The 71686-nt window shown below is 44.9% G+C and overlaps 3 protein-coding genes across 6 annotated transcripts in view; 1 reads left to right on the forward strand and 2 right to left on the reverse strand.

The window, feature by feature from the left end:
* Positions 1-7608: 7608 nt before the first annotated feature.
* Positions 7609-24321, forward strand: alkbh6 (alkB homolog 6). 4 transcript variants are annotated; one of them, XM_078241816.1, is made up of 7 exons: positions 7609-7665; positions 12147-12271; positions 13349-13417; positions 14664-14724; positions 15648-15799; positions 16982-17092; positions 22536-24321. In XM_078241816.1, the coding sequence occupies exons 2-7, from the start codon at positions 12218-12220 to the stop codon at positions 22806-22808; spliced, it is 720 nt and encodes a 239-aa protein (XP_078097942.1). In that variant the 5' UTR covers positions 7609-7665; positions 12147-12217; the 3' UTR covers positions 22809-24321. The 4 variants fall into 4 exon arrangements, with proteins under 4 accessions (XP_078097942.1, XP_078097945.1, XP_078097944.1 ...); XM_078241817.1 differs by lacking the exon at positions 7609-7665 and adding an exon at positions 7668-7795; XM_078241819.1 differs by lacking the exon at positions 16982-17092.
* Positions 24322-26671: 2350 nt separating this feature from the next.
* Positions 26672-49404, reverse strand: LOC144511114 (cytochrome P450 2C21-like). Its single transcript, XM_078241090.1, has 9 exons — positions 49222-49404; positions 46866-47028; positions 41898-42047; positions 37634-37794; positions 34917-35093; positions 34474-34615; positions 32480-32667; positions 28745-28886; positions 26672-26880 (listed from the first exon to the last, which is right to left on the reverse strand). Exons 1-9 carry the CDS (start codon positions 49402-49404, stop codon positions 26672-26674), a joined length of 1515 nt encoding a protein of 504 aa, XP_078097216.1.
* Positions 49405-57581: 8177 nt separating this feature from the next.
* Positions 57582-71686, reverse strand: part of LOC144511115 (uncharacterized) — a 58927-nt gene continuing 44822 nt past the window's right edge. The window contains exons 16-20 of the mRNA XM_078241091.1: positions 67704-67880; positions 66295-66436; positions 65788-65975; positions 64703-64844; positions 57582-59147 (exon numbers count right to left, since the gene is read on the reverse strand). Coding sequence (XP_078097217.1) covers positions 58966-59147; positions 64703-64844; positions 65788-65975; positions 66295-66436; positions 67704-67880 — 831 coding nt within the window. The 3' untranslated portion in view covers positions 57582-58965. The remainder of the gene's footprint in view (positions 59148-64702; positions 64845-65787; positions 65976-66294; positions 66437-67703; positions 67881-71686) is intronic.

Raw genomic sequence — 71686 nt, forward strand, 5'->3', positions numbered from 1 at the left:
AGGGTTTAGTTATGAGGAGAGATTGGGTAAACTGGGGTTGTTCTCACTGGAAAGACGGAGGATGAGGGGGTGACCTAATAGAGGTGTATAAAATTATGAAGGGCATAGATAGGGTGAACGGTGGGAAGCTTTTTCCCAGGTCGGTGGTGACGTTCACGAGGGGTCATAGGTTCAAGGTGGGGGGGGGGGGGTGGTTTAACACGGATATCAGAAAAACGTATTTTACACAGAGGGTGGTGGGGGCCTGGAATGCGCTGCCGGGCAAGGTGGTGGAGGCGGACACACTGGGAACGTTTAAGATTTATCTAGATAGCCACATGAACGGAGTGGGAATGGAGGGATACAAAAGAATGGTCTAGTTTGGACCAGGGAGCGGCACGGGCTTGGAGGGCCGAAGGGCCTGTTCTTGTGCTGTATTGTTCTTTGTTCGTTCTTTGTAAAGCACCGGACTCTTTCTACATGATTTTTCTTTCTCCTCATCAATGTTCACCTTCTTAAGAACTGTTCATAATATTTCGATGTGATTCACTGACATTCTGGGACATTATGAGGACATAGAGTCCCTACAGTGCAGAAGGAGGCCATTTGGCCCATCAAGTCTGCATCGACCACATCCCACCCAGGCCCTATTCCCATAACCCCACACATTTACCTACTAATCCCCCATACACTAGGGTCAATTTAGCATGGCCAATCAACCTAACCTGCACACCTTTGCAGTGTGGGAGGAAACCGGAGCACCCGGAGGAAACCCACGCAGACACGGGACGAACATGCAAACTCCACACAGACAGTGACCCAAGCCAGGAATTGAACCCAGGTCCCTGGTGCTGTGAGGCAGCAGTGCTAACCCACCATGCCATCCATTGTGCCCATTGACATGATAAGGTGCTATGCAAAACTGCAAGTCTTTTTATAATGTTTTTTGCATCATTTTCAGCACTTACAAGTGAGGTGGTGGGCAGTTGCTCGCTCTGAGGTATGCATGGGCTGGTATTGGGGTTACTCTCCCTCCTTGTGTGGAGAGTGTTTGCTTTCCAATGATTATAGATTAGAAATTATATGCGTTAATCTATATCTCTCTGCTTTATTGTATGCAATCTCAAAACCCTAGTGTATTGTGCCACTCAGATGCCCCTGCACTAGGTACAATTTCAGAACTACACCTCATTCTATTATCATGGGTATATGTAAGCGATAGAACCACTGAGATGCAGTTATCATGGGGAAAACTACAGGTCTGAATCAGTTATATCACATATTTTAAATGGACATTGCATTGAACATCACCAGGTTGATACCAGAGATGAGGGGTGTTGACTATGAGGAGAGACTGAGCAGATTGGGTTTGTACTCGTTGGAATTTAGAAGGCTGACGGGGGATCTTATAGAGACCTATAAGATAATGAAGGGGCTGGATAGGGTAGAGGTGGAGACATTCTTTCCACTTAGAAAGGAAGCTAGAACTAGAGGGCACAGCCTCAAATTAAAGGGGGGTCAGTTTAGGACAGAGTTGAGGAAGAATTTCTTCTCTCAGAGGGTGGTGAATCTCTGGAATTCTCTGCCCACTCAAGTGGTGGAGGCTACCTCGTTGAATATGTTTAAATCACGGATAGATGGATTCCTGATCGGTAAGGGAATTAGGGGTTATAGGGATTAGGCGGGTAAGTGGAACTGATCCACTTCAGATCAGCCATGATCTTATTGAATGGCGGGGCAGGCTCGAGGGGCTAGATGGCCTAGTCCTGCTCCTATTTCTTATGATGAACTAAATTTTTGGGGAGCAGTTCATTTACAGGCTTCAATGATTTTTTCTGGGTTCTTGCTACAGGAGAGATTGTCAGAGCTAAATCCACAGTTATTACTCAAAAAGATTGGTCTCATAAAAGATCTAACATGAAATGCTTCCTGCATTAATGTGGGACTGGGTTATTCTTCCTTCAGTTATTCTGAAAGAATGAAAAGCAGGAAGTGTTCTTGAATGTCAGCAGAACAGCTGATTGCCGATTCAGGAGCCTCATGCGCTTGGCCTGGTGTGATTCACGTGGGGGCATTTTTTTTCAGTGTTAAAGTAATTGAATCCCACCTCAGTAGCACTGCCAGCACCAGCAGGAAACACACCAATTTTCCCGCTAGTGGCACTTCGATTTCATTCAGGAGAATCGCAGCCAATATATGCGTGTCTCACCAATGAGGAAAGATACCTATTCAACATAGAGACATACCACAGTCAAGCCAAAGGAGAAGGGTTTGCAGTGGGAACCCTGACTGATTTTCTTCACTCCCCCTTCCTCCCCAACCCATTGCCACTAAGGCCAAGAGGCTCACCAACTACTTCCGAGGTGGAGATCAATCAACTCAATACAGACCGAGAGTTAAATGACAGACCGTTCTAGTTTGTAGGGTTCAACTGCTTACTGGATGAAGTCAGAATTGCTGACGAACCTGATAGTAAAAGGTGGCACTCTCAGGTGGAGCACAAATTACGTGTCAGTTGTGGCTCAGTGGGTAGCACACTTCTCCAAGTCGAGGGGAGGGGGTGGGGGGGCGTTTAGACACAGCTGAAGACAAAATTTAGGCTGACACTCCCAATGCAGTGCTGAGGGAATTTTGCACTGTCAGAGGCAACTATCATTTGGATGAGATATTAACCACCATTTGTCTTCTCAGATCCTATAGCGCTGCAGTATATGAGTTTGTGGGCGCTTGCGGTGCACAACTTGGCTGATATGTTTAATATATTATAGCAGTGACTACACTTCAAAAGCTACACTTAATTGACTGTAAAGAACTTTGGAACACCCTTAGGCCATGAAAGGCACTATACAAATGCAAGATTTCTTTCAGATTAGGTGAAAATCGGAGATCCTGCCTGGAGTCCTGGCATCTGTCTGACTTTTGATGAAAATTTGCTGAAAACGTTTAATGAAGTCTCCAATTCAAGAGATACAGAAGGAAGTGGGGAAAAATACAAAAGAAACTCAGCCTTTTATGTCGGGTATATAATTTTAGAAATATCTGGACAGCCCACTCAGACTTGAATTAATGATGCCTTTGTGTGTTACAGCCAACATCAACACTTAGTCTAATATTTTGTCTGCAATCACGAAGAGCAGGATCAGAGACAGTGTTTAAAGAATAAAGCTCGACGGATACATTCCTGAAGTATTTTGCTGACATTCAACTCCCATCAGTAACACCTCCGCAAATTGCCAGGGGATTACATGTTAAACTTGCATTCACCTTCAGACAATAAATATAAAAACACAGAACCTATACATCTGACTTCATCACAGCTCCACCACAAATTAAAAATAATGAATCATTTCACCACTGACGTCTTGATTTAATATGTATTAGCCAGACTGCATGCCTCTTTCCTAACTGTGTGATGAGGTAGAACATAGAACAGTACAGCACAGTACAGGCCCTTCGGCCCTCGATGTTGTGCCGAGCTTTGTCCGAAACCAAGATCAAGCTAGCCCACTCCCTATCATTCTGGTGTGCTCCATGTGCCTATCCAATAACCGCTCGAAAGTTCTTAAAGTGTCCGACTCCACTATCACAGCAGGCAGTCCATTCCACACCCCAACCACTCTCTGAGTAAAGAACCTACCTCGGACATCCCTCCTATATCTGGCGTGAATTAAATGCAAATGATTTTCAGATATCTAATTTATTTTGGGAATATAAAACATGAACAAGGGAGGAGAGGGAAAATGAGTTAGGCAAGAAAGCAGGAAGACAATAGAAAGCAATAAAAGACCGTAATCAAAAGGGGAGTGAAAGAATGAAAGAGTAGAAGAGTAAAAAAATGAGAGAAATGAGATGGAAAGAAATGGTGGCGCAAAGAGTGAGAAAAGAAATAGAAGGAGAAGGAGCAGAGCATAGGAGAAGAGGTTATAGTCATAGAGGTTTACAGCATGGAAACAGGCCCTTCGGCCCAACTTGTCCACGCTGCCTTTTTTTTTTAAACCCCTAAACTAATCCCAATTGCCCGCATTTGGCCCATATCCCTCTATACCCATCTTACCCATGTAACTGTCTAAATGCTTTTTAAAAGATAAAATTGTACCCGCCTCTACTACTACCTCTGGCAGCTCGTTCCAGACACTCACCACCCTCTGTGTGAAAAAACTGCCCCTCTGGACACTTTTGTATCTCTCCCCTCTCACCTTAAACCTATGCCCTCTAGTTTTAGACTCCCCTACCTTTGGGAAAAGATATTGACTATCTACCTTGTCTATGCCCCTCATTATTTTATAGACCTCTATAAGGTCATCCCTCAGCCTCCTACGCTCCAGAGAAAAATGTCCCAGTCTATTCAGCCTCTCCTTATAACTCAATCCAGTCCCGGTAGCATCCTAGTAAATCTTTTCTGCACTCTTTCTAGTTTAATAATATCCTTTCTATAATAGGTTGAGATGGATTTAATATTATCTACAAATACAATCGATTTATAAATCTACCCTCACACCCAAGTTATCAGATATGTAGAATTTAATCTCTCTATTATGTATAATTGTTGGATTGTTCTATTCCTAATAGTTTGCCCATTCAAAAGTACAGCAATGCAGAATAAGAAATCCCTGAAATAAACGTTATGTCTGAGACTGGAATTACAGTACCTAACACTGCATTCTTCTTTTTCTTTCTTCCCTTGCTTACTGCTAGCAACTGCCAAGGTCAAAGCTGCAAACACCTTAAAAACACAAAAGTTAGACTCACACATGCAAATACATGGAATTGGTAAAGTTTCAGAGACACACTGATCGTTCCCAAGTGTTGGGAGATTGTTTCACATTGGAGCACTTTAACCCAACCCTGTTATGAGTGCGAACAGCTTCTCCCAATCTACTCTGTCTAGCCCCTTCATGATTTTGAACATATTCAACAAACCCCCCCTTCGCCTTCTTCTCTACAAGAACAGTCCCAACTTATTTAATCTATCCTCATAACTGAAGTTTCTCATCCCTGGAATGATTCTTGTAAACCTCTTCTGCACTCTCTCCAAAGAGTTCACATCCCTCCTATAGTGTGGCACCCAGAACTGTACACAATATTCCAGCTGAGGTCTAACTAGTGTCTAAGTTTAGCTTAACCTCCTTGTTCTTTGCTCTGTCCCTGTTAATGAAGTAAGAAGTTTAACAACGCCGGTTAAAGTCCAACAGGTTTATTTGGTAGCAAATGCCACTAGCTTCCAAATAAACCTGTTGGACTTTAACCTGGTGTTGTTAAACTTCTTACTGGGTTTACCCCAGTCCAACGCCAGCATCTCCACATCCTGTTAATGAAGCCCAGACACTATATGTTTTATTAACTGATCCCTCCACCTGTCCTGCCACTTTCAATGATCTATGCACATTTACATCCTGGTCCCTCTGCTCCTAAACCCCCTTAAGAATTTTACCCCTTATTTTATTCTGGCAGCATCTGGGGGGGGGGGGGGGCGGAGGGGGGACATTAATTGCCAAAGTCTTAGTGTCCCGCTGATGGCACACCCCTGCTGTGAGTTTCCTGGCAGCAGGGGTTCAACGGGAAACCCTATTGACAATGGTAGGACCATAAGACTGCCTCCCATCATCACAAAACACATGGCACAGGGGAGGAAAATTCACGGCCTTTTGTCAGAACTGGAAATAATTTGAAATTAACAAGTTTTAGGCAAGTGCAGGAACCTGGTGAGGTGAGGGGATGGCAGATGGGTGAGAAGAAAAGAGAAAGTCAGAGATGGTGTGGAAGGCAAGAGGTCAAATGACAAAACTGATGATGGTGCAGGACATTTGAGTGGCACAGTGGTTCGCACAGTCCTGCCTCACAGTGCCAGGGACCCGGGTTCAATTCCAGCCTAGGGTGACTGTCTGTGTAGAGTTTGCACATTCTCCCCGTGTCTGCATGGGTTTCCTCCAAGTGCTCTGGTTTCCTCCCACAGTCCAAAGACGTGCGGGTTAGGTTGATTGGCCATGCTAAATTGCCCCATAGTGTCAGGGGGATTAGCAGGGTAAATGCTTGGGGTTACAGGGATAGAGCCTGGGTGGGATTGTTGTCGGTGCAGACTCGATGGGTCAAATGCCAGTATCAGAGAGAACAATAATGGCAAAATGTAGCTCTGAGGTGACTAACTTGTTTATTTTTTTATGCTCCTCCTATGAAGGGGGAGGGGGCGTTGTTTTGCCTGGCATTGAAAAGTGCAGGGCACAACAGGCCCCAACCCTTGCCTTATCTCACTCTTTCTGGGGCACATTTAATGGCATGCTGCTTGGTATGCACTGAAGCTTATTTTATATTGTTGCAAATTCTCCATAAGTTCAAGGGCTTCTGCATAAATGGGTGCATTTTACTTTGGTTTTAGTGTTATTTCTAGTGAGGCAGTGCCCCCTACTGCATGCTAGACTTGAGTACCAGTCAGCCTCTTACAAAACAAATGTACTAAAAAGGTGATAGAAGTTAGAGATGACCAAATGAATTCAAAGGAGCAAGATACTGTAACTGTTGAAGGCAGGCAATTTAATCTTTTTTTTAGTTCTCAGTGATGGTATAGCATCTCTCCACCCCATCTTTGTCTGAAATCTCCTCTACCCTTGATATTTCCTTATATTTTCTAAATTCTGATCCTCTGATTTGATTTGTCACATTAGTATACGGTGAAAAGTATTGTTTCTTGCGCACTATACAAAGCATACCATACATAGAGAAGGAAAAGAGAGAGTGCAGAATGTAGTGTTACAGTCATAGCTAGTGTGTAGAGAAAGATCAACTTAATGCGAGGCAGGTCCATTCAAAATGTACGGGTTTGATTGATTGGCCATGGTAAATTGGCTTTTAGTGTCAAGGGGATTAGCAGGGTAAATATGTGGGGTTATGGCAGTGGTTCCCAAACTTTTTTCACTGGGCCGCACTTTCGGAATAAAAATTTGCTCACGCCACACCGAACTTTTTATTGATAAGAAATACATTCAAAAACAAAAAAAAACAACTCCTAGCAGTGCTTGATTCATAACATAGAACACAACTACTTTATAATATGATCATGGGACATCCAGAAAGTATAAAACAATGCTTGTTTAAACCATGCTTAGATGTTTCTTTTATTGTCCTTGAATCTTCCCGCCACACTTGCCATCCTCTCTCGCTGCACCAGTGTGGCACGCCGCACCCTTTGGGAACCACTGAGTTATGGCAATAAGGCCTGGGTGGGATTGTTGTTGATACAGACTTAATGGGCTGAATGGCCTCCGTCTGCACTGTAGGGATTCTATGAATCATTTTTACATTTTATCAAATGCCTATTTAAAGTCCAAAAGTGATAAAACTCTCAAATGAAAGTACAAAATTAACTTGCATCTTTGGCAGTTCTGGAGGCGGGAACCTCTATTGAATTGGTAGGTGCAATTACAACCTATAGTTCAGCCTGGCTAGGGGGCAGCAGTGGGACTCGAGCGCCAGCTGGGTTTGCTCTTGGTGCCTGTTCCCTGTCGGGACAATCGAGGGTCGGAACCATTTAGGTCCCGCCCACCGGACCGTCTCTCATTGGCTAAACCGCTGCCGGGAGACGCTGTCCTGCCATTGATTGGCCAGATCCTTTGTCAATCAAGAGCATTGACACCACCCGGCCACCTCCCCCTCGGCTTTGCTGCCTCAATGCGGCAACCGGCCAGTTCTCGAGTAGGTCTTTTTTTTATATTTTAAATCAGAGCTGCAAAGGGGAGGCTTGTGAGAGTCGATCCGCCGCCGGTCGGTGTTGGGAACCGTTTCAAATATAACTTACGGGTGGACATCAGGGATTTTTAAACAGGTGGGGATTGGCAATGTGGATTTTTTTCTTTAAAACCGCGTCTCTTGAGAACCGAATTTGGGGGGACGTTTTAAACTTGCCGGAGTCGGGTCCTGCGGTCTTCACCTGGCTTCTGCATGCCTGGACATGCCTCCTGCACGTGCTGGCAGCTCCTCCGATCAGAGCGTCCCCTTTTTCCCGCTCTTTCTCGCCCCCCCCTGATGCTCCGGCCGTTGGATTTTGAATAATCAGCGTGGCCCCGCCCCCAGTGGCTGGAGGCCCCGCCCCCCACCTCGTGCTGGCAGATCCTCCAACACGGGCTGCCCTTTTCCGCGCCCTCCGCAGCCCCTCGCGCCCGACACGTTGCTCAGTGCAGACCCCGCCCCCACCACGAGCTGGCTCCTCCTCCAATTAGGGCTGCCCTCGTTTTCCCGCCCTTTTACACCTCTGGCGCTCGCTTTTGAATGCTCGGTGCTACGCGCGCATCTGCTTTAGTCTCCATTGTTCAGCTTGTGGTCTTAATACCACTTTACCTTATATAATAAAAGAACAAGCAATGGAACAAATATTTATTTGTTTATATATATTTATATATATATATGTTTACAAATATATATTTATTAACAAATCCATTTATTTATTTCCAAAAGGCCTGTTTCTGAGCTGTAATTTTCTATGGTTCTATGGAACAGAGACATTGCAAAAGGGATTGGGGGTACGGGGTGGGGGGGGTGCTTGGATGGAAACAGGTCCTATATTAAAAATGAAGGGGAAAGAAATGCAGGCTGAAAAACAGTCATGAGAAAGAAATATGAAAATATTGGTTGAGTAAAGCCAAAGCTAACTATCCACATCTTCGCTGGGGTGGCACAGTGGTTAGCACTGCTGCCTCACAGCGCCAAGGGGCCCCGGTTCGATTCTCGGCCTCGGGTCACTGTGTGGAGTTTGCACCTTCTCCCCCGTGTCCGCGTGGGTTTCCTCCGGGTGCTCCGGTTTCCTCCCACGCTTCAAAGATGTGCAAGTTAGGTTGTTTTGGCCATGCTAAATTGTCCATTAGTGCCAGGGGGATTAGCAGGGTAAATAAGTGGGGATAGGGGCTGGGTGAGATTGTGGTCGGTACAGACTTGATGGACCAAATGGTCTCCTTCTGCACTGTAGGGTTTCTATGTTTCTATATGCTAGAATCTGTCTCTCATGGATTAGTCTCTTCAGCCCATAATCGAGAGCTTCAAGTTTCTAAGTGTCCAGATCACGAACAACTTGTCCTGGTCTCTCCACGCCAGCGCTATAGTTAAAAAAGCCCACCAACACCTCTACTTTCTCAAAAAGCGAAGACAATTTGGCACGTCCACTATGACTGTCACCAATTTTTACAGATGCAGCAGATTCATCACAGCCTGGTTATTGATCCTGCTCTGTTCAAGACCACAAGAAACTACAAAGGGTTGTGAACATAGCCCAGTCCATCACGCAAACCAGCCTCCCATCCATTGACTCTATACTTCCCACTGCCTCGGCAAACCAGCCAGCATAATTAAGGACCCCACGCACCCTGGACATACTCTCTTCCACCTTCTTCCGTCGGGAAAAAGATACAAAAGTCTGAAAATACCGACTCAAGAACAGCTTCTTCCCGGCTGCCATTAGACTTTTGAATGGACCTATCATATATTAAGCTGATCTTTCTCTTCACCTTATCTGTAACTGCAACACTATCCTGCTCCCTCTCCTTTCCTTCTCTCTATGTGCTCTATGAACAGTATGTTTTGTCTGTGTAGTGTGCAAGAAACAAGACTTTTCACTGTATCCCAATACATGTGACAATAATAAATCAAATCAAATAAAACGGCAAACCATGGAGTAGAGAAATTTTAAAAAGGGTTGGGAAATGGGGAGGAGGAGGGATGGGAACAGGTCATTACTGTGACACTGGGTTCGGAAGATTCTGAAGAAATGCGCAGCAGCGTGAGTTGGAATTTTGGAGTCAGCCATCATTGCTGCTATTTGGAAGCTCTGGGCTCATGTTCCTTAAATGACCAATTCATGAACCTCCTTTATGACAATTCTGGGAAGATTTTTTTTTCGAAAAAAGATGAAAGGAAGACTTCACATCTAGGGACAATTGCATTTCTAATACTAATTTGTTTTGATTTATTATTGTCATGTATTAACATACAGTGAAAAGCATTGTTTCTTGCGCACTATACAGACAAAGCATACTATTCATAGAGAAGGAAAGGAGAGAGTACAGAATGTAGTGTTACAGTCACAGCGAGGGGGTAGAGAGAGATCAACTTAATGCAAGGCAAGTCCATTCAAAAGTCTGGCGGCAGCAGGGAAGAAGCTGTCCTTGAGTCAGTTGGTACGTAACCTCAGATGTTTGTATCTTTTTCCCGAAGGAAGAAGGTGGAAGAGAGAATGTCCGGGGTGCGTGGGGTTCTTAATTATGCTGGCTGCAATGCCAAGGCAGTGGGAAGTGTAGACAGAGTCAATGGATGGGAGGCTGGTTTGCGTGATGGATTGGGCTACATTCACGACCTTTTGTAGCTCCTTGCGGGTCTTGGGCAGAGCAGGAGCCATACCAAGCTGTGATACAACCAGAAAGAATGCTTTCTATGGTGCATCTGTAAAAGTTGGTGAGAGTCGTAGCTGACATGTCAAATCCTAATCCATAACTAATGCTATACCCAAAGACTAATTCTAATCCAAGACCACAGTGTTAAACTCCGACTCTGCCAATAAATTATTTAAAGTGCTGTATGCAAATGTAGCAACCAATTTGTGCATAAGTGAATATACAAACAGTAAATGAGATATTGAGTCCTGATGAAGGGACATCCTGACTCGAAACATTGGCTCTATTCTCTCTCCATCAATACTGTCAGACCGGCTGAGATTTTCCAGCATCTTCTGTTTTTGTTTCAGATTCAAGCAACCACAGTATTTTGTCTTTATTATAATGAGATATTTCTGTAGTTGGTGATTTAAGGGGGGACATTTGGGCTGGACAGCGGGATAATGTTGCTTTATTTTCCAAGTAATGTATTTTACAGCCAGCAGACAGAGCCTCAGTCTAACATCTCATCTGAAAAACTCTGGATGATACAGCTTCTTTCTTGAATATTTTGCGTAAATGTTTGTTTTTATAATGGTGTAAAAATATGCCTTTTTGACCTAATTGGAGCAGACTGTACCATTTTACATCACCTGAATGTGAGTCCACAAATAGTAGTTGTTTTTGTCAGTAGTAAAAATCCAAGTTGACATTCATCGGGGGACATCACACAGGAACTGGATTCTCTGATCAATAATATATTTAAGGGGTTTTCCATCAGAGATCACTAGATGATGGTCAGCAGTGTATTTTTCTCATTAGCTCAGGTTGCTAAAACTTAATCCATTGATTTTTCAGTGCAGAAGTAGTCATTCTGCCTATTGTACCTGTGCCAATTCATCTGATCCCATTAACACTGGCCTTTTAAATGTTTGTTTTCAATTATTTATCTACTTCCTTTTTAATGTCTGTTATGAATTCTGCTTCCGCCATTTTTGATGAGACATTCTGTATCCTAACAGTCTGCTTAAAAATACTCCATTTGTTCCTTTACTTTTCTTAATGTTATACCCTTAACTGAGCAACCTTAAAAACCCCAGATCATTTTAAATATGTTCATCTCTTATCTTATGAGCTTCTTTGCTGTAGCGTGTAATCAAAAAAACACTAGATTCAGGATTAATAACCTAATTAATAAAACTAATTAATAATCAGGGGTTATGGGGAAAAGGCAGGAGAATGGGGATGAGAAAAATATCAGCCATGATTGAATGGCAGAGCAGACTCGATGGGCCGAGTGGCCTAACTCTGCTCCTATGTCTTATGGTCTCTTCAGTCTGTCCTCGTAATTAACCCCAACCTGAGCTGGAATCAGCTACCTTAGCAAGTCCAGGGATTCATAGGGAGAGTGAATAACTGGTCACTGTTTAACTATGGTTTGAACTTCGTTGTACTTCCCCCTGTTAGCTAAACACAGTTGTATTAATGGACTCCACGATGAGATTTGTGGAACTCCTCTTGCATTGAGTACATGTAATAGACTTTAGGAGTAAACATAATGGCTGGAATTTTACCGGCACGCCCGCCCCGATTCCAGGGGCAGGCGAGGCTCGGAGAACGGCATTCTCCGTTGGCCTCGGGCAGGATTGTATAAACCTTGGGCAGACATGCCGGTAAAATTCCGCCCAATGAAGCAACAAATATTCTAAAAGGGATTTGCAAGACTTTTTGACCTCTGTTTTGAAATTAGGAGATGATCTAAATATGTTTAATTGGTTCCTAATCTCATCTTCTAATGTTTCTTTTATATTTATGAAGACACAATGTAGCTGTTCATGACCATGGCAATGTAGAAGAAGGGACAACCACGTCGTTGATTTGAACTTGTCATGGACGCTCAAAACTGTCGGCCTTGTGAGTTGAAGCCTCACTACGTGGATCAGGTTAGTGCAGTATATGGGTGAGGGAGTAAGGGGCACTCGCAGCCTCTACATATGTTGGTCTCAATAGGTTTACCGTATCACTTGTATTTAGCCTCAAGTCCATGGTTTGTCTGCCAGCTGAATGTCCGGGATGCAGTTCAGTATTGTTCCTTTTCATGTGCCCTGCCAAACTAATATAAGGAAAACTGGTAGAGGCAAGATCATACCACCTTCTGTTTTACAACTGAAAGGGTTGTGTGATTCTCTATCTTTTCTTCCCTTTTGCAGGGGAGTGTCTGACCTCCACTTAGCAATTAGCTGCCTTAAAAAGGAATATATTTGAGAGGGAAAGTGTATTGATTTGAATGACAACAAAATCACTATCATGGGAGCTTGATTAGTGTACCGATTGTAATGGTTCAAACACAGTGCTGACCACTGCCTTCTCAGAGTAACCAAAGATGAGCAACCTTAAAGTTTATTTATTAGTGTCACAAGTAAGGCTTACATTAACACTGCAATGGAGTTACTGTGAAATTCCCCTAGTCGCCACACTCCGGCGCCTGTTCAGGTACACTGGGGGAGAATTTAGCATGGCCAATGCATCTAACCAGCATGTCTTTCGGACTGTGGGAGGAAACCGGAGCACCCGGAGGAAACCCACGCAGACATGGGGAGAATGTGCAGACTCCACACAGACCCAAGCCGGGAATTGAACCCACGTCCCTGGCACTGTGAGGCAGCAGTGCTAACCACTGTGCCGCCCCAACCCTGTAATGCTACCCAGATCCTATGATTTCTTTTATTGACACACCCTATGATTTAACCACTAACCACTATTAGTTATGTCAACATTAGCCAAACTAAAATACTAATGCATTGAGGCACATGGGGAGACGAGTTCAATTCAAGCTTGTAATTGTTTCCATTATTCTCTGTTAAACCATTTCGACTGTATGCTTCATATATTGGTGTAGGAAATAAATATCTAAATATGTGTGGGGTGTTTGTGTATTACTCAATGCAGTCAAGCTAATGTTCTGGTAACCTGTGTCTCGTGCTAATTAAATTGAGGTATTGTTTTGGATCCCTATTTAGGCTCCAGCTACTGTGTGTTACATCCCCAACTTTATCACTGCTTCAGAAGAAAATTACCTTCTACAGCAGGTATGTGACTGCATTTTAATTCATCACAATTAATTGATTTGGAGAGTAAATGCAGACAGGCCTCTTTATAACAACAGTGTTATTTGAGTGCACGGGGCGGCATGGTGGCACAGTGGTTAGCGCTGCTGCCTCACAGCGCCAGGGACCCGGGTTCGATTCCCGGCTTGAGTCACTGTCTGTGTGGAGTTTGCACATTCCCCCCGTGTCTGCGTGGGTTTCCTCCAGGTGCTCCGGTTTCCTCCCACAGTCCAAAGATGTGTGGGTAAGGTGTATTGGCCGTGCTAAATTGCCCCTTAGTGTCAGGGGGACTAGCTAGGGTAAATATATGGGGATAGGGCCTGGGTGGAATTGTGGTCGGTGCAGACTCGATGGGCTGAGTGGCCTTCTGCACTGTAGGATTCTATGATTAGATACAAAGGCTGAGGATTCCCACTAGCACTTGACATTAGTGGTTATTTGTCATGTGTAAGACCAGTGTTGCAGGCCTTTAACCTTTGAGAGCTGTTTTCACTTGGTATTGTACATGCTTTTCCTAGCAGGTGTCCTGGGAAGTTAAGAGTGCTCAGGCCATTGCAGTTCCCCCATTGTCAGAGTGCTGAGATCAGCCAAATTTGGACTAGCCAAAAAATTATGTTTACAACTTTGATATTTCATAGAAACCAAATGAATTGATCCAGAAAGAAACACAATTTGTTGATAAATATTGTCCTTGGTACTGATCTTGCATGGTCCCCAGGGAGACTAGAGTTAAATTTATTTTTTAAGCCATTCTGCTGTAATTTGCTATTTTTAACCCATGATAAACGACTTAACAAAATTGTACCAATTACATATTCAGGCTGATAAATGACCCACAAACCTCATTCCTGTTTTGAGGTTGTGCCCAGGTAAGAGTTGAGCCCCATCTTACCTGAAGTAGCCCTGAGAACTGTGAAGAAACCTGTCTCCCTAGGTGGAAGGATGGAATTTTTGAGATAGGTTTTAGTGGATCTAGAGAAAAATAGAGTCACAGAATACTACAATGCAGAAGAGGCCTTTCGACCCATCGAGTCTGCACCGATGCATGAAATGCCCTGACTTGCCCACCTAATCCCACTTGCCAGCACTTGGCCCATAGCCTTGTTGCTACAAATAGGTGCATCATCTAGACTTTTTTGTATTGTGATACTGTTGGTGTCAAATTATTTGGATGTTTTGACGAGTTAGAAAGTTGTGGTTTTTGATTGTTCCTCATGTGATTTTACAGGTTTACAACTCTCCCAAACCCAAATGGACTCAGTTGTCAGGAAGGAGACTGCAGAACTGGGGTGAGTGCAGATCTGAGTGATCGAGCCATTGTGCAGAAAACCCACCCCGATTTTATATGCAAGGGCGGGGGGGGGTGATGCATTATCCCCTGTTCAAACTAACAAGAAGCACTACTGTCTTTGCATTAAAGCTTTTGAAACAACATTGTACAAGTAACATAGGGGTATACATTGATTGCCTATGTATGGATTTCAAAACAAAATTGTACTTTAAATGTTCTATCCTGGAAGCTGACACTGGGCTACCTGGGCCAGCAGCCTCTGATACCCTGCCCAAGTTTCTTTATGTGTGAGCTTTGATAGTGAGGTATATAAAATATTCAACGGGATTGATAAGTAAATGTTAACCAAATGTTCCCCCTTCTCGGACACTCTAGGAGAAGAGGTCATAGTTGTAGAGTAAGAGGGGGGGAGGTTCAAGACAGAGATAAGGAGAAGCTGCTTCTCTCAGAGGGTTGTGAATCTATGGAACTCGTTGTCCCAGAGTGCAGTGGATGCAGAATGAATCAGTGGATCAAGAAACAGATGGATAAATATTTGATCAAAAGGGCGATGGGGGAAAGACAGGGAAGTGGGGTTAGGATGAGATGGAGATCAGCCATGATCATATAGAATGGTGGAGCGGGCTCGAAAGGCTGAATTGCCTACTCTCAATCCTAATTCCTCTGTTCCTCTATGAGAGTTGACATGGAGTTTTTTCAACATCCAGTGTCCTTTGAGCTCCTCTGAGATTCAAAATCCCTGTCTTACAAATTTCACTCCTTCAATTTGCGATCTAAGATCAGTGACAATGCAGCAGTGTTCTAAGAGTCAACCTGTGGGTGGAGTCAGTGTCCTGAGAGAATGGGGGGCAGAAAAGAAAATCAGAATTGAAATTGGTACAGTTGTGTTTATATTTACTCAATTTTCCTGATGATCTGCAGGTGGTTTACCTCACTCAAAGGGAATGCTCACCGAGAAACTGCCTGACTGGCTGGACAAGTATGCCGAGAAAATCTCATCCCTGGGACTTTTTGGAGGAAATGTTGCTAATCACGTGTTGGTGAATGAGTACAACCCTGGTGAAGGAATAATGGTATTGGTGTAATTCAACAATAATTAACTTGTCCATTTTTGATAACCATTAATAGGTTTTCTTATTACCTTGTGTTTAATTATTACAAAGTTTCCAGTTACTATTGTTCAACCAAAACAATTCAGAGAACTCATTTAACACTGGTAGGACTCTGGAGTCTATCCTTCTCCATTTCCAAGCTCATGTGCTTGCTTTATCTCTATAATTTTATGCTGTCTATAATTTTATGCTCTCTACATGTTTCTGTCTTGCATCCTCTCCAGCTTCCTCAACCCATGCTCTCTCCTTCCGCCCATGATCAATTTGCTCTTCTATTTTCTATTTAATTTGATTTGATTTATTATTGTCACATGTATCGGGATACAGTGAAAAGTATTGTTTCTTGCGCACTGTACAGACAAAGCATACTGTACATAGAGAAGGAAAGGAGAGAGTGCAGAATGTAGTGTTACAGTCATAGCTAGGGTGTAGAGAAAGGTCAATGATAATGAAGAGAAATAGAGGGTATTTACTTTGTTTCTATTGTGTGGTTTACCTCACTCATAGAAACCCTACAGTGCAGAAGGAGGCCATTCGGCCCATCGAGTCTGCACCGACCACAATCCCACCCAGGCCCTACCCCCACATATTTTACCCGCTAATCCCTCCAACCTACGCATCCCAGGACTCCAAGGGACAATTTTTAACCTGGCCAATCAACCTAACCCGCACATCTTTGGACTGTGGGAGGAAACCGGAGCGCCCGGAGGAAACCCACGCAGACACGAGGAGAATGTGCAAACTCCACACAGACAGTGACCCGAGCCGGGAATCGAACCCGGGACCCTGGAGCTGTGAAGCAGCAGTGCTAACCACTGTGCTACCGTGCCGCACTCAAAGGGAATGGTTTATTTCCTCTTTGTGAAGCTCCTTGGGAGATGTTACCTTAAGAGTATTATATAAAGATAATTTTCTGCTATTTTTTCTTTTGTTTTCTTTCTCTCTTTTCATCTCTCTCTCTTTCTTTCTCTCTCTCTCCCTCCTCTCCCTCTCCCTCCTCTCCCTTACCCTGCTCTTCATACCATTGTAGCTTCTGGGTAAAAATTTAAGATGTACCCTAAATGAAGGAAGAAGCAGGTGAACATAACAACCCTAGTTAAAGTTATCAAGCTGTTGAGTGAAATCAGTCTCTTGCCTTTATAGCCTCACGAGGACGGGCCTTTATACTTTCCAACAGTAACCACTATCAACCTTGGATCTCAAACTCTACTAGATTTCTACCACCCCATTGAGAAAGAAGATGAAGAGGGAGAGGTTAGTAATCTAGTTCTCACTTATACATTGTGGACATGTTTTTACAATACTGCAAAGACAGTTTTGTTCTTTCGTATGTCATTTCCCATTAATTTGATCTTATGACGAGTGCTGTTGGAGGCAGTTGTGCAACATGATCCAATGAATGGCATAAGAGTTACTAAAGTTCCCGTAGAGGAAGGGTTCTCCTGGATACCTCTGATGGTATAATTAATGATGGGTGGCCCTTGCATCGTAGTCATCATCTTGTCACTAGGTGGGTGAATTCTCAGCCATCTCGACAGGGTAGCAATCATTGCTGGCCTCAACTTAATGCTGCCTAGCACAGGGAAAGCCCTGACTGGAAAATGAAAACAATACATGTATGGAAACTTCATGGGTAAAGTCAACCTACCATTCAGCTCTCACGGTTCATATGTGACAGCAGAGTAATTAACGCATATTATATAATGCCAAGATATCAGCATGATTGCATATGTGCCACAGAGGTATGACAAGGGTCAAATCACTCAGTTCCTAGAATTGCCTAAAAGGAAAATCAGAATGCAGAAAGAGGCCGTTCGGCCCATTGAGTCTGCACCGACTCGCCCACAGAGCCTTATCTCGGTAACTCCACGTATTTATACTGCTAATCCTCCCAACCTACACATCCTGGGACACTAAGGGGCAACTTAGCATGGCCAGTTCACCTAACCTGCACATCTTTGGACTGTGGGAGGAAACCGGAGTACCCGGAGGAAACCCATGCAGACACGGGGAGAAGGTGCAAATTCCACACAGTCACCCAAGGCCGGAATTGAACCCGGGTCTCTGGTGCTGTGAGACAGCAGTGCTAACCATTGTGCCGCCCCTAAAATTAACAATGAAATTATCAATTGCAGCATTTATTTAATTATAAAATTGGCAACACAGAAAGCTCACTCAGCCCATCTTGTCAATATTGGTTCCAGCTCTTCAAATGGAATAAATCTATTTCTCTGGCATTTTGTTGCATTCTTTTCCAGTCTTTCAGGTATTTATTCAGTGACATTTTAAATTATGTTTTAATCTCTAACTTGCTAGCCAATAGTGGTAAAACATTCCATATTCTAATAACTCTCAGCATGAAAAATGTTCTTCAAACTCTCCTTTATTGTTTACAATTGATTTTGTAAAACAGGAAGAAGTCTTGTTGTTGAACAATAACAGTAGTATGCTGTTTTGCCATCCCTAATTGCCCTTGAACTGAGTGGCTTTCCAGAGAGAGTCAACCACATTGCTGTAGCTCTGGAGTCACATGTAGGCCAGACCAGGTGATGATGGCAGATTTCTTTCCCAAAGGACATTAGTGAACCAGATGGTTTTTACAACAATTAATGATAGTTTCATGTCACCATGGACTAGTTTACAATTGCAGATGTTTTAATGAATAGAATTTAAATTCCACCAACTGCAATATAAGCATTTGAGCTTGTGTCCCAAAAGGATTAGCTGAGGCCTCTGGATCACTAGCCCAGTGGCATTACCACTACATCACTGTCTCCCTCGCTTTCTGGGTATGATGTTTAACAGCTGCCTCCCTGAATCCTCCTCCCAAGTTGCATTGCTTTAAGAGTAAGCTGTCACCACTACTTTGCATTAACTTAGGGCTGTCATGCTATCCAGTGCCTTGCTTGAGATCCACCTGATGAAGATTTCAGCAAGGACTGAGCTGGCCAATGAATTGAAGTGTAAGTAAACAGTCTTGATGACAAAAGCTCATCAGGGGCAAGGATACCAAGGTTATAAACAGTAGTTCAGCCTAACGGTGGCCAGAGAAAGGGATGGAGTCGGTGGCTAAGTAATTAAGTTTGTGGTGGGGAGAGAAGACACTGGCTTCAGTCTTTCCAATATATAATTAGAGGAAACTTCTCATCCAATACCTGCTATCAGACGAGCAGCTTGACAAATTAGAGACAGTGAAAGGATTGAGAGGGGTGGTGCTAAGGTAAGTTGGGTGTCCGCGTGCAAAAGGGCCTGTCATCACTTTGGAATAGTGTTGCTGAGGAGCAGCTCATAAATGACAAATAGGAGGGGTCAAGGATAGACCCTCAGGGCACTTAAGCGCTAATAGCACAGTAGGAGGATAAACCATTGTTGAAATTCTCTAGCTAGAATGATAGGTAAATATGGAATCAACCCAGTTGGATAATGGAGGAGAAGTGTTGGAGGAGAATGATGTGGTGAACCATGTCAAAGAACAAAGAACAATACAGCACAGGAACAGGCCTTTCGGCCCTCCAAGCCTGTGCCGCTCCCTGGTCCAAACTAGACCATTCTTTTGTATCCCTCCATTCCCACTCCGTTCATATGGCTATCTAGATAAGTCTTAAACGTTCCCAGTGTGTCCGCCTCCACCACCTTGCCTGGCAGCGCATTCCAGGCCCTCACCACCCTCTGTGTAAAATATGTCCTTCTTATATCTGTGTTAAACCTTCCCCCCCCCCTTCACCTTGAACCTATGACCCCTCGTGAACGTCACCACCGACCTGGGGAAAAGCTTCCCACCGTTCACCCTATCTATACCTTTCATAATTTTATACACCTCTATTAAGTCTCCCCTCATCCTCCGTCTTTCCAGGGAAAACAACCCCAGTTTACCCAATCTCTCCTCATAACTAAGCCCCTCCATACCAGGCAACATCCTGGTAAACCTCCTCTGTACTCTCTCCAAAGCCTCCACGTCCTTCTGGTAGTGTGGCGACCAGAACTGGATGCAGTATTCCAAATGCGGCCGAACCAACGTTCTATACATCTGCAACATCAGACCCCAATTTTTATATGAGTGAGCGTTCAAAGACTATTTCCTCGGGTGGATGGAGCTATTACAAGGGGGCATAACTATAGGGTTCGTGGTGGGAGATACAGGACGGATATCAGAGGTAGGTTCTTTACACAGAGAGTGGTTGGGGTGTGGAATGGACTGCCTGCAGTGATAGTGGAGTCAGACACTTTAGGAACATTTAAGCGGTTATTGGATAGGCACATGGAGCACACCAGGATGATAGGGAGTGGGATAGCTTGATCTTGGTTTCAGATAAAGCTCGGCACAACATCGTGGGCCGAAGGGCCTGTTCTGTGCTGTACTGTTCTATGTTCTATGTTCTACTCTATGCCCCGTCCTATAAAGGCAAGCATGCCATATGCCTTCTTCACCACCTTCTCCACCTGTGACGTCACCTTCAAGGATCTGTGGACTTGCACACCCAGGTCCCTCTGCGTATCTACACCCTTTATGGTTTTGCCATTTATCGTATAGCTCCTCCCTACATTATTTCTACCAAAATGCATCACTTCGCATTTATCAGGATTGAACTCCATCTGCCATTTCTTTGCCCAAATTTCCAGCCTATCTATATCCTTCTGTAGCCTCTGACAATGCTCCTCACTATCTGCAAGTCCTGCCAATTTTGTGTCGTCCGCAAACTTACTGATCACCCAGTTACACCTTCTTCCAGATCATTTATATAAATCACAAACAGCAGAGGTCCCAATACAGAGCCCTGCGGAACACCACTAGTCACAGGCCTCCAGCCGGAAAAAGACCCTTCCACTACCACCCTCTGTCTTCTGTGACCAAGCCAGTTCTCCCTTTATCCCATGAGATCCAACCTTTTTCACCAGCCTACCATGAGGGACTTTGTCAAACGCTTTACTAAAGTCCATATAGACGACATCCACGGCCCTTCCCTCGTCAACCATTCTAGTCGCTTCTTCAAAAAACTCCACCAGGTTAGTGAGGCATGACCTCCCTCTCACAAAATCATGCTGACTATCGTTAATGAGTTTATTCCTTTCTAAATGCGCATACATCCTATCTCTAAGAATCTTCTCCAACAACATCCCCACCACGGACGTCAAGCTCACCGGCCTATAATTACCCGGGTTGTCCTTCCTACCCTTCTTAAATAACGGGACCACATTAGCTATCCTCCAATCCTCTGGGACCTCACCTGTGTCCAGTGACGAGATAAAGATTTGCGTCAGAGGCCCAGCGATTTCATCTCTCGTCTCCCTGAGCAGTCTTGGATAGATTCCATCAGGCCCTGGGGATTTGTCAGTCTTTATATTCTCTAACAAACCTAACACTTCCTCCCTTGTAATGGAGATTTTCTCCAACGGTTCAACACTCCCCTCCGAGACACTCCCAGTCAACACGTCCCTCTCCTTTGTGAATACCGACGCAAAGTATACATTTAGGATCTCCCCTACTTCTTTGGGCTCCAAGCATAATTCCCCACTTTTGTCCCTGAGAGGTCCGATTTTTTCCCTGACAACCCTTTTGTTCCTAACGTATGAATAAAATGCTGTAGAAAGGTCAAGAAGTATGAGGAGAGATAGCTCACATGGTTATAGTCCAATAGCATGTCATTTGGAACCTCTACCACTTAGAAGAACAAGGGTATCAGGTTCATGGGAACAAATTCACCTCCAAGTCAAGTATCACCCTGTTTGGGAATATATTGTCATTGCTTCATCATTCCTTAAAAATCCTGAATCTCCTGACCTAACAACACTCATCACCTTCTCAAAGGCAATTAGATTTGGGTGGCAATCAGGTACAAGAATCCAAATTATGTTCTGTTGTGTGCCTAGAGATACTGAGGCCAATTGTAGTGGGAAGATGTTCAGAGCTACATAGGTTGTTGATTGACAATTGCACTGTCATATTAAGTGAGCAATATTTATCAGATCATATATATTTATTTGTTTTAATTAAAAATTAAGAACTTAGTGGCTTCATACTGAACTAGTTGATTCTAAGAGATGTTTCAATTAGCATCAATTTACTTGGTGAAGGAAAAAAGGTCAACTAGGGTTCCTGCCTCTGATCACTGCAGTGGCACCTAATGGGTACGTGTGACGATTTAGATGAGATTAGGATTGGATTTGGCTGGATTGTTTACCATATTAGAATAGTTAGTCAATATGCACTGTCTCCCAAGGTTGTAATCTTTTAAATCCACCAAAATTTGTGCAAGTAGAATTTTCTTTATCGAATGGGGCGATTCTTTGAAGATCACCTGTCAGCTTTCCCTTCTTAGCTCAGCCAATGGTTCAAGTTAATTTATTCAGTAAACAACTGAGTCTGCAGATCAGGTAGACCTCCAATTGCATTCTTCATTCAGCTGAAGTTGCTGCCTCTGATTTCGAGCCGCAATCCCTGTTGAAATGTCACGCCTTTGGATAAGATAAGCTTCCAATGATTTAGTCTGTTAAGTCGACATCAGTCAACATCCTGCCTCATACATGAATATTGACTGCTTGGATGAAAAACGGGATGACTGTCAGTGGAGCCAGAAATATATCAAAGAGAAAGTCAATGTTTTAGAAATGGAAAAAGATTGGAGAGAAACATTTGGGAAAATAAATTAAGTTTTCTCCAAATGAGACCTTACATAACTCCTTCCCTACCTTTTTCCAGGTTTATTTTCCTCAGACTGAGGAGAACCGCTACTTTCTGTCTCTTCTCCTTGAGCCACGTAGCCTCTTGGTGCTGCAGGATGACATGTATGTGAAGTATCTGCATGGCATAAGGCCAATGATGGAGGACATTGTCACAGAGAAGATCGCTAATCTGAAATTGTGCAACACAAAACCCGGGACTGTTTTAAGAAGAACTACAAGAATATCCTTGACTATTCGTTACGTGCCAAAGGTTTTAAAAACTACCATACTGCTGGGGAGGAAGAAATGAAATTCTCTCTTTTGAATATGTTGTGCTGTATGCCTCTGGATTCCTTATTTGGCTCCCTCCCATCTTTCCATCTTAAAATGTGGAACTATTTCTTGGCAAATAGTTCCATAGATGTGCCTCTGTGATGTTCTCACTTTAAATGGATATTCCTCACATACACCATGAAAATGAGTGCTGTCAGATTGTTTAGCTGTAAAAGGAATCAAAGGTGGTGTGATTGTGCTCATACTCCATGTCCAGATGTAGAATCCTTGCACAGGCCTCACTGAACCGTGACCAAGAGCAAGAACTTCTTCCCCACCTCCTCCGATCTCCATTGCCCCTTGGGCTGGTGAAACCAGGAACAGTGCCAATACTGCTAAAATTAGCTTGCTCAGCACAGGCTGGGATTAAACCTGAAGCCTTTCTGGAATATGTTGATTATTTCCACAGCATGCACGCCTGTGTTTCAGGTGATTCAGACACTGTTCGGAATTGCTGAAATGGAAAAGTCACATAACTGTCCCAGTCTCCTGAGTTTTAGAATGATTATAGTGAACTATTATAACACACTGCCCCAACTACTACTGTACCTCCTTCTTGAATTCTACGTTATGACCTATTCAGTTATTGCATTATGTAATTCAGGTTCGATTCTGGCCTTGGGTAACTGTCTGTGAAGTTTGCACATTCTCCCCATGTCTGCGTGGGTTTCCTCCAGGTGCTCCAGTTTCCTCCCACACTCCAAAGATGTGCAGTTAGGTGGATTGCTTATGCTAAATTGCCCCTTAGTGTTTTAAGATGTGTAGGTTCGGTGGATTGGCCGTGCTAAATTTGTGGGGAAAGGACAGAGTGGAGGGCCTGGGTGGGATGCTCTTTTGGAGAGTTGGTGCAGACTCAATGGGCCAAATGGTCTCTGCACTCTATGGATTCTATAGTTCTAACCAGCAATCAATTGAACAAATTCTCCTGAACAAATAATGCTTGTTTGGGCTGTGGTTACGAAGTGAATAAATTTAATTTATTTTAAAAATGATTAAATGCATGTCACTACTTTATTGAAGTTTTTTTTTAAAGATACACCATCTCTTTTTTTTTTCTTAATTCTCTTTAGTTTCAGGCAGTATCACACTTTCAGCTAAGGCCAAAGGGTCTCCCACGCCATGGCTGCCTTAAGAGCTTCTGGTATTTTGCTGTGTGATGAAAAATGAAAGACTGACTCTCATTTTGAATGCCGCATTAATTTGAAAGCAGTAAATAAAGAATATTCTAACCCCAGCGTTAATGCTGCACAGTCAGGGCATTAAATATTCAGATCAAACTTTAGGGAGATTTTAATTATGACAATGCAAAGATAGTTCAGACGTTCCCCTGTGCCTGCTGAACATGTGAGTCCAGGTGTACGACAACTTTAGTGTATATGGATTCCCTAATTACATGCTGCCAAAGGGTCATACCTGCACTCGGGTGATTCAGGAACTGTTAGAAATTGCAGAAGAAAAGAAGTCGCATTCATTCCATCCTAATGCAATGAAAATATGGAATGATTTAACCAGGTATTCTATATGATCAAAAGAGAAAACGCTGGAAAATCTCGTCAGCTCTTTTCTCTCCCCACAGATGCTGCCAGACCTGCTAAGATTTTCCAGCGTTTTCTCTTTGGGTTTCAGATTCCAGCATCCGCAGTAATTTGCTTTTATTCTATATGATCAAATCAAATCACTACACAAGTAGCTTCAAATATTAAATACACTGTACTTAATTTGTACACAATTACCATGCATCAATAAGTTGGATTTGCCAATTTTGTTTTGTGTTCTGGTGGGCCCCAAAATTCTTCATAGGAGCTCACTCCATATTAGCACAGTGGGTGTGCCAGTTAGGGCTGGATAATAAATGCTGGCTTCGCCAGTGAAGTCCAGATCCCTTGAATTAATTTTAAACAATTGGTCATAAAAATTAAAAGTCTGGATGGAGACTTCTGGTGTTTTATTAATTGCCTAAAGGAGTGTACTAAGAGACATCAATATCGATTCTAGTTCCTGGAAAATGTAAAAAAGTAGGTGCTCAATTAATTGTTCCTAATATAGAAGGGGAGGGTGCAGCAGACATGGGAATCAACTATTTTATCCTTTGTGAAAAATATTCCCAAATCTCAGCATATGGAATAAGGGAAGTATAAAACACTACAGACCTGAGCATCTTCTCATGTAAGGTAACTGCCTTCCTCTCAGTGATGGGAAGATCATCATAGTTGTGTCTCCAAAAAATACAGCAACAAGTCCAGTACACAGAGTACCTCAGATAACTTTATTTTATAGCTGTTTAAACAAATGTCATAACAATTCTATAGGATTACAAAAAAAAATTATAATAAAATACCCTTGTATCATTGCCTAATTTCTGCTATTATATTGATTAATTTCATTTGCTCATTGTGCATCAGACTGCATATGCTGTTGGCAACTGTTGTGATGCCAGCAAAGAGGATTTCTTAAACTATCTTCACAGTATAAGCATATGGCATAGGTTTATTAGCGGGAGAGTTCTTCTAGTATCTGGGCAAAATTTATCACTCAGAGGGAATTCTAAAACAGATTATTTAATCTTGTATCTTATTGATTGGGAAAGAACGCTGAGAAAATTGGCCTACAATTTACAAAACTACAAATCTACTTTCATTGGCTGTGAAGAGCTTTAGGGCATGAGTGAAAAGCAGTATATAAATTCTGCTGGGTGCACTTTATCAATCGGGGTATAGATTACAAAAGCAGAGAGGTCATGATGGAGTTGTACAGAATTTTGGTGAGGCCACGGCTGGAGCACTGTGTGCAGTTCTGGTCGCCACATTATAGGAAGGATGTGACTGCACTGGAGGGGGTGCAGAGGAGATTCACCAGGGTGCTGCCTGGGATGGAACATTTTAAGTTATAAAGAGATGTTGGATAGACTTGGGTTGTTTTCTCTGGAGCAGAGAAGACTGAGGGGCGACCTGATTGAAGCATTCAAGATTATGAGGGGCATGGACAGGGTGGATAGGGAGTAGCTGTTCCCCTTAATTGAAGGGTCAGTTACGAGGGGACACAAGTTAAAAGCGAGGGGTGGGAAGTTTAGGGGGGATTTGAGGAAAAGCCTTTTTACTCAGAGGGTGGTGACAGTCTGGAAAATGCACTGCCTGGGAGGGTGGTGGAGGCAGGATGCCTCACATCCTTTAAAAAGTACCTGGATGAATACTTGGCACATCATAACATTCAAGGCTATGGGTTAAGTGCTGGCAAGTGGGATTAGGTGGGCAGGTCAAGGCCTTTCATGCGTCAATGCAGATTTGATGGGCCGAAGGGCCTCTTCTGCACTGTAGTAGTATTCTGTGATCTGATTCACTTATTTAAAAGTTCATGGACTACATCAAAAAGCAGAAGGAGGAATGGAGCTGCAGTTCTGAAGTCTTGGAAGAGAGTGTGAGTGTAATAAGTCAATTTGAACACAATCAAGATGCAGGAAGGAAGAAGAGGATGTAAAGTAGGTTGCAGTTGACCATGTGGATGAGTGCTGTTAGTCGGGCAGGAAATTGGATCACACAAAATTAGGTCAACACGTACACAGCAGAAACTTCTGCAACTAGAGATTAAACATGGTTCTGGATACTGAATACATGTAAGACGTTCGTGTTAACTTTAGATCAGTAACAGCAATTGCTATGAATTAATAGATTGGCTATTCAAACTACATTCCGGAGATCAACATATAATCAGCACAGTTCAAAGTGGGTGCTGCACTGCTTGAAGTTCCATCTTTTGGATGAGAAATGGCCCTACCTGCCTCAAGAATGGACCAATATCAATCCCTCGACCAACATCATAAAAAAACGGATTTTTTTTTAACTTCTAGATCAATTGATGACCAAGTTGGTTTTGGCGAGAAATGGCGTAGAACATGTAATCATGTGGCATAGCCGATAAACCACTTCGAACTGGTGAGGTGTCAATTTCCTTGTGGTCAATAATGGACTTGAAGACAAAGGCCTGGAGCAGAGTAGTCAAGAAAAGAAAGAGTTCCATTCGTGCCAAAGACTCTCCCGGACAGATTCTTTTCCCTGAAAGGTTGATCAAGAAAAAGTTCTGAAATTTATTTGCAGTATTGTGTTAAGTGGGTGTCAAGTTTCAAAATTTTGAAATCCTGACACTCCTGCCTGTCTTAGGGTATAATGGAGTTCCCTTTTGACTTCCCATCAATATACACTGGATTTGAATCTTAACCAAGAGGTAAATGGTCATTTTCTAGCCCACATATTCAATACCATCCAACAAAATTCATTTGCTTCTTGGTGATGGAATTCTGCAACACTTCAGAATATTTATCGATACTTTTACTGTTTAACCCTAATGCTTTCTGCTTTCCACAAAAACTCTTTCACGCTCAGCTAACTACAGGAATCATTGTGCCCTTTGAGGATTTGATTATCTTGTTGCAGATTCATACCTCCAGTTATGTTTCCAACCAGGTGTTTGACGTAGTGGATGGGATGCCAATCGAGCAGGCAGCTTTTTCCTGGATTATGTCAAACTTCTAGGAGCGGCACAGTGGTTAGCACTGCTGCCTTACAGCGCCAGGGACCCGGGTTTGATTCCCGGCTTGGGTCACTGTCTGTGTGGAGTTTGCACGTTCTCCCTGTGTCTGCGTGGGTTTTCTACGGGTGCTCCGGTTTCCTCCCACAGTCTGAAATACGTGCTGGTTTGGTGCATTGACCCGAACAGGCACTGGAGTGTGGCGACTAGGGGAATTTCACAGTAAGTTGTTAATGTAAGCCTTACTTGTGACTAATAAATAAACTATACTTTTTATTTTACTTTGAGTGTTGCTTGAGCTGCACTTGAGGCAAGTGGATAATATTCCATCACATTCCTGACTTGTGCCTTTGTAGATGGTTTAAAGGCTTTTGGGAGAAAGGAAGTGTGTTACTCATTGCAGAATACTTGCTTGGCCTCTGGCCTGCTCTCTTAACCACTGTACTTATATGGCAGGTCCAGTACAGTTTCTGGTCAGTGGTAACTTCCTAATGCCAATGAATGTTGTGGGGAGGTGGTTAGACTTTCTGTTACCAGAGATGGTCATTGCCTGGCACTTGTGTAGCCAAACGTCATTCGTCACTTATCAGCCCAAGCTTGAATCTTGTCCAGGTCTTGATGCATGCAGGCACAGACTGTCTCATTATCTGAGGAGTTGTGATTGGAAGTGAACACTGAACAATCATCAATGAAGATCACCACATCAATCCTTCAGATGGGAAGATGGTTACCCTGCAAAATTCCTGCAGTAATGTCCTGGGGCTGAGATGATAAGCTTTCAACAACCTTAACCATCATCCTTTGTCTAGTTATAACTAGCTAGTGTAGAGTTTCTCCCCATTGACTTCCATTTTAATAGGGCTACTTCAATCCACAACTGGTTAAATGCTGCCTCAGTATCTAGTGTTGACACTCTCGCCTCTGGAATTCAGCTCTTTCATCCATATTTGGGCCAGGTTTGTAATGAGGTGTGGGACTGAATGGTCCTGGTGGAACCTGGTGTGTCAGTGCCATTTTGTAGCACTATCAATGACACCTGAAGTTTCACAGGAGGAAATCATTCCCTAAAATTGTAACCGAAAGTCCTGCATAGTCTGGCTTGGAAATGGGGACATAGAAATCATAGAAACCCTACAGTACAGAAAGAGGCCATTCGGCCCATCGGGTCTGCACCGACCACAATCCCACCCAGGCCCTACCCCCATATCCCTACATATTTACCCACTAATCCCTCTAACCTATGCATCTCAGGACACTAAGGGCAATTTTTTGCATGGCCAATCAACCTAACCCGCACATCTTTGGACATCACATTGGTGTAATGAGGTTGCTGTTTTGAAGTTGGGGTTAAAACAAGTAGAGAAACTGCGTGAGAAAATAAAGAGACTGTACCTGTGGAAAATGCCACAAAGCTTCCACTCTTTTTGAAATGCCCATTTTCATCAAGGAAATGGTTTGGGTTAAATGATTCTGGCGTCTCCCAATGGCTGGCAGCTTTCAGAACAGATGAAAGCACAGGAATCACAAATGTGCCCTAAAAACAAAATTATTACAATATCAGACAAGGAAAAATGCGCATCAGAATTACAAACTGGAGTTGCATCACAACATGGCAGCATCATGATAAGGCAATCAAGTGACATCAATAAGTCTGAGTTCACGTACCAACCCACTCAAGAGCACTTTCTTCTCTGCTGCCCTCAGATTTTTGAATGGACCTACCTCACATTAAGTTGATCTTTCTCTACACCCTAGTTATGGGTCACTGTCTATGCGGAGTCTGCACGTTCTCCCTGTGTCTGCATGGGTTTCCTCTGCGTGCTCCGGTTTCCTCCCACAGTCCGAAAGACGTGCTGGTTAGGGTGCATTGGCTGTGCTAAATTCTCCCTCAGTGTGCCTGAACAGGTGCCGGAGTGTGGCGACTAGGAGATTTTCACAGTAACTTCGTTGCAGTGTGAATATCAGCCGACTTGTGACACTAATAAATAAACTTTAAACTTCGGTGATGTTCTTCTATTTCTTGATTTCCTATTCTCCATTCTGCACTCTCTCCTTTCCATCTCTATGAACGGTATGCTTTGTCTGTATAGCGCGCAAGAAACAATACTTTTCACTGTATGTTAATACATGTGACAATAATAAACCAAATTAAAAACTGTCAAGTAGAGAGCAAACACTGAAAACACCCAGCAAGTCAGGCATCATCTTGAGAAAACACAAGCTAACTTCTCCATCGCAGAAGCTTTACTGATGGACATCATTTTGAGAGGAACAAAACGGGACAGGACAAAACATACACGGCGACAACACACTAGAAAAGAATTGTGGAGAATAGGAAATCAAGAAATAGAAGAACATCACTGAAGTTTAACGTTTATTTATTAGCATCACAAGTTGGCCTACATTTACACTGCAATGAAGTTACTGTGAAAATCCCCTAGTCGCCACACTCCGGTGTCTGTTCGGGTACAGTGAGGGAGAATTTAGCATAGAAAATGCACCCTAACCAGCACGTCTTTCGGACTGTGGGAGAAAACCGGAGTGCCCAGAGGAAACCCACGCAGATACTGGGAGAACATGCAGACTCCGCACAGACAGTGACCCAAGCCGGGAATTGAACCCGGGTCCCTGGCGCTGTGAGGCAGCAGTGCTAACCACTGAACTTTATAATAGTTAATAAGGAATAGTAGAATGGAAATCTAGACAAACAGAGCAGGCTGCATGGGTCTAGGAGAAATAAGCTGTTGACAGCAATGGTGCAGACTATCGCAAAATAGCATAGTTTTATTAGTCCACCTGGTGTTTTCACACACAGCACCAATGCACTCTCCTCTCCCATCATCAAAAACTCCTCACCTATTCTACATTGACAGTATTTGCTAACTAGAGGAGTAACTGAAAGCGGTGTCCTGATGTACTAAGACAGAGAGCTGAAAAAAAGAAACATGAGGCACTGTTATTCAGCTTACATCGAGCTTTATTGGAACTGCGTAGAAATTCCTAGCAGAAATCAGAGTGCAATGGGGTAAATAATTGAAGTGGCAGTTCTTCGTTACACGAGAGGACAGAAAGAAGATCTCTGACACAGCAAGGACCAAATCTGCACTTGTTATCCCAATGTCGAGGAGACAATACAATACAGTCGAATTACATGTGAGTTGCTGTTATACCTGGAAAGGCTGATTGTGTCCCTGGACAGTGGCATGGAGGGCTTGTATGGCCAGGTAACAGGAGCGACGGAACAGTGAAATAGGATATCACAGAGAAAAGTTTCCTTTGGAATGATGAAAGGGGAACTGAAGAGGTGCGCAATTGCATTGGAGGTGGCAAAAATATGGAGGCTGGGTGAGTTGGAAAGCAGGAATGGTGAATGTAATGACTCAGGCCATTGAGGTTGGCCGATTGGAATATGAACTCCCTGATTACGGAGTCAATTGATGGGCCAGTCAGGAAGTCTTTTCCTTGTATTTAACCGGGAGTGTCGGTTCCTCTGGCACTCCCGAAGACTGCTGACAATAACACTGTGCCCTGCTGTTGGAATCGTAAATAAAGGGATTTTGGTGAAGGGATTCTGCCTCCGAAGACAAATGACAGTGAGTTTCTACCATTGTTTTGGGATTGGGTGAGGGTAGAAGTAGAGAAACAGGATGGATTCAGTTGAGGTTTATCAGCCATGGTGGAGGAGAATGGAGACTATTTTAAAAGCTCATGTGAAAGGCGACTTCATCAGAGCAGATTGAATGGAGATGAGGAAATTGGCTGAAGGGAGTATTGTCCTTGCAGGGGATCGAGTGTCAAAGACTCTGGACTTGTCCTGAACATCAGTGCAAAACCAATCCCAAAGATATGAGCCAATCCAGAAAAGGGTCAGAAATCGATCGCAAAAGGGCAATAGGTGAAAATTTGAAGCAGAATTATTAAGAATTACGCTTATGCAACAGGAGAATGAGATTGTGGTTGATTAGGCTTGGTTTATGATGCCAGTAAAATAGTCTGCCAGTAAAATCCGTACATGAAGAATGCATGCTTTTGCGAGGTCACAGAGAACTCCTCAACCCTGTAAAAATTTGCATCGTGGAGATAAAAAAAATTGATTGGAACCCTGAAAACCACATTGAGTGAGTCTGGTTAATGAATAACAGCTGTTGGAACAGACATGCGAGCTTGACTCAGTTGGTTAGGTAAGTTAGAAAATGATGATTCAAGCACTATTCCAGAGTGAATTTGAGTGGACTGGTGCTCTTGTGTGTCACTAACAATGACAATTTAGAGCAAAGTCCAGTATCTTTAATTCTTTGGATCGGGTTTTCAGTAATATCACAGAATCCTACGGTGCAGAAGGAGGCCATTCGGCCCATCGAGTATGCCCCGACCACAATCCCACCCAGGCCCTATTTTCGTAACCCCATGCTAATCCCCCCCTGACACCAAGCGACAATTTAGCATGGTCAATCAACCTAACCCGCACATCTTTGGACTGTGGGAGGAAACTGGAGCACCCGGAGGAAACCCACGCAGACGCGGGGAGAACGTGCAGACTCCACACAGACAGTGACCTGAGGCCAGAACTGAACCTGGGTCTCTGGCGCTGTGAGGCAGCAGTGCTAACCACTGTGCCGCCCGCATGACCACATGCACTATTCAAACGTTCTGTCATTTAGCGGAATCATGGCGATTTTATGCATCAACTCCATGTACTCCCCTTTCTCAGTCTTGAAAGTTCAGTTGACTGAGCGTCCACATCCATTTGGGAAGTAAATTATTCTATGATTTAAAAATTGCTCCCTGATTTCACTTGCAGATGGACTTGCCCAAACGTTAGGGCCCCCTTGTACTGGATTTTCCCATCAGAGGACATAGTTTCCCTATATCTGTGTTATTAAATACCTTCTCCTGTTAAAGGAAAGATTCTCCTGATATTCCAGTCTATATTCCTCCCTCAACAAAATTAACCAGGAACAAAATAACTAGTCATGCATCTCATTGTGTGTTTTGTGGTAGAATGCTGGCAAAGAATATCTACCACAGTTTCCCGGTTAACAATAGCCGTAGCATTTCAGAAGCAATTCCATAAAACAAAATGCTGTTTTGACATCGTGAGGTACAAATAATGGTTTCGATTCCAACCTCAGGAATCAGATATCCTCTGAATTCGGTATCTCTTGTTGTCATGTGTGGAAGATTCATAGGAACAAGGTCAATGTATCGCTGAACCTCATGTATAACGGCATCTGTATATGGCATTTTTGCTCGATCTTCAACAGTGAGTCTTCGATAGGATCCAACCACCTCATCAATCTCCCTATGAATTTTTTCTGTGAGGACAATAAAATGCAGTTTTGGATTGTTAAATATATTTCATTTCCAAACATCATCAAGGTCTTCTGTCACACTTCACACGTTGCGGTCTACATCACTACTTCACTTGACTGACAGTGTATTGGATGGTCTTACCCAATTACAAGATTATGGGTTTAAGTCTACTGGAGAGTAAGATCGAATTTGATGTATTTTCACTTAGGACGGCATAGTGGTCAGCACTGCTGCCTCACAGCGCCAGGGACCCGGGTTCAATTCCAGCTTTGGGTCACTGTCTGTGTGGAGTTTGCACATTTACACTGCATTTACACTGTCTGTGTGGGTTTCCTCTGGTTTCCTCCCACAGTCCAAAGATGTGCGGGTTAGGTTGATTGGCCGTGCTAAATTGTCCCTTAGTGTCAGGGGGATTAACAGGGTAATATGTGGGATTACGGGAAAGGGCCTGGGTGGGATTCTGGTCACTGCAGACCCAGTGAACCAAATGACCTCCTTCTGCACCGTAGGGATTGTATAAAAAAAACCTGGGAAGGGAATCATAGAATCCTACAGTGCAGGTGGAGGCCATTCGGCCCATCGAGTTTGCACCGACCACAATTCCACCCAGGCCCTATCCTCATAACCCCATGCTTTTACCCTAGCTGGTCCCCCATCAATCAATGCCCATAATACAAGTTTAGGTACACAAAGTGGCTCTTTGAAGCCTGAATATTTCTGGATGAAGAGAAGTTGGAAGGAGATAAGGAATTTTTGGTTTTGAAATACTGGAAAAGTGATCTTTTTTATTAAATCAAGTGGATGAGTCTTGATTTTGACCCAGTGAAGATCCAGGAGCAAGATTGCAGAATGGGGGATATGCAAGTTAGAAAGATCGAGAAAGGAAGATTCAGGGCCACAGTCACTGTAGAAGTATTGATAAATTTAGAAGACGCAACTGATTGTGATAGTGAGCAGTGGTTGAAAGCTAGAGAGAAAAGAGGAATAACCTGCCAAGTGACCAGCTATTTCTTGGAAGCTGCCCAGGTGTGAGAAGAGGGATTTGGGGGTGCCCTGGTACAAGCATCACAAAATGTTAGTGTGCAGGTACAGTAAGCAACTAGGAAGACAAATGGAATGTTGTTATTTATTGCAAGATGAATTGAATATAAAGGTGAGGAAGCTCTGACAAAGGGTTATCCTGACACGAAACTCTGACTCTTCTCTCTCCACAGATGCTGTCAGACCTGTTGAGTTTCTCCAGCATTTTCTGTTTTTGTTTCAGATTCCGGCATCCGCAGTATTTTGCCTTTATTTGATGATTGATTCGATTTATTATTGTCAAATGTATTAACATACAGTGAAAAGTACTGTTTCTCGCACGCTATACAGACAAAACATACCGTCCATAGAGAAGGAAAGGAGAGAGTGCAGAATGTAGTGTTACAGTCATAGCTAGGGTGTAGAGAAAGATCAACTTAATGCGAGGTAGGTCCATTCAAAAGTCTGACGGCAGCAGGGAAGAAGCTGTTCTTGAGTTGGTTGGTACGTGACCTCAGACTTTTGTATTTTTCCGGAAGGTGGAAGAGAGAATGACCGTGGTGCGTGGGGTCCTTAATTATGCTGGCTGCTTTGCCGAGGCAGCGAGAAGTGTAGACAGAGTCAATGGATGGGAGGTTGGTTTGCGTGGTGGATTGGGCTACATCACGCAGTCCAGTTAACATTAGATTCTGGGTATTTAAAATGAGAATGTTCCATTCTCCCAATACTATAATTCCATGTGCTGGACTATTGAAATACATCCTCCAATTACTTTGATGCATGCTTACCCTGAATGTGTGGATACTTCACCAGGATCTGGATAGCCCACTGCAGTGTTGTGCTGGTCGATTCAGTTCCAGCTGCAAGTAGGTTCAATGTTGAAAACAACAAGTTTCTGTGAACGAATTCCGAGTCATGCTTGTGTTGCTCCTGAAACAAGTTAAATCTACTTTAAAACATTTAAAGCCCTTTGCTGTGTGTAGTCACTTTCCGATTTTTTTTTTTCAAATGCAAACTGTGCCATTAACCAATCCATATAATACATTTTTATAACTGCTGATGTATTGGTGTCAACAGAATATCAATAGCATTAGTTGCCAAAATGTTGGGCTTGTTGGGTTGGTGTTGTGTAAACCTTGTTGGACTCACCAGATCAGTATCCAAAACCGTTAGGGAAGGAAGTACAAAAGTTGGAACTGTATAAATGTAAAGATAAAACTGCTTCAAGTACCTCCTCCATCTTAATGAGGAAACTGTCAATATAATCCCTGGGAAAATCCTTCTGGAGACTTTCTTTATGACTTTGAATTATTTGGTTCATAAAATTCGACAAATCTGCTGTATTTTGGATTATCGTTTTGTGAGGCCCAGGCAGGAAATCCATGATCGTCGGGAAGTTATTGTACATCTGCAAAGCAAAATAAGCAAAATGTGAGTCGGGGTGGCACAGTGGTTAGCACTGCTGCCTCACAGCGCCAGGAACCCAGGTTCGATTCCCGGCTCGGGGTCACTGTCTGTGCGGAGTTTGCACATTCTCCCCGTGTCTGCGTGGGTTTCCTCCGGATGCTCCTGTTTCCTCCCACAGTCCAAAGATGTGCAAGTTTGGTGGATTAGCCATGCTAAATTGCCCCTTAGTGTCAGGGGGATTAGGTAAGGTAAATGCATGGGGTTATGGGGATAGGGCCCGGGTGGGATTGTGGTCAGTGCAAATTCGATGGGCCGAATTGCCTCCTTCTGCACTGTAAGATTCTATTGGAATTGTTTGTTAACACTTATGCGTCTGGTCAAGCTGGGTGTCATCAAGTTAGTGTGGATTCAGTTATCTTAAATAGAATAGTGTATTTCCTGTTTGTATTTCATTTTTCGAGCATCCACAGTATTTTGTTTCTATGGAAAAATGAGCCGGAATTTTACCGGCACGCAGAACGGAATTCTCCGTTTCCCTCGGGCGGGATTTTACAAGCCTAACCCGGGCCAGGTCGTAAAATACCAGCCATGTTCTGCAGTGACTATGGGTGGGATTTTCCACCCCCTCCCCGCGGTGTGTTTTCCAGCAGTGGGTCACCGTTGGCTGCCGGTAGGATCTTCCAGCCCCGCCAATGTCAATGGCGCTTTGGTTTATTCACCGGCCAGGCCACCAGTGATCCTGCCGAAAGGAAGGTCGCGATCAACATTTCTATGGGCGGAATTTTCCTGTCCTGCCTGCCGAAGGAATTGTGGCAGGTGGAACATGGATCATAGAAAGGTCTGTTGTCCTCGAGCAGGATTTTCCGGACTTGAGGTAACCACGGCTGGAAAATCCCGCCCAATATCTTTCAGTTTTTTAAGTTAATTTATTGCCTCAACCGGATATATAGAGAGTGAATACCATTACTCTCAGATTCCTTTCTAAACCAAATTCAGTTCAATTCATTATTTATCCGTTCCCATTTGTCCCATTTTCCGATGGAATTGGCTGGCAGTTCTCCGAGGCGGGGCATCTTGCCGAGTGAGGGGTTGAGGGGAGAAGAGGGCTTGCCCCTCCGGCCAAACCCGAAGCGGGAAAATCGACCCTGAGACACGGCATTCCAAAATATCCAGGCTCAGAACCTGTGCGGCCAGCGTGGCGTCCTAGCCTCTCCGTTAAGATGCTTATTTCTGGACTGCTGTAATCTCGTGCTACTCTCAGACGCTGTGAGACTTTCATTATCGGTTGGAGTGTTAATTTTTAACTAGTCATCGCCGCTCTCCCACTCCGCCCCACTGTCGCTCCAAGTGATTTAACCTTATCAAGCAAACTGTGACTAGGAATCTCTCACATCCAGAAAACCTGGCCATGATTTAAAGTTTATTTATTAGTGTCACGAGTAAGCTTACATTGACACTGCAATGAAGTTACTGTGAAAATCCTCGAGTCGCCATACTCCGGCGCCTGTTCGGGTACACAGAGGGAGAATTTAGCACGGCCAATGTACACTAACCAGCACGTATTTGATTTGATTTAGAATCCTACAGTGCAGAAGGAGGCCATTCAGCCCATCGAGTCTGCACCGACCACAATCCCACCCAGGCCCTATCCTAGTAACCTTATACCTTTACCCTAGCTAGTCCCACTGAGACTAAGGGGCAATTTAGCATGGCCAATCCACCTAACTCGCACATCTTTGGACTGTGGGAGGGAACCGGAGCACCTGGAGGAAACCCAAGCAGACACAGGGAGAATGCACAGACTCCGCACAGACAGTGACCCAAGCCAGGAGTCGAACCCGGGTCCCTGGCGCTGTGAGACACAGTAAGAAGTTTAACAACACCACGTTAAAGTCCAACAGGTTTATTTGGTAGCAAAAGCCACACAAGCTTTCGGAGCTGCAAGCCCCTTCCTTCTTCAGGTGAGTGGGAATTCTGTTCACAAACAGGGCATATAAAGACACAAATTCAATTTACATGAATAATGGTTGGAATGCGAATACTTACAACTAATCAAGTCTTTGAGAAACAAAACAATGTGAGTGGAGAGAGCATCAAGACAGGCTAAAAAGATGTGTATTGTCTCCAGACAAGACAGCCAGTGAAACTCTGTGGGGGTTACAAATAGTGTGCCATGAACCCAATATCCCGGTTGAGGCCGTCCTCGTGTGTGCGGAACTTGGCTATCAGTTTCTGCTCAGCGACTCTGCGCCGTCGTGTGTCGCGAAGGCCGCCTTGGAGAACGCTTACCCGAATATCAGAGGCTGAATGCCCGTGACCGCTGAAGTGCTCCCCAACAGGAAGAGAACAGTCTTGCCTGGTGATTGTCGAGCGGTGTTCATTCATCCGTTGTCGCAGCGTCTGCATAGTTTCCCCAATGTACTGTGAGACAGCAGTGCTAACCCACTGTGCCAACCTGCCATTATTTGAGTATCATCTGCACATGTGGCTAGTTTACAGTCAGTTTCAGTCACATTATGATTTTAAAAGAAAGAGAAATACCTGCACCCAGGAGCCATTTATAGTTTCAGCATTTTCTGCAAGCATCTCGATCAATGTGAGAAACATTTTATCTTCATAGTCAAACTGGTCTCCAAAGACGATGGAACAGATGATATTAGATACTGCACATCTCAGCAGAAAGTTTAGACGAAGAGGGGTATCTGATATTAATGAAAGAGAAAGCAGTTAGAAACATACACAGTGTTACACAAGTAAAAAGACATTAATACGTAGTAGTTTTAAAATTCAGATGTATGTAAATAAACAGTGGCCAAAACAATTAGTTTTGATATAATTTCAGTGCCAAAATAGGTGACAGCTCAGAGTGCGTGCGGGAAGTCTGAGACTTGTTTGAAATTGGGCCTCATTATGTTTCTCATAGAATCATGGAATCCCTACTGTGCAGAGAGAGGCCATCTGGCCCATCGAGCCTGCACCGACCACAATCCCACCCAGGCCCTTTCCCCATAACCTATGTATTTACCCTGCTCATCTCCCTGACGCTCAAGGGCAATTTAGCATGGCCAATCCACCTATCCCGCACATCTTTGGACTGTGGGAGGAAACCGGAGCACCCCGAGGAAACCCACGCAGACACGGGGAGAACGTGCAGACTCCTTTCTGGTGAGCTATAGTTGAGCATCCAGAGGCAAACTAAACGTTTTTTGCCCCCACTTTGTGCCTGAAAAATAGCCACAATGCAATCCAATTTCCTCCCAGTGTGCGGGTTAGGTTGATTGGCCAGGCTAAATTGACCCTGGGGTGGGAATTTTCCCATCCTGCCTGCCACGGGAATCGTAGAGGGCGGGGGCACGCACTGTGCAAAGGTCCACTGACCTCGGATTGGATTTTCCTGCTTTGGGGTGTGCGCAGCCGGAAAATCCCGTCCTGAGCATAAAGTTTACGTTTATTTATTAGCGTCACAGGGAGGCTAATATTAACACTGCAATTAAGTTACTGTGAAAATGGGGATTAGCAGGGGAAATGCATGGGTTACAGGGTTAAGGCCTGGGCGGGATTGTTGTTGGTGCAGGTTCGATGGGCCGAATGGCCTCCTTCTGCACCGTAGGAATTCTATGATTCTAATTGGCTTTGGGTTATTGGAGCATCACATCTGGATTTGAATCTGTCTTCTTCCAGTGTCCATGTACGTACATTCCCAGTGGGAGAGGTGATCACTGGATTCAAATTAGGGTCAAGTAACCGATTTTATTTCATTATTATCCAAAGGGCTGAAACACACTGTAGAGAACCCAGCAACACTCCAGCTGAGGCCAACTTATTCAGGGATTAAACCTGGAGCACTTACACCTCAGTTACTCATTGCTATTAACAGTTGAGCTATCTGAACTTTTGTTTCAACCTTAGGAATGCTGCCTGAGATTTGACACCACCGGTGGCAGAGTGGTTAGCACTGCTGCCTCACAGCGCCAGGGACCCAGGTTCGATTCCCGGCTTGGGTCACTGTCTGTGTGGAGTTTGCACGTTCTCCCCACGTCTGCGTGGGTTTCCCTCCGGGTGCTCCGGTTTCCTCCCATGGTCCAGAGATGTGCAGGTTAGGTTGATTGGCCACGCTAAATTTAGTGTCGGGGATTAGTAGGGTAAACGTGTGGGGTTACAGTAATAGGGCCTGGCTGGGATTGTGGTCAGTGTAGACTTGATGGGCCAAATGGCCTCCTTCTGTACTGTAGTGATTCTATGATCTCATTGCTAATAGCAAGATGAATACCTATACACACAGAGAACTGTTTTTCACAAACCAGTGTGTGTCCAAGCAGATGTCTGTACACATAAAAACCTCCGTGATACCTGTCGAACATTGAATCATACATCACATTCAGCCCATCCTGTGTGTCTGGGTTTCATAAAAAAGCTATCCAATTGTCTCACTCTTCCACTATTTCCCCAGGCTGTGAACTGCTTTGCTGTTCAAATATATCAATTTTGAATGGTATGATGGAGTCTGCAGCCAGTGCCCTGGTTGGCAATGTAAGAAGTCTCTCAACACCAGGTTAAAGTCCAACAGGTTTATTTGGAATCACGAGCTTACGGAGCGCTGCCTCTTCGTCAGATGAGTCAAGGGGATAGCACACGCCACTGACTCACCTGATGAAGGAGCAGTGCTCCGAAAGCTCGCGCTACCAAATAAACCTGTTGGACTTTAACCTGGTGTTGTGAAACTACTTACTGTGCCCCACCCCAGTCCAACGCCGGCGTCTCCACCTCCTGGTAAGCAATACATTCAGATCATAAGTTTGCTATGTATTATTACTGGTTACCGACCTGCCTCAAAACCCCTCTGAATTAAATCTCTCCTTAATCTTATGTCCTCCAAGAAGAACAATCTCGAGTTGCTCCACATAACTTAAGCACCTCATCCATGGGATCAATGTGAAATGAATTCATTTTATTTTCTTCCTTTCCCCCTGAAGTGCATGGCTCCTGCTGGGTTCAACTCCAGCTGCTCCCCAGTTCTTCATTAATGTGGACAGCTTATTCAGTGGAAGAAAGCATCAGTGACAGCACAGGCAATCCTGCCTTCACTTGACACCCATCTGTAAGGAATCACTGGACATTGATTGGGTGTGGGAACCCAGAGTCATTTTTTCTTTCTTTAGACTTCAAGTTAATTGCCACAAACCCAACTGCTGTGCAGACTCTTGTGGGATAAATAGACAGCAAATTACTTTTTCCCACTTAATGAATTTAAGTGAAACCACTTAAAATCCCTACAGTGCAGAAGGAGGCCATTCAGCCCATCGAGTCTGCACTGACCACAATCCCATCTTGGCCCTATCGCCATAACCCCATGCATTTACCCTAGTTAGCCCCCCGACACTAAAGGACAATTTAGCCAATCCACTTAACCTGCACATCTTTCAGTCTGTGGGAGGAAACCGGAGCACCCGGAGGAAACCCACGCAGACACTGAATGAATGTGCAAACTCCACACAGACAGTGACCCGAGCCAGGGATCAAATCCGGGTCTCTGGCCCTGTGAGGCAGCAATGCTAATCACTGTGCCACCATGCCGCCTGAACCTTAGGAATGCTGGCTGAGATTTGATGTCACCATCTCATTGCTAATAGCAAGATGAATACCTATACAAGCAGAAAACTGTTTTTCACAAACATCCAAATGTATGTATCAGGAAGTGAAGACAATCATAAATTTGATTTTTATTATATCAATTTTATCATCAATTTCCCATCAAAGGCAAAGATAATTTCGGACCAAGAGCTCTTCCCTATCCCCTGTACCCCGACCATGCCAAGTCCCATCACTCCCTTTCAAAATGTAACATCTCAAAGTTTGCAGATGATACCAAGTTTGGTGGGAGGGTGAACTGTGACGAGGGTGCAGAGATCCTTCAGAATGATCTGGACAGGTCGGGTGAGTGGGCAAATCAATGGCAGATAATGGTATAATTTGGATAAATGTGAGTTTATTCATTTTGGAAGCAAAAACAAGAAGGCAGATTACTACCTGAATGGGGAGTATGCAGGTGCAGCAGGCAGTAAAGAAGGCAAATGGCATTTTGGTCTTCCTTGCGAGAGGTTTTGAGTACAGGGATGTGTTGTTGCAATTATACAGGGCCTTGGTGAGGCCACACCTGGAGTATTGTGTCCAGTTTTGGTCTCCTTTTCTGAGGAAGGATGTTCTTGCTCTCGAGGGAGTGCAGCGAAGGTTTACCAGGCTGATTCCGGGGATGGCGGGACTGATGTATGAGGAGAGATTGACTAGGTTAGGATTGTTCTTGCTGGAGTTCAGATGAACGAGGGGATCTCATAGAGACTTATAAAATTTTAACAGGACTAGACAGGGTAGATGCAGGGAGGATATTCCTGATGATGGGGGAGCCCAGAACCAGGTATCACAATCTGAGGATTCAGGGTAGACCATTTAGGATGGAGGTGAGGAGACATTTCTTCACCCAAAGAGTGGTGAGCCTGTGGAATTCATTACCACAGGAAGTAGTTGATGCCAAAACATTGAATGTATTCAAGAGACGGCTGGATATAGCACCTGGGGTGAATGGGATCAAAGGTTATGGGGAGAAAACAGGATTACGCTATTGAGTTGGATGATCAGCCATAATCGTAATGAATGGTGGAGCAGGCTCAAAGGGCCGAATGGCCCCCTCCTGCTCTTATCCTCTATGTTTTCTATGCTTCATTCCTTTCTTTGGCTCGGAACTTGAAAAAAGATAGCAATTCTACTAGGATTTTAAAAAAGCAATCCCTCCTGTACTTCAGCCAGTAACCTTTTTTATTTCTGATAACCGTAACCAGAAACTGGGCCTCCTCCGAGATCCGCTCTTCAACACTCTTCTTCCCCATTCCAAAATTCCTCAAGGTGCTGAGAGTGAATCTCCGAATCTGTTTCCATCTCTCCCCATTGCTGAAAGCCAACCCTGAAATTGAGACATTTAACACAAATGTAAATAACTTGGGGTGGAATTTTCCATTTGCTGCGAACAAAATAGACAGAATATTTTTCAATATCTTTTTCTCCCCCCTGACACAGCCTCCAAAGCAGTCATGTTTCTAGTCGTGACTTGGAGTGTTATAGTTGGCCTCAGAATCCCAGAGTTAGGGAGAGACATACAGCTCCCAGGAACTCCTGGGGCATTTTCTTCCTGCGCATGCGCAGTTGGAGGCGTCGATCGGTGCTGCATGGTTTTGGGCGCGTTAAGCCCCTGCCCACAGTGCGATTCGGAATCGCTGATATTTTTTCAGGCAGAGTGCGTATGGAGGCGCCTCAGAAGGGGTCTACAAGTCGGATCTGAAACAGTTTCAAGTCCACCCAGAACTTCGAATCAAAATTAAAAGGGAGGGTGATGGCCTAGTGGGATTATTGCTAGACTTTCGTTTCTATGGCCTAGAAGGTAGGGATATGTTCGGCACAACTTGTGGGGCCGAAGGGCCTGTTTTGTGCTGTAGTTTTTCTATGTTTCTAAAATAGTAAAATAGGGCCGAAGGTGTCCATAATGTAGTTTGTGATTATAGTTACGATATAAGTGACTTGTATTGACCTCAGGGCCTTACTTGCTGTCTGTCTGTTGTCACCTGCATCCCAAGAGCAAACTTGGGCAAAGTGCTGAAAGGCTGTTTGTATCCTGAAACCATATACACAAAGGTATGATTCATTGAAGAATGGTTGAAGAAACAGTCAGACACATGCAGGGCACTTTGGTAGCAATAATAGAAAGACAGATTATCACTTGAATGGGTGCAAATTGAGAAGGCTGGTGTCCTTCTGCATCAGTCGCTGAGAGTAAGCAGACAGTAAAGAAGGCAAATCATAGAAACCCTACAGTACAGAAATTCGGCCCATCGAGTCTGCATCGACCACAATCCCACCCAGGCCCTACCCCCATATCCCTACATATTTACCCACTAATCCCTCTAACCTACGCATCTCAGGTCACTAAGGGCAATTTTAGCATGGCCAATCAACCTAACCCGCACAGCTTTGGACTGTGGGAGGAAACCGGAGCACCCGGAGGAGTTTTCCCAAATGGTATGTAGACCTTCATAACAAGGGGATTTGAGTATCGGAATAAGGATGTTTTACTGTAATTGGACAAAGCAGCCCCGCTTGATTGGCACCCCATCCACAAACATTCACTCCCTCCACCACCGACGCTCAGTAGCAGCCGTGTGTACCATCTACAAGATGCAGTGCAGCAATTCACCAAAGATCCTTAGACAGCACCTTCCAAACCCATGACCACTTCCATCTAGAAGGACAAGGGCAGCAGATACATGGGAACACCACCACCTGCAAGCTCCCCTCCAAGCCACTCATCATCCTGACTTGGAAATATATTGGCCGTTCCTTCACAGTCGCTGGGTCAAAATCCTGGGATTCCTCCCTAACGGCATTGTGGGTCAACCCACAGCACGTGGACTGCAGCGATTCAAGATGGCAGCTCACCACCACTTTCTCAAGGGGCAACTAGGGATGGGCAATAAATGCCGGCCAGCCAGCGATGCACATGTCCCACGAATGAATTTTTTAAAAATTGTATAGGGCATTGGCAAGGCCACACCTGGAGTATTGTGTGCAGTTTTGGTTTCCTTATCTGAGGAAGGATGTCCTTGCTGTAGAGGGAGTGCAGCGAAGGTTTACCAGGCTGATTCCTGGGATGGCATTTTGCTGGGAATTTACTTTCTACATTTGAGAATTACATCAGGATGGCTAGCAGTTGGGCTGCCTTTGATTAGACCTCAGATGAGATACGACCAATGGCAGCCAACTGTTGAGGGACATGTGCTGGACATTAGAGCAGGAATCAGCAACTACAGCCTGCTGTTCAGAGATCTGCAGCTGGACAGTAGAGGGGGTCTTTTCACATGAGGCATTACCCTCGATATGGTGAACAGGAAGAGGCAGAGTTTCCTTGACATGACAAGGGGAAAAGAAGGGGATAAACCAACAAACTAGTGCAATACCAAAGGCTCCATAATACAATAATGAACAGTCCTTTTACGACAATAAAGTCTTTCAACATTCCGTGGCCTTCACCTTTCAGAGCTTTCGCCTTTCAAGATTTCAAGATTGCAAAGTTCATCTAAATTCTTCCTAGGTCAACCCAGCTGGGCCAGATCTTCCAAGGTTACACCTGCCAGGGTTGCACCTTCCGGGGCTGGAGGCACAGTTTATTATGTCACATTTGAAACTTCCTAGAATCATAGAATCCCTACAGAGCAGAAGGAGGCCATTTGGCCCATCAAGCCTGCACCGGCAACAATCCCACCCAGGGTATAGAGGAATATGGGCCAAATGCGGGCAACTGGGATTAGCTTAGGGATTTTTAAAAAAAAGGTCGGCATGGACACGTTGGGCCAAAGGACCTGTTTCCATGCTGTAAACCTCTATGACCCTATCCCCGTAACCCACGTATTTACCTTGCTAATCCCCTTGACACTAAGGGGCAATTTAGCACATCTTTGGAGTGTGGGAGGAAATTGGAGGACCCGGAGGAAAACCATGCACGGGGGCAGCATAGTGGTTAGCACTGCTGCCTCACAGCGCCAGGGACCCGGATTCGATTCCCGGCTTGGGTCACTGTCTGTGCGGAGTCTGCACGTCCTCCCCGTGTCTGCGTGGATTTCCTCCGGGTACTCCGGTTTCCTCCCACAGTCTGAAAGATTGTTCTTTGCAAATACATGAATAGGATGGGAATAGAGGGATATGGTCCCCGGAAGGGTAGGAGGTTTTAGTTCAGTCAGGCAGCATGGTCGGTGCAGGCTTGGAGGGCCGAAGGGCCTGTTCCTGTGCTGTAATTTTCTTTGTTCTTTGTTCTTTATGTGCTGGTTAGGGTGCATTGACCCGAACAGGCGCCTGAGTGTGGCGACTAGGGGAATTTCACAGTAACTTCATTGCAGTGTTAATGTAAACCTTACTTGTGACTAATAAATAAACTTTTAAAAAAGTTATGCAGACACAGGGAGAACGTGCAGACTCCGCACAGACAGTAACCTGAAGTCGGAATTGAATCTGGGTCCCTGGCGCTGTGAGGCAGAAGTGCTAACCACTAGAAGAAGACTAGCTCTCTGGTGGTCACACATTACCAGTAGGACTGTCAAAGTGATCATTCCCCTCAATGTTTTTGCTCCAGATCTTCCCGGGGGCAGCCACTAATGCTTCAAGCCTTCCAGTGTCATTTTGGTACAGTGTTGGGATTCTGGCATCTGAGTTTGAAGATGTGGATTTATGTTCATCCGAAAAAACTTGAGCATTTAACATAGGCTGACACTTTACTGTAGTTCTGAGGAACTCCTTTGCATGTAACATTCAACTCGGGCCTTATCTGCTTGTTCAGGTAAATGTAAAGGTACATGGCACTGATCCGAGATGGCGCCGGAATGTGGTGACTTCTTGCAACCTGTGCCCAGCATACCCTCTGATTCTATCATTTACGCTCATTCTATGCTTTTAAAACTCTATTTTAAAGTCTCTACACCCTAGCTATGTCTGTAACACTACATTCTGTACCCTCTCCTTTCCTTCTCTATGAATGGTATGTTTTGTCTGTATAGTGCGCAAGAAACAATACTTTTAACTGTATGTTAATACATGTGACAATAATAAATCAAATATACAGACAAAACATACTGCACATAGAGAGGAAAGGAGAGAGTGCAGAATGTGGTGTTACAGTCATAGTTAGGGTGTAGAGAAAGATCAACTTAATGCAAGGAAGGTCCATTCAAAAATAGCTTGCAAGAAGCAATACTTTTCACTGTACACTAATGCATGTGACAATAATAAATAAAGATGTGAAGATGCCTTCCTGATGAAGGAGCAGCACTCCAAAAGCTCGTGATTCCCAATAATAAATCAAATCAAATCACTGGTCAGCAAAGTACAGGAAAGCCATCAGTGTTTGGCCCAACTTTTACTCCTCAAAGAAAACCAGAAACATATTACTTTGTCATTTATCTGACAACCATTGGACGAAGCTTCTTGCTTGTAAATTAGTAATCGTATTTTGCCACATAGCAACAGTAATCACAATGCAGAAGCACTTTAATTAATCGGTTAATGAGGATACTAAAAGTGTTTTACAAATGCTGCTTCTGTATTTCTAGAATTTGCTGAAAGCAGTGCGTTATCTTCCTCACCTTTCCAAACTAGGAACCAGGAGCCAAAGAATTAGCATTATCACTGGAAGAAGTTATTGTAAGAAACGCTTTTTTTCACTAGTGGGTATTAGAACATGGAATGCTTCATCACAAAAGACTGTTGTAATAGGGGAAAGGACACGGGGTGGCACGGTGGCGCAGTGGTTAGCACTGCTGCCTCACAGCGTCAGGGACGCGGGTTCAATTCCCAGCTTGGGTCACTGTCTGTGCGGAGTCTGCACGTTCTCCCCGTGTCTGCCTGGGATTCCTCCGGGTGCTCCGGTTTCCTCCCACAGTCCAAAAGACGTGCTGGTTAGGGTGCATTGGCCATGCTAAATTCTCCCTCAGTGTACCCAAACAGGCGCCAGAGTGTGGCGATTAGGGGATTTTCACAGTAACTTCATTGCAGTGTTAATGCCAGCCTACTTGTGACACTAATAAATAAACTTCGAAACATTGGATTGGATGAAGTAACTCCAGTTGAACATCTGGAACCGGCACAAACTCAATAGACCAAATGGTCTCATTTTAAATTTTTGGTTATTAGGATGGTAAAAACAGCAACAATAATTCAAATAGCGAGTATAAAGTTTGCTTACCGTAGCCATTTGACATTTTTTTGAAGATCGGTGGGATATATCTGCCACTGAAGTCATGTCCTTGCTCGATCAATGCTTCTGTGATGGTCTCAGAGCCACACAGCACCACCGCAGGGCGACTGCCGAACCACACAGTGAACACAGGGCCATATTGCTCACTCAGCTGGAGAGAAATGATAAATAAGTAACAACTATTAACTGTATTTCATTGACTGCCGTTGCGGTATAACTTCGATCAGTCCTTTTAACTCAGACACTAATTGTAAATTCCCACTGAGATCAGCTCACACAGACCAGGGATCAATCCAATCATAGGATCCCTACAGTGCAGAAGGAGGCCATTCGGCCCATCGAGTCTGCGCCAACCACAATCCCACCCAGGCCCTATGCCTAGCTAGTCCCCCTCACACTAAGGGGCAATTTAGCATGGCCAATCCACCTAACCCGCGCATCTTTGGACTGTGGGAGGAAACCGGAGGACCCGGAGGAAACCCACGCAGACACGGGGAGAATGTACAAACTCCACACAAATTTAGAATGAGACGGAAGAAGGTGGAAGAGAGTATGTCCGGCGTGCCTGGGATCCTTGATTATGCTGGCTGCTTTTCCGAGGTAGCGGGAAGTGTAGACAGAGTCAATGGATGGGAGGCTGGTTTGCGTGATGGATTGGGCTACGTTCACGACCTTTTGTAGTTGCTTGCTGTCTTGGGCAGAGCAGGAGCCATACCAAGCTGTGATGCAACCAGAAAAATGCTTTCTATGGTGTAACTGTAAAAGTTGCTGAGAGTCGTAGCGGACATGTCAAATTTCCTTAGTCTTCTGAGAAAGTAGAGGTTTTGGTGGGCTTTCTTAACCATAGTGTCGGCATGGAGGGACCAGGACAGGTTGTTGGTGATCTGGGCACTGAAAAACTTCATCCCCGTTGATGTAGACAGGGGCATGTTCTCCTTTATGCTTCCTGAAGTCAATGACAATCTCCTTTGTTTTGTTGACATTGAGGGAGAGGTTATTGTCATCACACCAGCTCACCAGATTTTCTATCTCATTCCTGTACTCTAAATCATCATTGTTTGAGATCCAACTGTGATTGGACTGTGCAGATCAGCTATTTTTAGTTAGGACAGTGACAGGGACACTCGCAATACCCTCAGTATCTCTAACACAATGTAGATAATTAAGTCAGTCATTCCTGAGCACTATGAGTAACCCAAACTGAAAATTGCACTTGTTTAGATAAGTTAGGTAATATTTGGTTTGCTTTAGCAGGTCATAGAATCATAGAACCATACAGCGCAAAAGAGGCCCTTTGGCCCATCGAACCCGCACCAACACATTAGAAACACCTGAACGCCCACCTAATCCCACTTGCCAGCATTTGGCCCATAGCCCTGAATGTTCTGCTGTGCCAAGTGCTCATCCAGATACTTTTTAAAGGATGTGAGGCATCCCGCCTCCCCCACCCTCCAAGCCAGCGCATTCCAAACCATCACCACCCTCTGGGTAAAAAGGTTTTTCCTCACATCCCACCTTAAACCTCCTGCCCCTCACCTTGAACTGATGTCCCCTTGTGACTGACCCTTCAACTAAGGGGAACAGCTGCTCCTTATCCACTCTGTCCATGTCTCTCATAATCTTGTACACCTCGATCAGGTCGCCCTTCAGTCTTCTCTGCTCCAATGAAAACAACCCAAGCCTATCCAACTTCTCTTCATAACTTAAATGTTCCATCCCAGGCAGCATCCTGGTGAATCTCCTCTGCACCCCCTCCAGTGCAATCACATCCTTCCTATAATGTGGCAACCAGAACTGCACACAGTGCTCCAGCTGTGGCCTCATCAAAGTTCTATACAACTCCAACATGACTTCCCTGCTTTTGTAATCTATGCCTCAGTTGATAAAAGCAAGTGTCCCATATGCCTTTTCCACCACCCTACTGACATGCCCTTCTGCCTCCAGAGATCTGCGGACAAAAACACCGAGGTCCCTTTGTTCCACACAACTTCCTAGTGTCCTACCATTCATTGAGTACTTTCTTGGCAAATTACTCCTTCCAAAGTGTATCACCTCATACTTTTCAGGGTTAAGTTCCATCTGCCACTTATCTGCCCACTTGACCATTCCGTCTGTATCTCCTCGTAGCCCAAGACACTCCACCTCACTGTTAACCACCCATCCAATCTTTGTCACCGACACTCACTGATCCTGCCGAACTGTTTTAGAATAGCTTCTTGGGTGAGATCCTTGGAGGCACTCTGGCCCGGGTGAATTTTTGCCTCAGGGTGAGTCACAATGTTTAGAGGAAGGGAAAAAAAGGGTTGGAACGAAATAGGGACATTTGCAGCACTTAACAGCTTACCTTGATCAGAGACTTGTGGGATGCCTTTCTATTCAACTGGAGTAAATTGCCAAGAATTGGGAGAGCAGGAGGACCGGGAGGGAGCCGGCCTTTCTGCAGCTGCTTGTTCAAAAGAAACCACTTAATGAGCAGAAGACTGAGCAAAAGAATAAGTAGAGTTGTTCCAAGGCCATTTAGGTCCATCCAGACGGCGAAGGAATGCAGAAACATTCCAGCGATCTGCCCCCAATACTCGGAGTGCTGTCTCACCGTCACGGGCTCTCGGCGGCTGTCTTCAATGGGGACTGAATGCTGCAACTCCAGTGTTTTTTTTGTTTCTATATCCAATTCAATCCAATCAAAGTCCAATTCAAAGTCTCAACAAGTGAGACATTCCAGATCCGAGCTGACAAGACAGGCTCACCACTTCCTGCCTTGGGCTTGATCTACATGGTCCAAGCTGATTGGAGCAGGCATTGCACCTTCTCCAAGGCTTGATCTTATTTGCATCTTAGCCAAAAGGCCGAGATGCCGCTTTAAAAAAATTGCTTCAAATGAAGCCTCAGTGTAACCTCATGACTTCAACCAAGATCCAAGATGTCGATAATACACTTGATCTTAGCCAAAGGGCCGGGAAGCTGCAACTCCAGTGTTAGCGACACACACCGTCACATATCAGGGAAGCTCTGAGCTCTAAGCTGAGCCTCGCCGTGGTTTTTGTGCTCCTGTTACGTCCCGAGGTTATTCGTGAAGGCCCCACCTTCTCAACCTTGCCCCTCGCCTGAGGTGTGGTCAGGTTAAATCACCACTGGTCAGCTCTCTTCCCCCCCCCCCCCCCCCCCCCCAACCCCCTCAAAGGGGAGAGAAGCCTATGTTCATCTGGGACTGCAGCCAATCTAGAAAACGAGCAAGAAGCTACCCAGACTCCAAAGGTTGCAAACATCTGACAACCCAGAAGAACTCGGATAATCATCTTGTGGATGTGTAACTCATGATGTTGTTGGATCCAACATTCCTCCCCTACAATGCACCTGGCTGTACAATGCATAAAAATATGAAAGGCTGTGTGATCTACAAGTTAAAGGTGGGTAATTGGTCACACATTTCTAAGACGGTCTAAGGTCTTTCAGCCTTTTAAACCCAAAATGAAAATTGGATTTTCATCTGACCAGACATGTGATCATAAAAGGAATTGGAACACTTCCCCTCCATAGTACTAGCAACTGAATATAAAAACTGTGTTTTTACTACACGTGAATACAGGATCCTTAGCTGAGCTTTGGAGCTTTATTGTTTTTCCCCCAATGCAGTAGTGGATCACCTTTGAAAGCAGAACCAAAGACAGCATGGACTCAGTCTTTAAAACTTAGAAGATAGGAGCAGGAGGAGGCCATTTGGCCCTTCGAACCTGCTCCACCATTCATTACAATCATGGCTGATCGTCCAGCCTGATCCTGCTTTCTCCCCATAATCTTTGATCCCATTCGCCCCAAGTGCTATATCCAGCCACCTCTTGAATACATTCAATGTTTGGGCATCAACTACTTCCTGTGGTAATGAATTCCACAGGCTCACCACTCTTTGGGTGAAGAAATGTCTTCTCACCTCCGTCCTAAATGGTCTACCCCGAATCCTCAGACTGTGACCCCTGGTTCCCACCATCGGGAACATCCTCCCTGCATCTACCCTGTCTAGTCCTGTTAGAATTTTAGAAAAACTCCAATATTTATGTTGATCAACATGATGATGCAATAATGTTTGTGGCATGTCAAATGATGGGAAAATTAGTTTTCTGCAAATATCTGGAAAGTTGTCATTGCTGTCACACTCCTCAATTCTTGATTGCTGGTACCTTCCTGTACTCCAGAACGATATTTATTTTTCACCTTCTCATGCTTTGGTGCCAAGGTCCATACAACTCCCACCTAACAATGCACTCATATTTGGCCTTCTTACTGTTGGAAGGATGTACTGGCACTGGAGGGGGTGCAGAGGAGATTCACTAGGTTGATTCCGGAGTTTAGAGGGTTGGCTTATGAGGAGAGACTAAGTAGACTGGGACCATACTCATTGGAATTTAGAAGAATGATGGGGGGAATCTTATAGAAACATATAAAATTATGAATGGAATAGATAAGATAGAAACAGGGAGGTTGTTTCCGCTGACAGGTGAAATAGAACTAGGGGGCATAGCCTCAAAATAAGGGAGAACAGATTTAGGACTGAGTTGAGGAGGAACTTCTTCACCCAAAGGGTTGTGAACCTGTGGAATTCCCTGCCCAGTGAAGCAGTTGAGGCTTCCTCATTGAATGTTTTTAAGGCAAAGCTCGATAGATTTTTGAACAGTAAAGGAATTAAGGGTTATGGTGAGCGGGCGGGTAAGTGGAGCTGAGTCCAAGAAAAGATCAGCTCTGATCTTATTGAATGGGGGAGCAGGCTCGAGGGGCCAAATGGTCTACTCTTGCTCCAGGTTTCTACATTCTTATGTAACAGCTTAGATGGCTTATACCAAAACTTTAGACCAGATTCCAGTGGCCTGGCATCTGGTTGAGGGCAAGCTCTTTAACAGAAAATAGAAGCAGGATAGCCCATTCGGCCTTTAAGCCTGATCATGGCAGAATGTAGTGTTACAGACATAGCTAGGGTATAGAGAAAGATCATAATGCAAGGTAGGTCCATTCAAAAGTCTGATGGCAGCAGGGAAGGAGCTGCTCTTGAGTTGGTTGGTACGTGACCTCAGACTTTTGTATCTTTTTCCCGACAGAAGAAGGTGGAAGAGAGAATGACCGTGGTGCGTGAGGTCCTTAATTATGCTGGCTGCTTTTCCGAGGCAGCGGGAAGTGCAGAAAGAGTCAATGGATGGGAGGCTGGTTTGCATGATTCCAGAAGATCTCGCCGGCATGAGCAGGCAGAGAATTCCGGCCCCTATTACAAGGTACTGATCCTGGCTACTGAACATTTGGGTGCATCTAAAATGACTAAATCGCTGAGTCCTGAAGGACTTCATCCTAGAATCATAAAAGTGCCTAGCTCTGACGAAGGGTCATCCAGACTTGAAACATTGGCTCTATTCTCTCCCCACAGATGCTGTCAGACCTGCTGAGATTTTCAAGCATTTTCTGTTTTTGTTGTTGCTATTGGGGATTGTCATAACAGATCAGTCATGATCTCATTGAATGGTGCAGCATTCGATGGGCCGAATGGTCTACTTCTGCTCCTATGTCTTATGGTCTTATGGGTACGACCTCCTTGACTAAACAGCTCCCGACCTGATTCGTTCTTATAATTCACTTATTATTTAATTGTTAAATGTGTTTTTATTTGATCACTGTGTGTCGCTAGCTGGTCAGCATGTATCATAGAATCCCTACAGTGCAGAAGGAGCCCTGCATTTATAATATGTTCTAATGTCACTCCTGGTTTCTTGCCTCTATATTTTCATAAAGTGATTTTAAATTTTTGATAGAGGAATGGAAATTTTAAAAAGTCTTATTTTTTTTTCTCCAGTTTTATAAACATGCCCAATTCTGATTCGCTGAGCTAAGTTCTAGGGATGCCTTGTATCAAAAAATCCCTACAATGCAGAAGGAGGTCATTCGGCCCATCGAGTTTGCACCAACAACAATCCCACCCAGCCCCTATCCGCGTAACTCTACGTATTTACCCCGCTAATCCCCCTAATCTACACATCTTGGTAAAATTTAGCATGGTCAATCCACCTAACCCGCACGTCTTTGGACTGTGGGAGGAAACCAGAGCACCCGGAGGAAACCCAGGCAGACACGGGGAGAATGTGCAGACTCCACACAGACAGTCACCCGAGGCCGGAATTGAACCCGGGTTCCTGGAGCTGTGAGGCAGCAGTGATAACCACTGTGCCACTGTTTGGACTCTGGTGCTTAAGGAGGATGTGATGCTGGTGGGGATGATGTTAGGTAAATTAAATCAGGGAGGTGAACAGGTATGGATTATGATTTCAGTTGTGCTGGGAGTAAAACTCAAAATGTTGAAAGAATATCGAATAAAACACATTTAAAAACGGCTGAGACGAGGAGACAGATGGATTTCTCAAATGCTTTTATTAAACAGGCTGCTTAAAAACAATATTCACTGGGGGAGATTCTCCGGCCTTCCTGCAGCGTGTTTCTCGTGGCGAGAGGTGGCACGCCGTTCACCCCACAATGGGATCTTCTCGTCCTGCCGCTGTCAATGGAATATCCCATTGACTGCAACCCATGCTGCCGGGAATCCCGCAGTGGGGGTGTGCTGTCAGCAGGGACCAGAAAATCCCACCGGCATGAACAGGTGGAGAACTCCGGCCTCCCCGTTATTGAGGGTGAGAGAACAAAACAGAAACAATGGGTGAGAGAGAGAAGGAAAATGTAGAAAAGATCAAAGAGACCGAGAGGGAGAAACAACTTTTTTTTTAAAACCCTACAGTGCAGAAGGAGGCCACTCGGCCCATCGAGTCTGCACCGACCACAATCCCACCCAGGCCCTACCCCCACATACCTACCCGCTCAGGACTCTAAGGGGCAATTTTTAACTTGAAGAAATGGGGCAAGAACAGAGGATGCTGGAAAAACTCAGCAACTGATTCTGGTTACTGAACTTTCGGGTGCATTTAAAATGACTAAATCCCCAGCTCCTGAAATACTTCATCCTAGAATCATAAAAGTACCTAGTGAGGTAGTTGATGCGTTGGTTTTAATTTTCCAAAATTCCATAGGTTTGGGAAGATTCCATTAGATTGGAAAATAGCAAATGTGACTCCTTTATTCAGAAAGGGGTGGGGGGGAACGGGGGTTGCGCAGACAGAAGACACGGGGGTTGCGCAGACAGCTTAACATCTGTCATAGGGAAAATGTTAGAAGCTATTATTAAAGATGTTACAGCAGGGCACTTAAAAAGATTCCAGGCAATCAGGCAGAGTTTTGTGCAAGGGAAGTCCTGTCTCAGCAACTTATCAGGCTTCACTGACGGAGTCACATGGGCTGTGGATAAAGGGGAACCAGTGGATGTGCTGTACTTAGATTTCCAGAAGGTGCCACATCAAAGCTTATTGCGGAAAATAAAAGATCATGGTCTACAGGTCGGCTTATGATGAAAGTGAGGAGGTGTGGGATAGAGGGAAAGTTGGCCGATTGGATAGGTAACTGGCTGTCTGACCGAAGACAGAGGGTGGTGGTCGATGGAAAATTTTCGGATTGGAGGCAGGTTGCTAGCGGTGTGCCGCAGGGATCAGTGCTTGGTCCTCTGCTCTTTGTGATTTTTATTAATGACTTAGAGGAGGGGGCTGAAGGGTGGATCAGTAAATTTGCTGATGACACCAAGATTGGTGGAGTAGTGGATGAGGTGGAGGGCTGTTGTAGGCTGCAAAGAGACATAGATAGGATGCAAAGCTGGGCTGAAAAATGGCAAATGGAGTTTAACCCTGATAAATGTGAGGTGATTCATTTTGGTAGGACAAATTTAAATGTGGATTACAGGGTCAAAGGTAGGGTTCTGAAGACTGTGGAGGAACAGAGAGATCTTGGGGTTCATATCCACAAATCTCTAAAGGTTGCCAGTCAAGTGGATAGAGCTGTGAAGAAGGCCTATAGTGTGTTAGCTTTTATTAACAGGGGGTTGGAGTTTAAGAGCCGTGGGGTTATGCTGCAACTGTACAGGACCTTGGTGAGACCACATTTGGAATATTGTGTGCAGTTCTGGTCACCTCACTATAAGAAGGATGTGGAAGCGCTGGAAAGAGTGCAGAGGAGATTTACCAGGATGCTGCCTGGTTTGGAGGGTAGGTCATATGAGGAAAGGTTGAGGGAGCTAGGGCTGTTCTCTCTGGAGCGGAGGAGGCTGAGGGGAGACTTAATAGAGGTGTATAAAATGATGAAGGGGATAGATAGAGTGAACGTTCAAAGACTATTTCCTCGGGTGGATGGAGCTATTACAAGGGGGCATAACTATAGGGTTCGTGGTGGGAGATACAGGACGGATATCAGAGGTAGGTTCTTTACGCAGAGAGTGGTTGGGGTGTGGAATGGACTGCCTGCAGTGATAGTGGAGTCAGACACTTTAGAAACATTTAAGCGGTTATTGGATAGGCACATGGAGCACACCAGGATGATAGGGAGTGGGATAGCTTGATCTTGGTTTCAGATAAAGCTCGGCACAACATCGTGGGCCGAAGGGCCTGTTCTGTGCTGTACTGTTCTATGTTCTAGGGTAACTTATTGGCATGGATTTAAGGTTTGCTAGCTAACAGGCAATAGAGAGAAGGTGTAAATGGGTCTTTCTCTGGTTGGCAGGATGTAATGAGCGATATGTCACAGGGATCAGTGTTGGGACCTCAACTTTGGACAAGTTATATCAATGACTTTGATCAAGGCTCAGAAGGTATGCTTTCTAAATTTGCTGATGATACAAAGATGGATAGGAAAGTACAACGAACAGTACAGCACAGGAACAGGCCTTTCGGCCCAACCTAATTTTGCCTCTCTAACCTAATATTTCCTTGCCTCTACGTGGTCCATATCCCTCTATTCGCTGCCTATTCATGTATCTATCCAGATGCCTCTTGAACGTTGTTATAGAATCCGCTTCCACCACCTCCTCCGGCAGCGCGATCCAGGCATTCACCACCCTCTGTGTGAAAAGCTTGCCCCTTACATCTCTTTTAAACTTTCCCCCTCTCACTTTCAACCTATGCTCCCCAGTAATTGACCCTTCGACCCTGGGAAAAGACTCTGACTATCCACTCTATCCAAGCCTGTCATAATCTTCTGAACCTCTTTCAGTTCCCACACCCCTCATCCTCTGACGCTCCAATGAAAACAATCCAAGTTTCTTCAAACTTTCTTCATAATCCATATCCTCCAAACCAGGCAACATCCTGGTAAATCTCTTCTGCACCCTTTCCACTGCATCAACATCCTTCCGGTGGTGAGGCGACCAGAATTGTACACAATACTCCAAATGTGGCCTAACCAGTCTTATACAGCTGCAACATGATTTTCCAATTCCTATACTCAAGGCCCCGACCGATGAAGGCCAGCATGCCATACGCCTTCTTGACCACCTTGTCCACCTGAATTGCCACCTTCAGTGGACTATGGATCTGCACGCCTGGATCCCTCTGTATGCTAATATTTCTACGGACTATATAATTTACTGTGTACTTTCCTTCTGCAGTAGACCTTCCAAATCGCATCACCTCACATTTTTCCAAGTTAAATTCCATCTGCCATCTTTCGCCCCAGGTCTCCAGCCGATTTGTATCCTCTGACAACCCTCACTATCTGCTACTCCCCCAATTTTTGTATCATCTGCAAATTTACTAATCACACCACCTACATTTTCCTCCAAATTACTTATATATCTTACAAACAATAGAGGCCCCAGCACTGATCCTTGTGGAACACCGCTTGTCACAGACCTCCAGTTAGAAAAGTACCCTTCCACTGCTACTCTCTGCTTTCTGTGCCCAAGCCAGTTTTGTATCCATCTTACCAGCTCACCTCGGATCCCATACGACTTCACCTTCTGTATCAGCCTGTCATGAGGAACCTTATCAAAGGCTTTTCTAAAGTCCATGTATACAACATCCACTGCCCTGCCCTAGTCAATTTTTCTTGTCACTTCCTCAAAGACCTCAGTCAAGTTTGTGAGACATGACCTCCCCTTCACAAAACCATGCTGCCTATCGCTAATAAGCCTATTCTTTTCCAGGTGTGAGTATATCCTGTCCCTAAGAATCTTCTCCAATAATTTCCCCACCACTCATGCAAGGCCCACAGGCCTGTAATTTCCCAGATTGTCTCTTCTGTCCTTCTTAAACAGAGGAACAATGTTAGCTACTCTCCAATCCTCTGGTACCTCACCCGTGGCTAAAGAGGATACAAAGATTTTGGCCAAGGCCTCAGCAATTTCTTTCCTCGCCTCTCTCAGTATTCTGAGATAGACCCTATCTGGCCCTCAGGACTTGTCCACCTTAATGTTTTTCAAAACCTCCAATACCTCCTCCCTTTTTACCTCAACATGTCCTAGAATGTCAACATCCTCCTTTCTACACTCACCATCCACCACATCCTTCTCCTTTGTGAATCCTGATGCAAAGTACTCGTTAAGTACCTCACCCACCTCATCTGGCTCCACACACAAATTCCCTCCACTCTCCTTGAGTGGATACACCCTTTCCTTAGCTACCCTCTTCCTCCTTCTATACGCATAAAAAGCCTCCCTAATTCTCCCTAATCCTGCCTTCCATTGACATTTCAAGGCCCCTTTTTGCCCTCCTGTTTAAGCTCTTTCCTGCTATCTTTGTATTCCTCAAGAGCTTTATCCGTTTTCAATTTCCTGAAATTTTTGTATGCCCCTTTCTTCTTTTTCATAAGCTCACAATCTCTGTTGTCATCCAGGGTTCCCGAATCTTGCCATCTTTATCCTTCATTTTTACAGGAACATACTCATCCTGAATTGTTAACATCTGAGTTTTAAAAGACTCCCATATATCGGAAAGTAAGTTGTGAAGCGGACATAAGGAGGCTACAAAGGGACATCGATAGGTGGAATATGGTGTATAATATGGGAAAATGGGAGATTGTCTATTTTGACAGCAAGAATAAAAAATAAGCATATAATCTAAATGGTGAGAGATTGCAAAGCTCTGGGATGCAAAGGGATCTGGGTGTCCTAGTGTATTAGTCACAAAAGAGTAGTATATAGGTATATAACAAGTAATTAGGAAAGCTAACAGAATGTTATCATTTATTACAAAGGGATTGGATTTAAAAGTAGAGAGGTTATGCAACAGTTGTCTATAACACTGGTTAGACCACATCTGGAATACTGTACAGTGTTGGTCTCCTTACTTAAGGAAGGATGTAAATGCATTAGAAGCAGTTCAAAGAAGGTTCACTAGACGAACACCAGGAATGGGCAGGTTGTCTTATGAGGAAAGGTTGGACAGGTTAGGCTTGTATCCACTGGAGTTTAGAAGAGTAAGAGGCAACTTGATTGAAGCCTTTAAGACCCTGAGCAGTATTAGCAGGGTCGATGTGGAGGCGATGTTTCCGCATATAGGAGGATAGGGGTCACTGTTTAAAAATAAGGGGTCACACATTTGAGATAGAGATGAGGACATTTTTTTTCTCTCACAGGGTCACGAGTCTTTCGAATCCCTGCCTCAAAAAACAGTAGTAGCAGAGTGATTGAATATTTTTTAAGTTTATTTATTGGTGTCACAAGTAGGCTTGCATTAACACTGCAATGAAGTTACTGTGAAAATCCCCGAGTCACCTCGCTCCAGCACCTGTTCGGGTACACTGAGGGAGAATTTAGCACAGCCAATGCACCTAACCAACACGTCTTTCAGACTGTGGGAGGAAACCGGAGTACCCAGAGGAAACCCACGCAAACATAGGCGGAGAACGTGGAGACTCCACACAGACAGTGACCCAAGCCAGGGATCGAACCCGGGTCCCTGGCGCTGTGAGGCAGCAGTGCTAACCACTGTACCACCGTGCCGTTAAGGCAGAAGTAGATAGATTCTTGATAAACAAGGGGGTGAAGTGTTAGCGAAGGTAGGCAGGAGGTTACAATCAAATCAATGGGGATCTTATTGAATGGCAGAGTAGACTCGAGTAGCCTACTCATGCTCCCAATTCATATAAATTTGAAATACATAGACCCTGTGATTTTAAAGATAGGTTTGGAAATCTTAGATCAATGGTGTTCTAACGTCACCTGCTAAAATTCACAATTGAGATGGATTTAGCGAGAGATAGCACGGTATTCGTACACACGGGGTATAACCAGAATGCCACTAGTAGCTGGTGTGATGTCAATATCCTTGTGGTCAATAACGGAGTTGAAGACAAAGTTCTGGAGCATAGTGGTCAAAAAAAGGAAGAGTTCCATCCGAGCCAAGGACTCTCCCAGACACATTCTCTTTCCTGTAAAACAGAGATGATATTAAGCAAAAGCTCTGGTGCTGTCCGCAACATTCAACTATAGATTGGTTAAGAATACATTCCATTAATGAATGTTGTGCTAGATTCGCTTTTTGACTTCTGCATTGGAAATCTTGTACTCAGCAAATTGAGATAAACAGGAAGTTTGGCATGCCCGCTACGACTCTCACCGACTTTTACAGATGCACCATAGAAAGCATTATTTCTGGTTGTATCACAGCTTGGTATGGGCTCCTGCTCTGCCCAAGACCGCAAGGAACTACAAAGGATCGTGAACAAAGCCCAGTCCATCACGCAAACCAGCCTCCCATCCATTGACACTGTCTACACTTCCCGCTGCCTCGGAAAAGCAGCCAGCATAATTAAGGACCCCACGCACCCCGGACATTCTCTCCTCCACCTTCTTCCTTTGGGAAAAAGATACAAAAGTCTGAGATCACGTACCAACTGACTCAAGAACAGCTTCTTCCCTGCTGCTGTCGGACTTTTGAATGGACTTACCTTGCATTAAGTTGATCTTTCTCTACACCCTAGCTATGACTGTAACACTTCATTATGCATTCTCTTCTTTCCTTCTCTATGAATGGTATGCTTTGTCTGTATAGCGCGCAAGAAACAATACTTTTCACTATATACTAATACATGTGACAATAATAAATCAAATCAAATCAGTGTTAGCAGGTAACATTGCTGTGAGCCATGATAAAGTTGCGGCACAATACTTCTATGAGAACATCAGAAGTAGGAAATGGAGTAGGCCATTTGGCCCATCAAACATGCTCTGCTATCCAACAAGATTATAGCTGATCTCCGATTCTAACTCTATCTCCCTGCACTATCTCCATATCCCTTAATTTCCACATCCACGACTCTCTGGGGAAGAGAATTCCAAAGAATCATGACCCTTTTGAAGGAATTTCTCCGTATTGCGATCATAAATGGCAAATTCCTTAGTTTGAGACTGTGACCCTGTGTTCCCGATTCTCCAGCCAGGATAAATATTTTCCCAGCACAGACATTGTCAAGCCCCTTAAGAATAAAATGGGCGGATTTTGCGATCAGCACTGAAGCAGCAGTGTTCACCCGTTGATTGCACAGAGAAATCCAAATAAGCTGATTCATTGGCTTGGCAAAAACATCTACCTCCTGCTGCAGCATGGTTCAATGTGAAAAAGACCGGAAAGGCTGAACACTGTAGCAGATTGACACCAAGGCCATCACAAGCTGAAGACTCGCTTTGAGGCCATTCTCCAGCTCAAAGGGCAGAGGTGAATTTTATAATGATTTTAAATACATTTGAACACTTTAAACATTTCTTAAAATGTTTATCCTTAACAATTTTAAGCTCTTTTCCAATGACTTGAAGAAGGGTCATATTTGTAACAGTACAATTGAAATGATTACTGAAAATACTCTTTGAACCTGGTGCAGAATCTTATATTGCAATTAAGCGGGCCTTTTTTCGGGAGTTTAAAATGTTTTCAGAGAATCCTACAGTGCAGGAGGAGGCCATTTGGCCCATTGAGCCTGCAACAACAACAATCCCACCCAGGACCTATCCCCATATATTTACCCTGATGGCCCATCTGACACTAAGGGGCAATTTAGCATGGCCAATCCACCTAACCTGCACCTATTGGGACAATAAGGGGCAATTTAGCATAGCCAATCCACCTAACCTGCATACCTTTGGAGTGTGGGAGGAAACCAGAGCACCCGGAGGAAACCCATGCAGACACGGGGAGAACGTGCAAACTCCACACAGACAGTGACCCGAGGCCGGAGTTGAACCTGGGTCCTTGGCGCTGTGAGGCAGCAGTGCTAACCACTGTGCCACCGTGCTGCTCCCTTATAGACTTATAGATTCACAAAGCTGTGTAAATTGGCTATTCTGGGGAATTTATTGATGTTTCTAAAAAAGCAATTATTTTCAAACAAAACAGTACTACAGTTCGACCTTACAGCCTTTAACATTTCAATGTGAAAATAGATGAGATAAATGGCACAGCACTGGGTTTGAACAGACGATTAATAATTGCAATTTCACGCAAGACTCTATCAAATCAAAATGGGGCAACAATAACTTGTTCAAAAAAAGGTCAAATAACGAATTGTTACCAAGCAACAAACATGTTGTTTGGAAATTAGGCCTACTGATAATAATTAGATCCTGCAGTAATTTTCTAATCAGTTCTCAGTTACAGCCAAGTATCATTTTCATCATTTGCATTGTAAAGTTTATTTATTAGTCACAATTTTAGGAAGAACGTGAATGCACTGGAGGGGGTGCAGAGGAGATTCACCAGGATGCTGCCTGGGATGGAACATTTAAGTTATAAAGAGAGGTTGGATAGAATTGGGTTGTTTTCTCTGGAGCAGAGAAAACTGAGGGGGCGATCTGATCGAGGTGTACAAGATCATGAGGGGCATGGACAGGGTGGAGAGGGAGCAGCTGTTCCCCTTAGTTGAAGGGTCAGTCACGAGGGGGCACAAGTTAAAAGTGAGGGGGTGGGAGGTTTAGGTGGGATTTGAGGAAAAACTTTTTTACCAGTGGGTAGTGATGGTCTGGAATGCGCTGCCTGGGATTGAGGTGGAGGAGGGATGCCTCACATCCTTTAGAAAGTACCTGGATGAGCACTTGGCACTCCATAACATTCAAGGCTATGGGCCTTGGCTTAGGTGGCAGGTCAGAGCCTTTCATGCATCGGCCGAAGGGCCTCTTCTGCACTGTAGTATTCTGTGATTCTTTGATTAGTAGGCTTAGATTAACACTGCAATGAAGTTACTGTGAAAATTCCCGAGTTGCCACACTCCGGCGCCTGATCGGGTACACTGAGGGAGAATTTAGCATGGCCAATGCACCCTAACCAGCACGTCTTTCAGACTGTCGGAGGAAACCGGAGCACCCGGAGGAATCCCACGCAGACACGGGGAGAACGTACAGACTCCGCACAGACAGGGACCCAAGCCGGGAATCGAACTCAGGTCCCTGGCACTGTGCGGCAGCAGTGCTAACCACTATGCCACCCATATCACAGAATCCTACAGTGCAGAAGGAGGCCATTCAGCCCATCGAGTCTGCATCGACCACAATCCCACCCAGGCCCTATCCCTACAGCCCCATGAATTTGCCGTAGCTAGTCCCCCTGACACCAGGGGCAATTTGGCATGGCCAATCCACCTAACCTGCACATCTTTGGAGCGTGGGAGGATACTGGAGCACCTGGAGGAAACCCACGCAGACACGGGGAGAATGTGCAAACTCCACACAGACAGTGACCTGAACCGGGATTCGAACCTGGGTCCCTGGCGCTGTCAGGCAGCAGTGCTAACCACTGGGTCACCGTCCCACCCTATGTTTCAGGTGTTTAGCTGCTGAGAAACTGCAACAGGCTAGAGTTTTGAAATTCCAATAAATACATCTGTATTAATGTAAAGCTGTTTGTCATCCAGTCAGCAATTCTTCTAACAGTTTTCCAAACATGTACAAGCCCCCTTGTGTGCTCTCTGGGAACAGCAACTGCAGCCAATATTAGCTCAGCCAGACACCTTCGGGGCAGCACAGTGGCACAGTGGATTAGCACTGCTGCCTCAGCGCCAGGGACCCAGGTTCAATTCCCGGCTTGGGTCACTGTCCATGTGGAGGCTGCACGTTCTCCCCGTGTCTGCGTGGGTTTCCTCCGGGTGCTCCGGTTTCCTCCCACAGTCCGAAAAACGTGCTGGTTAGGGTGCATTGACCGTGCTAAATTCTCCCTCAGTCTACCCAAACAGGAGTGTGGCGACGAGGGATTTTCACAGTAACTTCATTGCAGTGTTAATGTAAGCCTAGCTGTGACACTAATAAAAAAACACACGGGAGGCTTCAACAGCCACCACACTGACTGGGCTTACTGAACAACAGAGAGTGATGGTGGACAGCTTCCAGAGTGGTCCTCCCCATGGAACTTACGTAAAACAGATTGGCCAAAATACAGCGAGACCCTGGACCTCTTCATTGTAACTGCGCCACTTATAACATACCCATGGAAGAATCACAGAAGCACTTTGTGATGCCATTCACAAAGCTGTTTGCACAGCCATCCCTATTGGCTCCCTTCTCATCTACGTTCTTGCTGTTCCCAGTTGGAGGCTTGTACACGTTTACAATATGGAAACAGATGACTTGAATTGTGTCACAGAATTTAGCTGATGACAGGGCGTCTGCACTTGGGCATGGGTGGCGAGGAGAGTAAGTCAAAGCCTTTACTGTAATAGAGACTTCTTCAGTTCCAATTTGTCTCTTGTGGGCAAATGATGTCAATGGGCTGTTGGATCGTAAAACAATTCGAGTCATTGGCTGGAATTTTACTGGCATGCCTGCTCCGATTCCAGGGCTGGGCGAGGCTCGGGGAACAACATTCTCCGTTGGCCTCGGGCAGGATTGTATGAACCTCGGGTGGACGTGCCAATACAATTCCACCCGTAGAGGCTTACAGCGTGGAAATAGGCCCTTTGGCCCAACTTGTCCATGCCACCCAGTTTTTACCACTAAGCTAGTCCCAATTGCCCGCATTTGGCCCATATCCCTCTAAACCCTCTTACCCATGTAACTGTCTAAATGCTTTTTAAAAGACAAAATTGTACCTGCCTCTACTACTACCAATATTCATGTTCCTCCCCCCACCCCCACCCCGTCAGGCACACGCTAATGATCCTGACAGCAGACTGAAGTCTAAGGGAAAAGTAAAGGACTCCTAAGAGTCCCCTTGCAGAACCCAATCTCTCCAGAATTACCAATCTCAACATTGAGCAAACCTCTGGTTTTCTGTCAATAGAACAAAGAACAAGGAACAAAGAACAATACAGCACAGGAACAGGCCCTTCGGCCCTCCAAGCCTGCGCCGCTCATGTGCCCAACTAGACCATTCATTTGTATCCCTCTATTCCCAGTCTGTTCCTGTGGCTATCTAGATAAGTCTTAAACGATCCCAGCGTGTCCGCCTCAATCACCTTGCTTGGCAGTGCATTCCAGGCCCCCACCATCCTCTATGTAAAATACGTCCCCCTGACATCTGTGTTGAACCTTACCCCCCTCACCTTGAACCCGTGACCCCTTGTGTTCGGCACCTCCGACCTGGGAAAAAGCTTCCCACTGTTCACCCTATTTGTGCCCTTCATAATTTTATACACCTCTATTAGGTCGCTGCTCATCCTCCGTCTTTCCAGGGAGAACAACCCCAGTTTACCCAATCTCTCCTCATAGCTAAGACCCTCCATACCAGGCAACATCCTGGTAAACCTTTTCTGTACTCTCTCCAAAGCCTCCCAGGACATGCTCTCTGACTTAACATTCAGAGCCTCATTGGATGTCCTGCCATCCAACACACTCATCACCATAACAACAGATCTGGTGTTTTCAACACAGAATTTTAACTGAGATCCCCACCTCGTCCATATTGGAAATGGAAATATCGCATGTCTGTAATTGAGTTAATGTACTGAGGTTGGATGTGTTGTGGCGGAGGGAACATTATTCAGCAGAAGGGAGGAGATAATACCTGTGGAGAACGCTATGAAGCTTTCGCTCTTTCTGAAGCTTCCTGTTTCATCCAGGAAGTGGTTTGGGTTAAACAATTCTGGAGTCTCCCATTGGCTGGCGGATTTCAAAACGGAGGAAAGCAGGGGAATCACAAATGTGCCCTAAAAATAGAATTATTATCACAAGTTCAGACAAGGAAACAAGCAGAATGTGTATCAGCAACACTGATTCAGTTTGAGCCCCACCTAGAAACACGTCCTAATGTGCTCATTACCCTGAGAGTTTAAACCAAAGTCAATCCGGAATTTTACCATCCCACCCGCCACGGGAATCGGAGCAGGGGAAGGGGTGGACCATGGGAAGGTCCGTTGGCCTTGGGCGGGATTTTATGGTTCCGGGACGAGTGAGGCCGTAAAATTCCGCCTAATATCTCTTCCTCCATTGAAATGAATATTAAAGGTCCAATGATGCCGTTAAACCGGTGGGACAGCCTTCTCCTGGCACCTTGCTCAATGTCTCTCCTGCAACTCCAAGCAAAGTGCAGCACGGTGGCAGAGTTCTTAGCACTGCTGCCTTATAGTGGGACCCGGGTTCGATTCCAGCCTCGGGTGAATGTGTGGAGTTTGCACGTTCTCCCCGTGAGTGTGTGGGTTTCCTCCGGGTGCTCTGGTTTCCTCCCACAGTCCAAAGATGTGCAGGTTAGGTGGATTGGCCACGCTAAATTATCCCTTAGTGTCCAAAGAGGTACAGGTTAGGTGGATTAGCCATGCTTAATTGCCCCTGAGTGTCTCAAGATGTGTAAATTGAGGGATTAGGGGGGTAAATGTATGGGGATATGGGGTGGGGGGTGGACCTGGGTAAGCTGCCCTTTTGCAGAGTCAATGGGCTGAATGGCCTGCTTTGCACTGCAGGGATTTTCATTCACCTAAAACAAACGAAGTGGACATTCGCTTCATTGTGTGTTTTTATCAGGTGGTGCAGAGCGAAGGGCACATTTCCCTCAATACAAATAGCTTCATTTCTGAGGTAATTTCTCATGTGATGGTTTGATATCCCAAGATGCAATATAAATATGGCCATCGTCATACTGGGTTTGATTCTGACCTTCGGAATCAGATACCCTCTGAATTCTAACTCGCTCATCGTCATGTGTGGCATGCTCATGGGAACAATGTCGATGTATCTCTGAATCTCGTGTATGACAGCATCTGTGTACGGCATTTTCGCTCGATCGTCAATCGCAGGTCTTCGACAGGAGCCAACCACCTCTTCAATCTCTTGATAAACTTTCTCTAGAAGGGAGGAATTGCAGTTCAACAATCTTTAAAAAAAATGTATTTAACCTACAAGCGTTTGAGGTCACGTACCAACCGACTCAAGAACAGCTTCTTCCCTGCTGCTGCCATCAGACTTTTGAATGGACCTACCTTGCATTAAGTTGATCTTTCTCTACACCCTAGCTATGACTGTAACACTACGTGCTGCACTCTCTCCTTCTCTATGAATGGTATGCTTTGTCTGTATAGTGCGCAAGAAACAATACTTTTCACTGTATGCTAATACATGCGACAATAATAAATCAAATCGAATCCACAAACTAATATTGCTTACCCTGGATGTGTGGATACTTCACTAGGATCTGAATAGCCCATCGCAGCGTCGTGCCGGTGGTTTCTGTCCCAGCCAGAAACAAATTCATTGTCGACATCAACAAGTTCTCATCAGTGAATTCTGAGTCAGGCTTGTGTTTCTCCTGAAGGAAAACAAATCAAATTCACTTTCAAAACCTGGAAGGCCGTTTAGTCTCCATTATAGTTTTCTCAAACTCAACTTATGCTGGTAACCAAAATGCATTCTTGTTAGCCGCTTATATATTATTTATTTTATTTATTAGCTTCACAAGTAGGCTTGCATTAACACTGCAATAAAGTTACTGTGAAAATCACCTCGTCGCCACACTCCGTCGCCTGTTCGGCCATTATTCCACTCAAAGGTCGCAGGGGCACAGTAGGCCTCAGGCTTCTGTTCCACACAGCAACCAGCACCTATGGTGGGGGAATGCTAATGAAGCACGAGTGCTTTATAGACATCAAATTCCATTGCCAGAGTTAAGAATTTCCAGTCGAAGGATTACTGAGGGAAAATTTAGCACCTAACCAGCACATCTTTCAGACTGTGGGAGGAAACCGGAGCACCCATATTAGATCATAGAATCCCTACAGTGCAGAAGAAGGCCATTCAGCCCTTCGAGTCTGCACTGGCCACAATCCCACCCAGGCCCTACTCCCGTCACCCCACATATTTACCCTGCTAATCCCCCTGACACTAGGGTCAATTTTAGCAAAGCCAATCCACCTAACCTGCACATATTAATGCCTAATGAAGAGTTATAGAATCATAGAATCCCTACAGTGCAGAAGGAGGACATTCGGCCCATCGTGTCTGCACCGACCACAATCCCACCCAGGCCCTACCCCCATAACCTTATTTATCCTAGCTGGCCCCCCTGACACTAAGGGCCAATTTAGCATGGCCAATCAACCTAACCAGCACATCTTAGGACTGTGGGAGGAAACCGGGGCACTTGGAGGAAACTCACACAGACACGGTGGGAGAACATGCAGACTCCACACAGACAGAGATCCACGCCAGAAATTGAACCCGGGTACCTGGCGCTGTGAGGCAGCAGTGCTGCCCCATTTCTGAGGGCATTTGTGAGTTAATTCCTGTCTTTTTTTTATTGAATTCAAATCTGCCGTGGTGGGATTTGAACCCAGACTCCCAGATCCTGCCCTGGTTCTCGGGACTACTAGTGCAGTGACAGTACCACTACGCCACCACCCCCAATATATAAAGTAGAGAGATCTGTTCATGATAACAGGTTCCAAAATGTGGGTCTTGTTTAGCTGGCGATAACCTCAGCTTAACTCTTTTGGATCAGTGTCCATGATAACCTTTTTTTACCTTCAGGAGAGAAAATTGGAAAGATATGAATGTGGAAAAGAAAGTACTCCCCATACCTCCTCCATCTTGATGAGGAAACTGTCAATATAATCCCGGGGGAAATCTTTCTGGAAGCTTTGTTTATGACTTTGAATATTTCTATGGAGATAATCTTTCAGCTCGGCGATATCTTTAAACAACCTTTTGTGAGGCCCAGGCAGGAAATCCATGATCTTCGGGAAGTTATTGTACAACTGCAAAGCGAACAATATTTTCATTAGCAAATCGTGCTTCTGGCTGGCAGGTTAGTGTGGAACAGATGGGCTGCACGGTGGCACAGTGGGTGAGCGCTGCTGCCTCACAGCGCCAGGGACCCGATTCAATTCCGGCTTCAGGTCACTGTCTGTGTGGAGTTTGCACGTTCTCCCCGTGTCTGCGTGGTGAATGTCCAGGTGCTCCAGTTTCCTGCTACAATCCAAAGGTGTGCGGGTTAGGTGGATTGGCCGTGCTAAATTGCCCCTTAGTGTCAGGGGGATTAGCAGGGTAAATATGTGAGGTTATGGGAATAGGGCCTGGGTGGGATTGTTGTCGGTGCAGACTCGATGGGCCGAATGGCCTCCTTCTGCACTGTAGGGATTCTATGGTTAAAAAAGTCATCATACAGGAACATATGGTATAGGATCAAACAATCAGGAAACTACAAAGGATTGTGATCGCAGCCCAGTCCATCACGCAAACCAGCCTCCCATCCATTGACTCTGTCTACATTTCCCGCTGCCTCGGCAAAGCAGCCAGCATAATTAAGGACCCCATGCACCCCGGACATTCTCTATTCCACCTTCTTCCATCAGGAAAAAGATACAAAAGTCTGAGGTCACGCACCAACTGGCTCAAGAACAGCTTCTTCCCTGCTGCTGTCAGACTTTCGAATGGATCTACCTCGTATTTAGTTGATCTTTCTCTACACCCTAGCTATGACTGTAACACTACATTCTGCACTCTCTCCTTTCCTTCTCTATGAACGGTATGCTTTGTCTGTATAGCGTGCAAGATACAATACTTTTCACTGTATGTTAATACATGTGACAATAATAAATCAAATCAAATCGATCCCCCTAAGTTGCACAATGAGAGAATGCCAGTATGACACTCGGCACTTCTGGCTAAAGATGGTTAGGAACTTTCAAACTTGTCTTTTTTTTAAAAGATACAAATTTTTATTTTGCAGCCTGAGCCAAGAGTTTGAAGGAACGTTTACAAAATGTTTTGCTACTTCCACACTAAGTCCCAATCAATACTTAATACTAACAGAAATACAAATATAGGTCCATCTTCCACAAGAAGCCGAGTTTACAGTCCAATAATGTTTCAGAAATTGTTTAAATGTCACCTCAAAATAGTCTGGAGAAAATGTAATGAAGCAAAGGTTTGAAAGCACGCTCCCCCCACATTTCCCCCCCCCCCCGGATCTGTTGAGCCAACTGGATGTCTTTGGACATAATGGTCATTTGTTTGGCATTGTTGGCACACAGATTGGTGTCATCAAACAGGCCAACCAAGTAGGTTTCATTGGCTTCCTGCAAAGCCCCAATTGCAGCTCTCTGGAACCTCAGGTCAGTTTTGGAGCCTGGGCAATTTCCCTCGCCAGACGCTGGAAGGACAGCAACTATGTGGACTTCCGGTATTAGCGGGTTTCTCGGAGAGCGACAGTACCAGGTCTGCAGCGATGAGGTTTCTTCACTCCGCTGCTGGACGGGGCGATTTTCCAGGCCGCTTTGGTGGCCAGTTGTTTCCTGGGCGCTTTGCCGCCGGTGGATTTATGGGCAGTCTGCTTGGTACGATCCATCTCCACTCACAGGATCTCACCTCCTGCAACAAGAGCACGCGGTGCAGACGCGGTGGGCCGAATGGGTTCCGCCATCATTGTGATGGGGATGTACATTCCCACATTAGCTATTTGAATGCCCACCACTATTCACAACTGGATATGGCAGGACTGCAGACCTTTGATCTGGTCCATTGGTTGTCACTTAGCTATCCATCGAATGCTTCTTCAGCTGTTTATCACGCATTTAGTCCTGTGCTGTGGCTACATCAGGTTGGCCCCACATTTTTGGATCTGCCTGGTGCTGTCTCTTCTCATTCCTCTTTGAACCAGGATTGATCCCCTTGCTTGAGTTAAGGGTGCAGTGAGGAATAAATCGGGCCATGAGGTGACAAACTGTGGAGTAGAACATGGATGAGTACCGATTCAGCAAGAAAGGGTGGTACATGGTAATCAACAGAAGGAGTCCTTGTCCATGATGCAATGATACTTAATGGGGTCCAGTGTCCATAAAACCCATAAGACATAAGAGCAGAATTAGGCCACTCAGCCCATCGAGTCTGCTCCGCCATTCAATCATGGCTGATATTTTTCTCATCCCCATTCTCCTGCCTTTTCCCCATAACCCCTGATCCCCTTATTAATCAAGAACCTATCTATCTCTGTCTTAAAGACACTCAATGACTTGGCCTCCACAGCCTTCTGCGGCAAAGAGTTCCACAGATTCACCACTCTCTGGCTGAAGAAATTCCTCCTCATCTCTGTTTTAAAGGATCGTCCCTTTAGCCTGAGGTTGTGCCCTCTGATGCTAGTTTTTCCTGCTAGTGGAAACATCCTCTCCACATTCACTCTATCCAGGCCTCGCAGTATCCTGTAAGTTTCAATAAGTTTCACCCCCTCATCCTTCTAAACTCCAACGACTACCGGCCCAGTCAGCATCAGTGCTGAGGACTCACCGGACCACTCTGCCCAAACTGTGTACCACTGTGCCGCAACCTTTGGTATATCCGCCTCACTGCTGGGAAAGGCAGGGATGGTGCTGGAGGAATCTGGGACATTCACCGATAGGTATCATTCCGTAAGTGTGACTGTGTGAGGCTCTTACCTGACCAGTCTATGGGACACTGTCCCAATTTTGGCAGAAGTCTGTAGCTGTTTGCAAGGAGAAATTTGCAGAGTTTAATGTGCTAAAGACTTGGTGTCCCAACCGTTTTTTTAAGTTCATCTACAGGATGTAGGCATCGCTGGCTAGGCCCAGCATTTATTGCCCCTTGAGAAGGCTGTGGTGAGCTGCCTTCTTGAAACGCTGTAGACTCTGAGGTGTAGGTGCACCCACAGTGCTGTTAGGGAGGAAGGTCCAGGATTTTGAACAAACAACAGTGAAGGGACAGCGATATTTTCCAAGTCAGGATGGTGAATGACTTGGAGGGGAACCTCCAGGTGATGGTATACCTACGTAACTGCTGCCTTTGTCCTTCTAGATGGAAGTGGTCGTGGGTTTGGAAGGTGCTGCCTAAGGAGCCTTGATGAATTCCTGCAGTGCATCTTGTAGATGGTACACACTGCTGCTGTTCGTCAGTGGTGGAAGGAGTGAATCATAGAATCCCTACAGTGCAGAAAGTGGCCATTCGGCCCATTGAGTCTGCACCGTCAACAATCCCTCCCAGTTCCCATCCCCATAACCCCACGTATTTACTCTGACACTAAGGGGTAAGGGGTTTAGCATGGGCAATCAACCTAACCTCCACATCTTTGGAGTGTGGGAGGAAACTGGAGCACCCGGAGGAAACCCACGTGGACATGGGGCGAACGTGCAGACTCCACACAGTCATCCTCGGCCGGAATCGAATTCGGGTCCCTGGCAGCAGAGTCACTCACCTGATGAAGGGGCAGCGCTCCGGAAGCTCGTGCTACCAAATAAACCTGTTGGACTTCAACCTAGTGTTGCAAGACTACTTACTGTGCCTACCGCAGTCCAACGCCAGAGTCCTACTCATGGAATGATGCCTATCAGTGACCGCTGTGAGATAGCAGCGCTAACCACTGTGCCACCGTCACTCCCCACTTAAACTCATGTCTCCAGATTATTAGGCCAGGTCAGGATTACAGGTCCAGGAAATAATCACTGTCATTATTAAATTGAATTTTCCAATTGTCTCCCTTTCTCAAATCTCAGACTAATTCTCTATTACTCTCAATATTTGAGAATTATCTGGAAACTGGCTGGCTTCGAAT

The sequence above is a fragment of the Mustelus asterias genome, chromosome 24, assembly GCF_964213995.1.
Source record: "Mustelus asterias chromosome 24, sMusAst1.hap1.1, whole genome shotgun sequence".
Taxonomy (NCBI): domain Eukaryota; kingdom Metazoa; phylum Chordata; class Chondrichthyes; order Carcharhiniformes; family Triakidae; genus Mustelus; species Mustelus asterias.

What these genes read in the sequence shown, in the direction of transcription:
- alkbh6 (XM_078241816.1), top strand. Translation starts at nt 12,218, where the DNA reads ATGGACGCTCAAAACTGTCGGCCTTGTGAGTTGAAGCCTCACTACGTG. An exon ending in AAAATTACCTTCTACAGCAG is followed by an intron (nt 13,418 to 14,663) that starts GTATGTGACTGC and finishes GTGATTTTACAG; the next exon opens with GTTTACAACTCTCCCAAACC. An exon ending in AAGGAGACTGCAGAACTGGG is followed by an intron (nt 14,725 to 15,647) that starts GTGAGTGCAGAT and finishes GATGATCTGCAG; the next exon opens with GTGGTTTACCTCACTCAAAG.
- LOC144511114 (XM_078241090.1), bottom strand. Translation starts at nt 49,404, where the DNA reads ATGGACCTAAATGGCCTTGGAACAACTCTACTTATTCTTTTGCTCAGT. An exon ending in TAAATGGCTCCTGGGTGCAG is followed by an intron (nt 35,094 to 37,633) that starts GTATTTCTCTTT and finishes TTTGCTTTGCAG; the next exon opens with ATGTACAATAACTTCCCGAC. An exon ending in TCCTCATTAAGATGGAGGAG is followed by an intron (nt 34,616 to 34,916) that starts GTACTTGAAGCA and finishes AACTTGTTTCAG; the next exon opens with GAGCAACACAAGCATGACTC.